Genomic DNA, 69,946 nt, shown 5'->3' on the forward strand with positions numbered 1-69,946 from the left:
GTCCAGGTTGAGTTTTATTAGTTTCTCATATTGTAGCATCTGTAACAAGCTTGGGAATGGCTCCAGTAGCCCCGACGGTGCTTTTGAGGGGTTTAGGAGTATTTTATTGGCTATGCAGTAGGAATTAGGCAATTTTGCCAGTTTTTCGTGTGTGTTAGCCCACAGATTTTTTAGGTGCCAGAGATTCGGGTTAATTTTTTTTGGATTCTTCTATAGTAGAATCCGTAACGACCTAGGGAAAGACTTCAGTAGCCCCGGCGGTGCTTTAGAGGGGTTTAGGAGCATTTTATTGGCGACGCAATAGAATTAGGCGATTTTGCCAAATTTTCGTGTGTGTTAGCCCACGAATTGTTTAGGTGTCGGGCGTCTGGGTCGAATTTTCTTTCATTCTTCCATAGTAGCGTCCGTAATTACCTAGGGAACGACTCCATTAGTACCAGAGGTACTTTAGAAGGGTTTAGGAGTATTTTATTAGCGACGCAATAAGATTTCGGCCATTTTGCCTGTTTTTCGTGTGTGTTTGCCAACGGATTGTTTAGGTGCTGGAGGTTCGGGTTGCATTTTCTTAGATTCTTCCATAGTAGCATCCGTAACCACCTAGGAAACGACTTCAGTAGTCCCTACGGTGCTTTAGAAGGGTTTATGAGCATTTTATTGGTGATGCAATAAGAATTAGGCGATTTTTCTAGTTCTTCGTGTGTGTTAGTCCACAGATTTTTTAGTCTCCAAGGGTTCGGATCGAAATTTATTGGATTCTTCCATAGTAACGTCCGAAATGACCTAGGGATTGACTCTAGTAGCCCCGACGGTGATTTAGAGGGGTTTAGTAACATTTTATTGGCGACGCAATTGGCATTAGGCAATTTTGCCAGTTTTTCGTGTGTGTTAGCCCATGGATTTTTTAGGTGTCGGGGGTCCGGGTCAAATTTTCTTAGATTCTTCCATAGTAGCATCCGTAACGACCTAGGGAAAAACTCCAGTAGCCCCAGCGCTGCTTTAGAGGGGTTTAGTAGCATTTTATTGGCGACGCAATTGGCATTAGGCAATTTTGCCACTTTTTTATGTGTGTTAGCCCACAGATTTTTTAGGTGCTGAGGGTCCGGGTCGAATTTTCTTGGATTATTTCATAGTAGCATCCGTAATGACCTAGGGAAAAACTCTAGTAGCCCCGGCGGCGCTTTAGTGGGGTTTAGTAGCATTTTATTGGCGATGCAATTGGCATTAGGCAATTTTACCTTTTTTTGTGTGTGTTAGCCCATAGATTTTTTAGGTGCCGGGAATCCGGGTCAAATTTTCTTGGATTCTTCAATAGTAGCATCCATAACGACCTAGGGAACGACTCCATTAGCCCCGGCGGTGCTTTAGAAAGGTTTAAGAGCATTCTATTAGCGACGCAATAGGAATTAGGCGATATTGCCAGTTTTTCATATATGTTAGCCCACAGATTTTTTAGGTGCCAGGGGTCCGAGTCGAATATCTTGGATTCTTCTATAGTAGCATCCTTAACGACCTAGGTACGACTCCAGTAACCCTAGAGGTGCTTTAGAGGGGTTTGGGAGCATTTTATTGGCAACACAATAGAATTATGCCATTTTGCCAGTTTTTCATGTGTGTTTGCCCACGGATTTTTTATGTGTCGGCGTCCGGGTTGAATTCTTTTGGATTCTTACATAGTAGAGTCCGTAACGACCTAGGTAATGACTTCAGTTGCCCCGACGGCACTTTAGAGGAGTTTAAGAGCATTTTATTGGCGACGCATTAGGAATTAGACAATTTTTGCCAGTTTTTTGTGTGTTTCAGCCCATAAATTCTTAAGGTGCCGAAGATTCGGGTCAAAGTTTCTTGGATTCTTTCATAGTAGCATCCATAATGACCTAGGAAACGACTCTTGTAGCCCCGGCAGCGTTTTAGAGGTGTTTAGGAGTAATTTATTAGTGACGCAAGAGGAATTAGCCAATTTTACCAATTTTTCGTGTGTTGAAAACCATAGATTTTTTAGGTGCCAGGGGTCCGAGTCTAATTTTCTTGGATTCTTCAATAGTAGCATCTGTAACAACTTAGGGAAAGACTCCAGTAGTCCCGACTGTGCTTTAGAGGGGTTTAGGATCATTTTATTGGCGACATAATAGAATTAGATAATTTTGCCAATTTTTCGTGTGTGTTAACCCATAGATTTTTTAGATGTCGGGCGTCCGGGTCAAATATTTTTGGATTCTTATATAGTAGCGGCTGTAACGACCTAGGGAACGACTCCAGTATCCCCGGAGGCTCATTAGAGGGGTTTATTAATATTTTATTGGCAATGCAACAACAATTAGGTAATTTTGCCAGTTTTTCGTGTGTGTTAGCCCACAGATTTTTTAGATGCCGGAGATTCGGGTCAAATTTTTTAAAATTCTTCTATAGTAGCGTCCGTAACGACCTAGGGAACGTCTCTAGTAGCCCCGGTGATACTTTAGAGGGGTTTAGGAGCATTTTATTGGCGACACAATAGGTATTAGGCGATTTTGCCAATATTACGTGTGTATTAGCCCATGGATTTTTTAGTGCCGAGGCCCAGGTCGAATTTTCTTCCATTCTTTCATAGTAGCAACCGTAACGACCTGTGGAACGACTCCAGTAGTCCCAGCGGTGCTTTAGAAGGGTTTTGGAGATATTTATTGGCGACGCAATAGGATTTAGGCAATTTTGCCATTTTTTCGTGTGTGTTTGCCCACGGATTTTTTAGGTGCCGGGGGTTTGGGTTGAATTTTCTTAGATTCTTCCATAGTAGCGTCCGTAACGACCTAGGGAATGAGTTCAGTAGTCCCGACGGTGCTTTAAAAAGGTTTAGGAGCATTTTATTGGCAACGCAATAAGAATTAGGTGATTTTGCCAGTTTTTCGTGTGTGTTAGCCCACGGATTTTTTAGTTTCCGGGGGTTTGGGTCGAATTTTCTTGGATTCTTCCATATTAGCGTCCGAAACGACCTAGGGAACGACTCTAGTAGCCTTGGCGGCGATTTAGAGGTGTTTGGAAGCATTTTATTGGCGACACATTTGGCATTAGGCAATTTTACCAGTTTTTCGTGTGTGTTAGCCCAAGGATTTTTTAGGTGTCGGGGATCCGGGTTGAATTTTCTTGGATTCTTCCATATTAGCATCCGTAAAAACCTAGGGAACGACTTTAGTAGCCCCGGCGGTGCTTTAGTAGGGTTTAGGAGCATTTTATTGGCGACATAATAGGAATTAGACAATTTTACCAGTTTTTCGTGTGTGTTAGCCCACAGATTTCTTATGTGCAGGGGGTTTGGGTTGAATTTTCTTGGATTATTCCATAGTAGCGTCCATAACGACCTAGAAAACAACTCCAGTAGCCCCAGCGGCGCTTTAGAGGAGTTTAAGAGCATTTTATTGGCGACCCAATAGGAATTAGGCGATTTTTCCAGTTTTTAATATGTGTTAGCCTACGGATTTTTTATGTGCCAGGGATACAGGTTGAATTTTCTTGGAATATTCCATAGAAGCTTCTGTAATGACCTAGGGAATGACTCCAGTAGCCCCGGCGATGCTTTAGAGGGGTTTAGGAGTATTTTATTGGCGACGCAATAGGAATTAGGAAATTTTGCCAGTTTTTCGTGTGTGTTAGCCCACAGATTTATTTGGTGCCGGGGTCTGGGTCAAATTTTCTTGGATTCTTCCATAGTAGCATTTGTAACTACCTAGGGAAAGACTCCAGTATCCCTGGAGGCGCATTAGAGGGGTTTAGGAGCATTTTATTGGCGACGCAGTAGGAATTAGGCGATTTTGCCAGTTTTTCGTGTTTGGTAGCCCAAAGATTTTTTAGATGCCGGGGTCTGGGTCAAATTTTCTTAGATTCTTCCATAGTAGCGTCCGTAATGAACTAAGGAATGACTCCAGTATCCCCAGAGGCGCATTAGAGCGGTTTAGGAGCATTTTATTGGCGACACAATAGGAATTAGGTGATTTTGCCAGTTTTTCGTGAGTGTTAGCCCACAGATTTTTTAGTGCCAGGGGTCTTGGTCAAATTTTCTTGGATTATTTTGTAGTAGCATCCATAACAACCTGGGGAGCGAATCCAGCAGCCCTGGCAGCGCTTTTGAAGGGTTTTGGAGTATTGTATTGGCGATTTAGTAGAAATTAGATGATTTTGCCAGTTTTTATTTGTGTTAGCCCACAGATTTTTAGGTGTCGGGGGTCCTGGTTGAATTTTCTTGGATTATTCAATAGTGGCATCCGTAACGATCTAAGGAACGACTCGAGTATCCCCGACGGTGCTTTAGAGGGGTTTAGGAGTATTTTATTAGCGACACAGTAGGAATTATGCAATTTTGCCAGTTTTTCGTGTGTGTTAACCCACAAAAATTTTAGGTGCCGAGGGTTCGGGTCAAATTTTCTTGGATTCTTCTATATTAGCGTTCGTAACGACCTAGGGAACGACTCCAGTAGCTCCCGCGGTGCTTTAGAGTGGTTTAGGAGCATTTTATTCGCGATACAATAGGAATTAGGAAATTTTGATAGTTTTTCGTGTGTGTTAGTCAATGAATTTTTAGGTGCAGGTAGTTTGGGTCAAATTTTATTAGATTATTTTATAGTAGTGTCCGTAATGACATGGGAACGACTCCAGAAGCCCCGACGGTGCTTTAGAGGGATTTAAGAGCATTTTATTTGGGATGCAACAAGAATTAAACAATTTTGCCAGTTTTTTGTGTGTGTTAGCCCACAGATTTTTTAGTTGTTGGGGTCCGGGTCAAATTTTCTTGGATTATTCAATATAGCATCTGTAACGACCTAAGGAATGACTCCAGTAGCCCTAGCGGCACTTTAGAAGAGTTTAGGAGCATTTTATTAGTGACGCAATAGGAATTAGGCAATTTTGCCAGTTTTTCATGTGTGTTAGCCCATAGATTTTTTAGGTGCCGAGATTCAGGGTCTAATTTTCTTGGATTTTTCAATAGTAGCGTCCTTAACGACCTAGTAAATGACTCCAGTAGCCCCAGCGGTGCTTTAGAGGGATTTAAGAGCATTTTATTGGCAACGCAATATGAATTAGGGAATTTTACCAGTTTTTCGTGTGTGTTAACCCATAGATTTTTTAGGTATCGGGGGTCCTGGTCAAATTTTATTGGATTCTTCAATAGTAGCGTCAGTAAAGACCTAGGGAATGACTTCAGTAGCCTTGGCGGCACTTTAGAGGGATTTAGGAGCATTTTATTAGCGACGCAATAAGAATTAGGCAATTTTGCCAGTTTTTCATGTGTGTTAGCCCATAGATTTCTTAGGTGCCGGGGGTTTGGGTCGAATTTTCTTGGATTCTTCCATAGTAGCATCCGTAAAAACCTAGGAAACAATTCCAGTAGCCCCAGTGGCGCTTTAGAGGGGTTTAGGAGCATTTTATTGGCGACGCAATAGGAATTAGGCGATTTTGCCAGTTTTTCGTGTGTGTTAACCCACAGATATTTTAGGTGCCGGGGGTCTTGGTCAAATTTTATTGGATTCTTCAATAGTAGCATCCGTAAATACCTAGGGAACGACTTCAGTAGCCTTGGCGGCACTCTAGAGGGGTTTAGGAGCATTTTATTAGCGACACAATAAGAATTAGGCAATTTTGCCAGTTTTTCGTGTGTGTTAGCCCATAGATTTCTTAGGTGCCGGGGGTTTGGGTCGAATTTTCTTGGATTCTTCCATAGTAGCATCCGTAATGACCTAGGAAACAACTCCAGTAGCCTCGGTGATGCTTTAGAGGGGTTTATGAGCATTTTATTGGCGACGCAATAAGAATTAGGCGATTTTGCCAGTTTTTAATGTGTGTTAGCCCATAGATTTTTTAGGTGTCAGGGGTCTAGGTTAAATTTTCTTGGATTCTTCAATAGTAGCATCCGTAAAAACTTAGGGATCGACTCCATTAGCCCCGACAGCACTTTTAAAGGGTTTAGGAGTATTTTATTGGCGACCCACAGAGTTTTAGGTGTCGGATGTTCGGGTCGAATATTCTTGAATTCTTCCATAGTAGCGTCCATAACGACCTATGGAATGACTCCAGTAGCTCGGCGGTGATTTTGAGGGGTTTGAGAGTATTTAATTGGCGATGCAATAGGAATTAGACAATTTTTACAATTTTTTATGTGTGTTACCCAAGGATTTTTTACGTGACGGAGATTTAGGTCAAATTTTTTGGATTCTTCTATAGTAGCGCCCGTAACAACCTAGGAAACGATCTAGAAGCCCCGGCGATGCTTTAGAGGGCTTTAGGAGCATTTTATTGGCGACACAATAGGAATTAGGCGATTTTGCCAGTTTTACGTATGTATTAGCTAATGGATTTTTTATTGCCGAGGTCCGGGTCGAATTTTCTTCGATTCTTTCATAGTAGCGTCCGTAATGATCTAGGGAACGACTCCAGTAGCCTCGACGGTGCTTTAGAGGGGTTTAGGAGCATTTTATTAGCGACGAAATAGGAATTAGGCAATTTTGCTAGTTTTTTGTGTGTGTTAACCCACAGATATTTTAGATGCCGGGGGTTCGGGTCGAATTTTCTGGGATTTTTCCATTGTAGCATCCGTAATGACCTAGGGAACGAATCCAGTAGCCGCAGCAGTGCTTTAAAAGGGTTTAGAGGATTTTATTGGCGACGCAATAAGAATTAGGCAATTTTAGCAATTTATCGTGTGTGTTAGCCCACAGATTTTTTAGGTGCCGGGGGTACGAGTCGAATTTTCTTGGATTCTTCTATAGTAGTATCTGTAATGACCTGGAGATTGACTTCAATAGCCCCGAAAGTTCTTTAGAGGGGTTTAGGAGCATTTTATTGGCAATGAAATAGGATTAGGCGATTTTGCTAGTTTTTCGTGTGTATTAGCCCACGAATATTTTAGGTACCGGGGGTCCGAGTCGAATTTTCTTGGATTCTTCCATAGTAGCATCCGTAACGACCTAGGGATTGACTCTAGTAGCCCCGATGGCGCTTTAAAAGGGTTTAGGAGCACTTTCTTGACGACGCAATAGGAATTAGAGGGGTTTAAGTGCATTTTATTGGCAATGCAATAGGAATTAGGCGATTTTGCTACTTTTCGTGTTTGGTAGACCATGGATTTTTTTGGTGCCAGGGGTCCAGGTCGAATTTTCTTGAATTCTTCCATAGTAGCATCTTTAACAACCTGAGGAACAACTCCAGCACCCCCAACGATGCTTTTGAAGGGTTTAGAAGCATTTTATTGGCGACGCAATAGAAATTAGGCAATTTTGCCAGTTTTTGATGTGTGTTAGCCCATAAATTTTTTAGGTGCCGGGGGTCCAGGTCTAATTTGATGGATTTTTTAATAGTAGCGTCCGTAACGACCTAGGAAATGACTCTAGTAGCCCCGTTGGCGCTTTAGTGGGGTTTAGGAGCATTTTATTAGTGAAGCAATAGGAATTAGGCAATTTTGCCAGTTTTTTATGTGTGTTAACCAATGGATTTTTTAGGTGCCAAGGGTCCGGATTGAATTTTCTTAGATTCTACCATAATAGCGTCTGTAACGACCTAGGAAACGACTTCAGTAGCCCCGGCGGCGCTTTAGAAGGATTTAGGATCATTTTATTGGCGACACAATAGGAATTAGGCAATTTTGCCAGTTTTTCGTGTTTGTTAGCCCACAAATTTTTTAGGTGCCGGGGGTTTGGGTTGAATTTTCTTGTATTCTTCCATATTAGCGTCCATAACGACCTAGGGAAAAAATCTAGTAGCCCCAGCGGCGCTTTAGAGGGGTTTAGGAGTATTTTATTGGCGACATAATATGAATTAAGCGATTTTGTAAGTTTTTCGTGTGTGTTAGCCTACAGATTCTTTAGGTGCTGGGGGTCCAGGTCGAAATTTCTTTGATTCTTCCATAGTAGCATCCGTAATGACTTGGGGAAAGACTCCAGTAGCCCCAACGGCACTTTTGAGGGGTTTAGAAGTATTTTATTGGCGACGCAATTGGCATTAGGCAATTTTGCTAGTTTTTTTACTATGTTACCCCATTGATTTTTTAGGTGTTGGGGGTCTGTGTTGAATTTTCTTGGATTCTCCCATAGTAGCATCCGTAACAAACTAGGGAATGACTCCAAAAGCCCAGAAGCGCTTTAGAAGGGTTTAGAAGCATTTTATTGATGACTCAATAGGAATTAGGCTATTTTGCCATTTTTTCGTGTGTGTTAGCCCACAAATTTCTTAGGTGCATGGGGTTTGGTTCGAATTTTCTTGGATTCTTCTATAGTAGCATACGTAATGACTTGGGGAATGACTCCAGTAGCCCCGGAGGCGCTTTATAGGGGTTTGGGAGCATTTTATTGGCGACGCAATAGAATTAGGCAATTTTGCCAATTTTTCGTGTGTGTTAGCCAATGAATTTTTTATGTATGGGGCGTCTGGGTTGAATTTTTTTGGATTCTTATATAGTAGCATCTGTAACGACCTAGATAATGACTCTTGTATCTCCAGAGGCGCATTAGAGGGGTTTAGAAGCATTTTATTGGCGATGCAACAAGAATTAGGCAATTTTGCCAGTTTTTTGTGTGTTAGCCCACAGATTTTTTAGGTGCCAGGGATCCAGGTAGAATATTCTTCAATTATTTTATAGTAGCATCCGTGATAACCTGGGGAATGACTCCAATAGCCTCGGCGGTGCTTTAGAAGGGTTTAGTAGCATTTTATTGGCGACGCAATAGGAATTAGGCGATTTTGCCAGTTTCTAATGTGTTTTAGCCCACGAATTTTTTAAGTGCCGGGGGAACAGGTCAAATTTTCTTAGATTCTTCTATAGTAGCGTCCATAACGACCTAGAGAACGACTTTAATAGCCCTGGAGGTGCTTTAGAAGGGTTTAGGAGCATTTTATTGATAATGCAATAGGAATTAGGCGATTTTGCCAGTTTTTCGTGTGTGTTAGCCCACAAATTTCTTAGGTGCAGGGGGTTTGGATCGAATTTTCTTAGATTTTTCCATAGTAACATCCGTAATGACCTAGGGAACGATTCCAGTAGCCCTGGCAGCGATTTAGAGGGGTTTAGTAGTATTTTTCTAGCGATGCAATTCGCATTAGACAATTTTGCAAGTTTTTCGTGTTTGTTAGCCCATGGATATTTTAGGTGCTGGGGGTTCGGGTCTAATTTTCTTGGATTATTCCATAGTAAAATCTGTAACGACCTAGCGAATAACTGCAGTAGCCTCGGCGGCACTTTAGAAGGGTTTAAGAGCATTTGATTGGTGACGCAATAGGAATTAGGCGATTTTGTCAATTTTTTGTGTGTGTTAGCCCATAGATTCTTTAGGTGCCGGGGGTACAGTTTGAATTTTCTTAGATTTTTCTATAGTAGCATCCGTAACAACCTGGGGAACGACTCCCGTAACCCCAACGACGCTTTTGAGGGCTTAGGAGTATTTTATTGGCGAAGCAGTAGGAATTAAACAATTTTGCCAGTTTTTCATGCTTGTTAGCCCACAGATTTTTTAGGTGCCGGATGTTCGGGTCGAATTTTCTTGAATTCTTCCATAGTAGCGTCCATAATAACCTATGAAAGACTCTAGTAGCCTCGGAGGCGCTTTGTAGGGTTTAGAAGTATTTTATTGATGACGCAATAGGAATTAGGCAATTTTTCAAATTGTTTGGGTGTGTTAGCCAACAGATTTTTTAGGTGTCGGAGATTCGGGTCAAATGTTATTGGATTCTTCTATAGTAGCATCCGTAATGACCTAGGGAACGACTCCAGTAGCCCCGGCGATGCTTTAGAGGGTTTAGGAGCATTTTATTGGCGACACAATAGGAATTAGGTGATTTTGCTAGTTTTACGTGTGTATTAGCCCATTAATTTTTTAGTGCCGAGGCCCGAATCAAATTTTCTTCGATTCTTCCATAGTAGCATCCGTAATGACTTAGGGAACGACTCCAGTATCCCCAACGGTGCTATAGAGGGGTTAAGAAGCATTTTATTAGCGACGCAATAGGAATTAGGCGATTTTGCAAGTTTTTCGTGTGTGTTAGCCAATGGATTTTTTAGGTGCTGGGGTCCGGGTTGAATTTTCTTAGATTCTTCCATAATAGCATCAATAAAGACCTAGAGAACGATTCCAGTAGCCCCGGAGGTGCTTTAGAGGGGTTTAGGACCATTTTATTGGCGACGTAATAAAAATTAGGCAATTTTGCTAGTTTTTGGTGTATGTTAGCCCACAGATCTTTTAGGTGCTAGGGGTACGGGTTAAATTTTCATGCGTTCTTTAATTGTAGCGTCTTTTACGACCTAGAAAATGACTACAGTAGCCCCGGTGTCACTTTAGTGGGGTTTAGGAGCATTTTATTGGCGACACAATAGAAATTAGGCAATTTTGCCACTTTTTCATGTGTCTTAACCCACGGATTTTTTAGGTATCGGGGGTCCTGGTCGAATTGTTTTGGATTCTTCCGTAGTAGCATCTGTGACGACCTAAGGAACAACTCCAGTAGCCCCGACAGCGCTTTAGAGAGGTTTAGGAGCATTTTTTTGGCGATGCAATAAGAATTAGGCGATTTTGCCAGTTTTTCGTGTGTGTTAACCAACGGATTTTTTAGGTGTCGGGGGTCTGGGTTGAATTTTCTTGGATTCTAGCATAGTAGCGTCCGTAACAACCTAGGGAAGACTTCGTAGCCCCGGCGGCGCTTCAGAGGGGTTTAGGAGCATTTTATTAGCGACAAAATAGGAATTAGGCAATTTTGCCAGTTTTTTATGTTTTACCCCACAAATTCTTTAGGTGCCGGAGATTCGGGTCAAATTTTCTTGGATTCTTCCATAGTACTGTCCGTAACGACCTAAGGAACGACTCCTCTAGCCCCGGCGGCGCTTTAGAGGGGTTTAGGAGCATTTTTTTGGCGACGCAATAGAATTAGGCAATTTTGCCAGTTTTTCGTGTGTGTTAGCCCATGGACTTTTTATGTGTCGGGCGTCTGGGTTGAATGTTTTTGGATTCTTACATAGTAGAGTCTGTAAAGACCTAGGGAATGACTCTAGTATCCCTGGAGAGGTATTAGAGGGGTTTAGAAGCATTTTATTGGCGATGCAACAAGAATTAGGCAATTTTGCTAGTTTTTGGTGTGTGTTAGCCCACAGATTTTTTAGGTGTTGGGGGTCCAGGTCGAATTTTCTTGGATTATTTTATAGTAGAGTCCGTAACAACGTGGGAATGACTCTAGTAGCCCCGGCGGTGCTTTAGAAGAGTTTAGTAGCATTTTATTGGTGACGCAATAGGAATTAGGCGATTTTGCCAGTTTTTAATGTGTGTTAGCCCACAGATTTTTTATGTGCTGGGGGTACAGGTCGAATTTTCTTGGATTCTTCCATAGTAGCGTCCCTAACGACCTAGAGAACGACTTCAATAGCCCTGGCAGTGCTTTACAGGGGTTTAGGAGCATTTTATTGACAACGCAATAAGAATTAGGCAATTTTGCCAATTTTTCGTGTGAGTTAACCCACGGATTTTTTAGGTACCAAAGGTCCTAGTCGAATTTTATTGGATTCTTCTATAATAGCATTTGTAACTACCTAGGAAACGAGTTCCGTAGACCAGACGGTGCTTTAGAGGGGTTTAGGACCATTTAACTAGCGACGCAATAAGAAGTAGGCGATTTTGCCAGTTTTTCGTGTGTGTTAGCCCACAGATTTCTTAGGTGCATGGGGTTTGGGTCGAATTTTCTTGGATTCTTCTATAGTAGCATCCGTAACGACCTAGGGAACAAATCCAATAGCCCCGGTGATGTTTTAGAGGATTTGAGCATTTTATTAGCGACGTAATAGAAATTAGGCGATTTTGCCAGTTTTTCGTGTGTTTTAGCCCATAGAGTTTTTAGGTGCCGGTGGTCCAGGTCGAATTTTCTTAGTTTCTCACATTATAACATCCGTAACAACCTTGGGAACGACTCAAGTAGCTCCGACGGTGCTTTAGAGGGGTTTAGGAGTATTTTATTGGCGACGCAGTAGGAATTAGGCAATTTTGCCAGTTTTTCGTGTGTGTTAGCCCACTGATTTTTTAGGTGCCTGAGATTCGGGTCAAATTTTCTTGGATTCTTCTATAGTAGCATCCATAACGACCTAGGAAACGACTCCAGTAGCCCCGGTGATACTTTAGAGGGGTTTAGGAGCATTTTATTGACAACACAATAGGAATTAGGCGATTTTGCTAATTTTACGTGTGTATTAGCCCATGGATTTTTTAGTGTCGAGGCCCAGGTCGAATTTTCCTCCATTCTTCCATAGTAGCGTCCATAATGACCTAGGGAACGACTCCAATAGTCCCAGCGGTGCTTTAGAAGGGTTTAGGAGCATTTTATTGGCGACGCAATAGGATTTAGGCAATTTTGCCAGTTTTTCGTGCGTGTTTGCCCACGGAATTTTTAGGTGCCGGGGGTTCGGGTCGAATTTTCTTAGATTCTTTCATAGTAGCGTCCGTAAAAAGCTAGGGAATGACTTCAGTAGTCTTGACGGTGCTTTAGAAGGGTTTAGGAGCATTTTATTGGCAACGCAATAAGAATTAGGCGATTTTGCCAGTTTTTCGTGTGTGTTAGCCCACGAATTTTTTAGTTTCCAGGGGTTTGGGTCGAATTTTCTTGGATTATTCTATAGTAGCATCCGAAACGACCTAGGGAATGACTCAGTAGCCCCGGCGGCAATTTTGAGAGGTTTAGTAGCATTTTATTGGCGATGCAATTGGCATTTAGGCAATTTTGCCAGTTTTTCGTGTGTTTTAGCCCATGGATTTTTTAGGTGTCAGGGGTCCAGTTCTAATTTTCTTGGATTCTTCCATATTAGCATCTGTAACGACCTAGGGAATGAATCCAGTAGCCCCGGTGGCGCTTTAGAAGGCTTTAGGAGTATTTTCTTGGCGACGCAATAGGAATTAGGCAATTTTGCCAGTTTTTCATGTGTGTTAGCCCACAGATTTTTTAGAAGCCAGGGGTCCGGGTCAAATTTCTAGGATTCTTCCATAGTAACATCCGTAACGACCTGGAAAATGACTCCAGTTGCCCCGGAGGCGCTTTAGAGGGGTTTGGAAGCATTTTATTGACGATGCAACAAGAATTAGGCAATTTTGCAAGTTTTTCGTGTGTGTTAGCCATGGATTTTTTAGGTGTCGGAGGTCCGGGTTAAATTTTCTTAGATTATTCAATAGTAGCATCCATAACGACCTAGGGAACGACTCTAGTAGCCCCGGCGTTGCTTTAGAGGGGTTTAGGACTTTTTTTTTGGCGACGCAATAGGAATTAGGCGATGTTGCCAGTTTTTCGTATGTGTTAACCAACGGATTTTTTAGGTGTCGGGGATCTGGGTTGAATTTTCTTGGATTCTTCCATAGTAGCGTCCGTAATGACCTAGGGAAAGACTCCAGTAGCCCCGGCTGTGCTTTAGAGGGGTTTAGGAGCATTTTATTGGCGACGCAATAGAATTAGGCAATTTTGCTAATTTTTTCGTGTGTGTTAACCCCTAGATTTTTTGGGTGTCAGGCGTCCGGGTCAAATATATTTGGATTTTTACATAGTAGAGTCTGTAACGACCTAGGGAACGACTCCAGTATCTTCGGAGGCACATTAGAGGGGTTTAGAAGCATTTTATTGGCCATGCAACAAGAATTAGGGATTTTAATGACCTAGGGAATGACTCCAGTAGACCTGGAGGCGCTTTAGGAGGGTTTAGAAGCACTTTCTTGACGACGCAATAGGAATTAGGCGATTTTGCCAGTTTTTCGTATGTATTAGCCCACAATTTTTTTAGGTGCCAGAGGTCCGGGTCGAATTGTTTTGAATTCTTCAATAGTAGCATCCGTAACGACTCCAGTAGCTTCGGCGGCACTTTAGATGCGTTTATGAGCATTTTATTGGCGACGCAATAGGAATTAGGCAATTTTGCCAGTTTTTCGTGTGTATTGGCCTACAGATTTTTTAGGTGCCGAATGTTCAGGTCGAATTTTCTTGGATTCTTCCATAGTAGCATCCGTAACGACCTATGGAATGACTCCAATAGCCCCGGCGGCGCTTTTGAGGGGTTTAGGAGTATTTTATTGGCGACGCAATAGGAATTAAAAGATTTTGCTAGTTTTTCATGTGTGTTAGCCCATATATTTTTAGGTGCTGGGGGTACGAGTCGAATTTTCTTCGATTCTTGCATAGTAACGTTCGTAATGACCTAGGGAACGACGCCAATAGCCCCGACGGTGCTTTAGAGGGGTTTAGGAGCATTTTATTGGCGATAAAATAGGAATTAGACAATTTTGCTAGTTTTTCGTGTGTGTTAGCCAACGGATATTTTAGGTGCCGGGGTCCGGGTAGAATTTTCTTCCATTCTTCCATAGTAGCTTTCGTAATGACCTAGGGAACGACTTGAGTATCCCTGGAGGCGCATTAGAGGGGTTTAGGAGCATTTTATTGGCGATGCAATAGGAATTAGGCGATTTTGCCGTTTTTCATGAGTGTTAGCCCACAGATTTTTTATTGCCAGGGTCTAGGTCAAATTTTCTTGGATTATTTTGTAGTAGCATCTATAACAATCTGGGGAGCGACTCCAGCAGCCCCGGCAGCTTTTTTAAAGGGTTTTGTAGCATTGTATTAGCGATTCAATAGAAATTAGACAATTTTGCCAGTTTTTTGTGTGTGTTAGCCCACAGAAGTTTTAGGTGCCGGGGGTCCGTGTTAAAATTTCTTGGATTATTCCATAGTAGCATCCGTAACGACCTAGGGAACTACTCCAGTAGCCCCCGCAGTGCTTTAGAGTGGTTAAGGAGCATTATATTCACGACGCAATAGGAATTAGGAAATTTTGTTAGTTTTTCGTGTGTGTTAGTCCACGGATTTTTTAGGTGCAGGGGGTTTGGGTCAAATTTTGTTGGATTATTTTATAATAGTGTCCGTAACAACCTGGAAACAACTCCAGTAGCCCCGACGGTGCTTTAGTGGGGTTTAAGAGCATTTTATTGGTTATGCAATAGTAATTAGACGATTTTGCCAGTTGTTCGTGTGTGTTAGCCCATGGATTTTTTAGTTGCCGGGCGTTCGAGTTGAATTTTCTGAGATTATTTTATAGTCGCATCCGTAACAACCTAGGAAAAGACTCCAGTAGCCCCGGCGGTGCTTTATAGGGGTTTAGGAGCATTTTATTGGCGACGCAATAGAATTAGGAGATATTGCCAGTTTTTGTGTTTTAGCCCACAGATTTTTTAGATGTCGAGCGTCTGGGTCGAATTTTCTTGGATTATTCCATAGTAGCGTTCTTAAAGACCTAGGAAACGACTCAAGTAGCACCTGTGGTACTTTAGAGTGGTTTATGAGCATTTTATTCGCAATACAATAGAAATTAGAAAATTTTGCCAGTTTTTCGTGTGTGTTAGTTCATGGATTTTTTAGGTGCAGGGGGTCCAGGTCAAATTTTATTGGATTATTTTATAGTAGCATTCGTAACGACCTGGGGAACGACTCCAGTAGCCCCGGCGGCGCATTAGAGGGGTTTAGGAGCATTTTATTTGCGAAGCAACAAGATTTAGACAATTTTGCTAGTTTTTTGTGTGTGTTAGCCCACAGATTTTTTAGTTATCGGGGTTCGGGTCGAATTTTCTTGGATTCTTTCATAGTAGCATCTGTAACGACCTAAGAAATGACTCCAGTAGCCTTGGAGGCACTTTACAAGAGTATAGGAGCATTTTATTGGCGACCTAGGGAAGTCTTCAGTAGCCCCAACAGCGCTTCAAAGGGGTTTAGCAGCATTTTATTGGCGACACAATAGGAATTAGACAATTTTCCTAGTTTTTTGTGTCTTTTAGCCCACAAATTCTTTAGGTGCCGGATATTCGGGTCGAAATTTCTTGGATTATTTTATAGTAGCGTCCGTGACGACCTAGGAAACGACTCCAGTAGCCCCGGCGGCACTTTAGAAGGGTTTAGTAGCATTTTATTAGCGACGCAATAGGAATTAGGCAATTTTGCCATTTTTTCATGTGTGTTAGCCCATAGTAGCATCCGTAATAACCTAGGGAATGACTCCAGTAGCCCAGCGATGCTTTAGAGGGTTTAGAAGCATTTTATTGGCGAAACAATAGGAATTAGTCGATTTTGCCAGTTTTACATGTGTAGTAGCCATTGATTTTTTAGTGCCGAGGTATGGGTCAAATTTTCTTCGATTCTTCCATAGTAGCATCCGTAATGACCTAGGGAACGACTCCAGTAGCCCTGATGGTGCTTTAGAGGAGTTTAGGAGCATTTTATTGACGAAGCAATAGGAATTAGGAAATTTTGCCAGTTTTTCTTATGTGTTAGTCCACAGATTTCTTAGATGGCGGGGGTCCGGGTCTAATTTTCTTGAATTCTTCTATAGTATCTTCCGTAACGACCTAGGCAACGACTCTGGTAGCCCCGGAGGCGCTTTATAAGGGTTTAGGATCATTTTATTGGCGACACAATAGGAATTAGACGATTTTGCCAGTTTTTCGTATGTGTTAGCCCACTAATTTTTTAGATACCAGGGGTTCGGGTCGAATTTCTCTTAGATTCTTCCATAGTAGCATTCATAACGACCTGGGGAAAGACTCCTGTATTTCCGGCATCACTTTAGAGGGGTTTAGGAGCATTTTATTATCGACGAAATAGGAATTAGCCGATTATGCTAGTTTTTGTGTGTTTTAGCCCACAAATTCTTTAGGTGCCGGCGATTCGGGTAAACTTTTATTGGATTCTTCAATATTAGCATCTGTAATGACCTAGGGAATGACTCCAATAGCCCCGGCAGCGCTTTAGAAGGGTTTAGGAGCATTGTATTGGCGACGCAATAGGAATTAGACGATTTTACTAGTTTTTTGTGTGTGTTAGCCCATAGACTTTTTAGGTGTCGGGGGTCCGGCTCGAATTTTCTTGGATTATTCTATAATAGCATCCGTAACGACCTAGGAAACGACTCCAATATCCCTGGTGGTGCTTTAGAGGGGCTTAGGAGCATTTTATTGGTGACACAATAGGAATTAGGCGATTTTGCCAGTTTTTCGTTTGTGTTAGCCCACAAAATTTTTAGGTGGCGGGGGTCCGGGATGAATTTTCTTGGATTCTTCAATAGTCGCGTCCGTAACTACCTAGGGAATGACTCCAATTGCCCTCGCGTCACTTTAGAGTAGTTTAGGAGCATTTTATTAGCGACGCAGTAGCAATTAGGAAATTATGCCAGTTTTTCGTGTGTATTAGTCCACAAATTTTTTAGGTGGAAGGGGTTTGAGTTGAATTTTATTGGATTATTTTATAGTAGCGTTCGTATCGACCTGGAAACCACTTTAGTAGCCCCGGCGGCGCTTTAGAGTGGTTTAGGAGTATTTTATTGGTGATGCAATAGGAATTAGGCGATTTTGCCAGTTTTTTGTGTGTGTTAGCCCACGCGTTTTTTAGGTGTCGGGCATTCAGGTCGAATTTTCTTAGATTCTTCAATAGTAGCATCCGTAACGACCTAGGGAAAGACTCCAGTAGCCTCGGCGGTGCTTTAGAGGGGTTTAGGAGCATTTTATTAGCAACGCAATAGAAATGGGCGATTTTGCCAGTTTTTCATGTGTTAGCCCACAGATTTTTTAGGTGTCGGGCATCCGTTTCGAATTATTTTAAATTCTTACATAGTAGCATCCGTAAAGACCTAAGGAACGACTCCAGTAGCTCCGAAGGTGCATTAGAGGGGTTTAGAGAATTTTATTGGCAATGCAACAATAATTAGGCAATTTTGCTAGTTTTTCGTGTGTATTAGCCCATGGATTTTTTAGTACCAAGGTCCGGGTCGAATTTTCTTCGATTCTTCCATAGTAGCATCCATAATTATCTAAAGAACGACTCTAGTAGCCCTGACGGTTCTTTAGATGGGTTTAGGAGCATTTTATTGGCGAAACAATAGAATTAGGCAATTTTGCCAGTTTTTCGTCTCTGTTAGCCCACAGATTTTTTAGGTGCTGGGAGTCTGTGTTGAATTTTCTTGCAGTCTTCCATAGTATCGTCCGTAACGACCTAGGGAATGACTCCAGTAGCTCCGGAGGCACTTTAGAAGGGTTTAGGATCATTTTATTAGCAACACAATAGGAATTAGGCAATTTTGCCAATTTTTTGTGTGTGTTAGCCCATTGATTTTTTAGGTGCCGGGGGTCCGGGTCGAATTTTCTTGGATTCTTCCATAGTAGCATTCATAACGACTTGGGTAATGACTCTAGTATTTCCGGCGGTGCTTTAGAGGTGTTTAGGAGCATTTTATTGGCAACGAAATAGGAATTAGGCAATTTTGCCAGTTTTTTGTGAGTTTTTAGCCCGCAGATTTTTTAGGTATCGGGATTCGGGTTGAATTTTCTTTGATTCTTCCATATTAGCATCTGTAATGACCTAGGTAATGACTCCAGCAGCCCCGGTAGCACTTTAGAAGGGTTTAGGCGCATTGTATTGGCGATGCAATAGGAATTAGACGATTTTGCCAATTTTTCATATTTGTTAGCCCACAGATTTTTGAGGTGCCGGGGGTACGACTCAAATTTCTTGGATTATTCTATAATAGCGTCCGTAACGACCTAGGGAATGATTCCAGTATCCGTGTCGGTGCTTTAGAGGGGTTTAGGAGTATTTTATTGGCTACGCAATAGGAATTAGGCGATGTTGCCAGTTTTTTTTTGTGTTAGCCCACAAATGTTTTAGGTGCCGGGGTCTGGGTCAAATTTTCTTTGATTCTTCCATAGTAGCATCTGTAACGATCTAGAGAATGACTCCAGTAGCCCCACGACACTATAGATTAGTTTAAGAGCATTTTATTAGCGACGCAATAGAAATTAGGAAATTATGTCAGGTTTTCATGTGTGTTAGTCCACGGATTTTTTAGGTGCAGGGGGTTTGGGTAGAATTTTATTAGATTATTTTATAGTAGCATCTGTAAAGACCTGGGAACGACTCTAGTAGCTCCGGCGGCGCTTTAGAATGGTTTAAAAGCATTTTATTGGTGATGCAATAGGAGTTAGATGATTTTGCCAGTTTTTTATGTGTGTTAGCGCATGGATTTTTTAGGTGTCGGGCATCCGGGTCAAATGTTTTTGGATTCTTACATAGTAGCATCCGTAATGACATGAGGAATGACTTCAGTAGCACTGGAGGTACATTAGAGGGGTTTAGAGCATTTTATTGGCGATGCAACAAGAATTAGGCAATTTTGCTAGTTTTTCGTGTGTATTAGCCCATGGATTTTTTAGTATCGAGGTACAGGTCGAATTTTCTTCGATTCTTCCATAGTAGCGTCCTTAATGACCTAGATAATGACTCCAGTAGCCCTGACGGTACTTTAGAGTGGTTTAGGAGTATTTTAATCGCGAAATAATAAGAATTACGCAATTTTGCCAATTTTTCTTGTGTGTTAGCCCACGGATATTTTTGTTTGGGGTACGGGTCGAATTTTCTTGGATTCTTCTATAGTAGCATCTGTAACGACCTAGAAATAACTCCAGTAGCCCCGGTAGTGCTTTAGAGGGATTTATAAGCATTTTCTTAATGACACAATACAAATTAGGCAATTTTGCTACTTTTCCGTGTATGTTAGCACATAGATTTTTTAGGTGCCGGGGGTTTTTGTCGAATGTTCTTGGATTTTTCCATAGTAGCGTCTATAACGACCTAGAGAACAAATCCAGTAGCCCCGGTGATGCTTTAGAGGGGTTTAGGAGCATTTTATTGGAAATGCAATAGGAATAAGGCGATTTTCCTAGTTTTTTGTATGTGTTAGCCCACAGAGTTTTTAGGTGCCAGAGGTTTGGGTTGAATTTTCTTATATTCTACCATAGTAGCATCTGTAATGACCTGAGGAACAACTCAGTAGCCCCGACGGCACTATATAGGGGTTCTAGAGTATTGTATTGGTGACAAAATAGAAATTAGGCGATTTTGCCAGTTTTTCGTGTCTGTTAGCCCACAGATTTTTTAGGTGCCAAGAGTCTAGATCAAATTTTCATAGATTATTCTATAGTAGCATCCGTAACAACCTGAAGAACGACTCTAGTAGCCCCGGTAGTGCTTTAGATGGGTTTAAAATCATTTTATTGGTGATGCAATAGAAATTAGGCGATTTTCCAGTTTTTAATGTGTGTTAGCCCACAGATTTTTTTTGTTTGGGGTACGGGTCGAATATTCTTGGATTCTTCTATAGTAGCGTCTGTAACGACCTAGGAAACAACTCCAGTAGCCCCGGCGGTGCTTTAGAGGGGTTTATAAACATTTTATTAATGATGCAATACGAATTAGGCAATTTTGTCAGTTTTTCGTGTCTGTTAGCCCACAGATTTTTTAGGTGCTGGATTTTTGGGTCGAATTTTCTTGGATTTTTCAATAGTAGTGTATGTAACGACCTAAGGAATGACTTCAGTACACACGGCGGTGCTATAGAGGGTTTAGGAGCATTTTATTGGCGACGCAATAGGATTTAGGTAATTTTGTCAGTTTTTCATGTGTGTTAGCCTACGGATTTTTTAGGTGCCGGGGGTCCGGGTCAAATTTTCTTGAATTCTTCTATATTAGCGTCCGTAACGTCCTAGGGAACGACTCAAGTAGCCCCAGCGGCGCTTTGGAAGGGTTTAGGAGCATTTTATTGGCGACGCAATAGAAATTAAGCAATTTTGTCAGTTTTTCGTGTGTGTTAGCCCACAAATTTTTTAGGTGCCGGGGGTACGGGTCGAATTTTCTTGGATTCTTCAATTGTAGCATACGTAACCACTTGGGGAATGACTCCAGTAGCCCTGGCGATGCTTTAGAGGGATTTAGGAGAATTTTATTGCCAACGAAATAGGAATTAGGTGATTTTACCAGTTTTGCGTGTATGTTAGCCCATAGATTTTTTATGTTCCGGGGGTTCGGGTTGTATTTTTTTTGGTTTTTCCATAATAGCATCTGTAACGACCTAAGGAACGATTCCAGTAGCCCTGGAGGTGTTTTAGAGGGTTAAGAAGCAATTTAATGGCGACGCAATTGGCATTAGGCAATTTTGCCAGTTTTTCATGTGTTTTAGCCCATAGATATTTAAGGTGCCGAGGGTCCGGGTCAAATTTTCTTGGATTCTTTCATAGTAGCATCCGTAACGACCTAGGGAACGACTCTAGTAGCCCTGGCGGTGCTTTAGAAGGGTTTAGAAGCATTTTAGTGGCGACGCAATAGGAATTAGGAAATTTTGCCAGTTTTTCGTGTGTGTTAGCCCAAAGATTTTTTAGGTGCCGGGGGTCTGGTCGCATTTTCTTGGATTCTTCCATAGTAACATCCGTAACGACCTGGGGAACGACTCCAGTAGCCCCAGAGACGTTTTAGAGAGGATTAGAAGCATTTTATTGGCAATGAAATACGAATTAGACGATTTTGCCTGTTTTTCGTATGTGTTAGCCCACAAATTTTTTAGGTGCCGATGGTTCGGGTTGAATTTTCTTAGATTATTTAATAGTAGCATCCGTAACAACCTAATAAATGACTCCAGTAGTTCCGGCGGTGCTTAAGAGGGGTTTAGGAGCATTTTATTGGCGATGCAACTAGAATTAGGCAATTTTGTCAGTTTTTTGTGAGTGTTAGCCCACAGATTTTTTAGGTGCCAGGTGGTTCAGGTCGAATTTTCTTGGATTATTTTATAGTAGCATCCGTAATATCTGGAGAACGACTCTAGTAGCCCCAGCGGCACTTTAGAGGGGTTTAAAATCATTTTAGTGGCGATGCAATAGCAATTAGACAATTTTACCAGTTTTTAATGTTATTTATCCCATGGATTTTTTTTATTTGTGGTGCGGGTCGAATTTTCTTGGATTCTTCTAAAGTAGCGTATGTAACAACCTGGGAAATGACTCTAGTAGCCCCGACGGTGCTTTAAAGGGGTTTATAAGCATTTTATTAGTGATGCAATATGAATTAGGCAATTTTGCCAGTTTTTCGTATGTGTTAGCCCACGGATTTTTTAGGTGCTGGGGGTCCGGGTCGATTTTTCTTGAATTTTTCCATAGTATCATTTGTTACAACCTAAGGAATGATTCCAGTAGCCTCGACGGTGCTTTAGAAGGGTTTTGGAGCATTTTATTGGCGACGCAATAGATATTTGGCGATTTTGCCAGGTTTTCGTGTGTGTTAGCCCATAGATTTTTTAGGTGCCGGTGGGACGGATTGAATTTTCTTGGATTATTCTATAATAGCGTTTGTAACGACCTAAGGAATGGCTCCAGTATCCCCGGCGACGCTTTAGAGGGGTTTAGGAGCATTTTATTGGTGACGCAATAGAAATTAGGCGATTTTGTCAATTTTTTCATGTTTATTAGTGCATGGATTTTTTAGGTGCCGGGGGTTTGGGTTGAATTTTCTTGGATTATTTTATAGTAGCGTCAGTAATGACTTGGGGAACGACTCCAGCAGCCCCAGCGGCGCTTTAGAGAGGTTTAAGAGCATTTTATTGGCGACGCAATAGGAATTAGGAGATTTTGACGATTTTTTATATGTGTTAGCCCATGAATTTTATAGGTGTCGGGGGTTCGGGTTGAATTTTGTTAGATTCTTCCAAAGTATTGTACGTAACGACCTAGGGAACAATAGCCCCAGCGGCGCTTTAGAGTGGTTTAGAAGCATTTTATTGGCGACCTAATAGGAATGAAGCAATTTTGCCAGTTTTTCGTGCGTTTTAGCACACGGATTTTTAGGTGCCGGGGGTCTGGGTCAAATTTTCTTGAATTCTTCTATAGTAGCGTCCGTAACAACCAAGAGAACAACTCTAGTAGCCCTGACAGTGCTTCAGAAAGGTTTAGAAGCATTTTATTTGCGATGCAATAGGAATTAAGCGATTTTGCCAATTTTTCGTATGTGTTAGCCCACAAATGTTTTAGGTGCCGGGGGTCTGGGTCGAATATTATTGGATTCTTCCATAGTAGCATCCGTAATGACCAAGGGAACGACTCTAGTAGCCCCGGTGGTACTTTAAAAAGGTTTAGGAACATTTTATTTGCGACGTAATAGGAATTAGGCGATTTTGCCAGTGTTTCGTGTATGTTAAACCACAGATTTTTTAGTGTTGGGGGTACGGGTCGAATTTTCTTGGATTATTTAATAGTAGCGTATATAACGACCTAGGGAACGACTCCAGTATCCTCGGTGGCTCTTTAGAGGGTTTAGAAGCATTTTACTTATGACGCAATAGAAATTAGGCGATTTTGCCAGTTTTTCGTGTGTGTTAACCAATGGATTTTTTAGGTGCCGGGGGTTCGGGTCAAATTTTCTTGGATTCTACCATAGTAGAGTCCGTAACAACCAAGAGAACAACTCTAGTAGCCCTGGCGGTTCTTTAGAAAGGTTTAGGAGCATTTCATTTGCGACGTAATAAGAATTAGGTGATTTTGTCAGTTTTTCGTGTCTGTTAGCCCATAGATTTTTTAGCTGCCGGGGGTCCAAGTCAATATTTCTTGGATTATTTTATAGTAGCATTTGTAACGACCTGGAGAACGACTCCAGTAGCCCCGGCGGCGCTTTAGAAGGATTTAAAAGCATTTTATTGGCGACGCAATACGAATTAGGCGATTTTGCCATTTTTTCATGTGTGTTAGCCCACGAATTATTTAGGTGCTGGAGGTTCGAGTCGAATTTTCTTGGATTCTTCCATAGTAGCGTCCATAACGACCTAGGAAACAACTCCAGTAGCCCCGGTTGCGCACTAGAGTGGTTTAGAAGCATTTTATTGGCGATGGAATAGGAATTAAGAAATTTTGCTAGTTTTTCGTGTGTGTTAGTCCACGGATTTTTTAGATGCCGGGGTTTGGGTCGAATTTTCTTGGATTATTTTATAGTAGCATCCGTAACGACCTGAGGAATGACTCCAGTAGTCCCGGCGGCACTTTAGAGGGGTTTAAGAGCATTTTATTGGTGACGCAATAGGATTAGGTGATTTTGCCAGTTTTAGTTTGTGTTAGCCTACAGATTTGTTAGGTGCAGGGGGTCGGGTCGAATTTTCTTATATTCTTCCATAGTAGCGCCGTAATGACCTAGGGAAAGACTCCAGTAGCCCCAGCTATGCTTTAGAAGAGTTTAGAAGCATTTTATTGGCGATGAAATAGAATTAGGTAATTTTGCCAGTTTTTCATGTGTGTTAGCCACAGATTTTTTAGGTGCCAGTGGTACGGGTCGAATTTTCTAGAATTATTCCATAGTAGCGTCTGTAATGACCTAGGGAACGACTCCAGTATCCCTGGCGGTATTTTAAAGGGGTTTCGAAGCATTTTATTGGCGATGCAATAGGAAATAGGCGATTTTGCCAGTTTTTCATGTGTGTTAACCCACGAAATTTTTTGGTGTCGAGGGTTCGGGTTGAATTTTCTTGGATTTTTCCATAGTAGCGTCTATAACGACCTAGGGAACGACTACACTAGCCCCAGCTGTGCTTTAGAAGGGTTTAGGAGCATTTTATTGGTGACGCAATAGGAATTAGGCAATTTTGTCATTTTTTCATGTGTATTAGCCCACAGATTTTTTAGGTGCCGGGGTACGAGTCGAATTTTCTAGAATTATTCCATAGTAGCGTTCATAACGACCTAGGGAATGACTCCAGTAGCCCCAGCGGCACTTTAGATGGGTTTAGGAACATTTTATTAGCGACGCAATAGGAATTAGTCAATTTTGCCAGTTTTTCGTGTGTGTTAGCTCAAGGATTTTTCAGGTGTTGGGGGTCTGGGTTGAATTTTCTTGTATTCTTCCATAGTAGCGTCCGTAACGACCTGGGGAATGACTCTAGTAGCCCGGTGGTGCTTTAGAGGGGTTTAGGAGAATTTTATTGGCAACGAAATAGGAATTACGTAATTTTGCTAGTTTTTCGTGTATGTTAGCTCATTGATTTTTGAGGTGTCGGGGGTCCGATATGTATTTTCTTGGATTATTCATAGTAGCATCTGTAACAAGCTAGAGAATGACTCTAGCAACCCCGAAAGCATTTTAGAGGGTTTAGGAGCATTTTATTTGCGACGTAATAGGCTTAGGCAATTTTGCTAGTTTTTCATATATATTAGCCCACAGAGTTTTTAGGTGCTAGGGGTCCGGGTTGAATTTTCTTGGATTCTTCCATAGTAGCATCCGTAACAACCTTGGGAACGACTCCAGTAGGCGTTTTAGAGAGTTTAGGAGCATTTTATTGGCAACAAAATACGAATTAGGTGATTTTGCCAGTTTTTCGTTTCGTGTTAGCCCACAGATTTTTTAGGTGCCGGTGATCCGGGTCAAATTTTCTTGGCTTTTTCCATAGTAGCATCTGTAACGACCTAGGAAATGATTTCAGTAGCCCCAACAGTGCTTTAGAGGGGTTTAAGAGCATTTTATTGGCGACGCAATAGGAATTAGGCGATTTTGCCGGTTTTTCGTGTGTGTTAACCCATGGATTTTTTAGATGCCAGGGGTCCTGGTCGAATTTTCTTGGATTTTTTCCATAGTAGCGTCCGCAACGACCTAGGGAACGACTTCGGTATCCTACCGGCGCTTTAGAGTGGTTTAAGAGCATTTTATTGGCGACGCAATAGGAATTAGGCAATTTTGCCAGTTTTTCATGTGTGTTAGCCCACAGATTTTTTAGGTGCCGAGGGTTTCAGTCGAATTTTCTTTGATTCTTCAGTAGTAGCGTCCGTAACTACCTAGGAAAAGACTCGAGTAGCCTCGGCAATGCTTTAGAGGTGTTTATAAGCATTTTATTGGCGATGCAATAGGAATTAGGTGATTTTGCCAATTTTTCGTGTTTGTTAGACCACGGATGTTTTTAGCTGTCGAGCATTCGAGTTGAATTTTTTTGGATTCTTACATAGTAGCATCCGTAACAACCTAGGAAATGACTTCAGTAGCCTCGGAGAGGCATTAGAGGCCCATGAATTTTTAAGGTGCCGGGTGTCCATGTCTAATTTTCTTAGATTTTTCCATAGTATCGTACGAAATGACCTAGGAAACGACTCCAGTAGCCCCGGTGGTGCTTTAGAGCAATTTAGGAGCATTTTATTGGCGATGCAATAGAAATTAGGCAATTTTGCTATATTTCGTGTGTGTTAGCCCACAAATTTTTTAGGTGCCGAGGGTCCAGTTAAATATTCTTGGATTATTTCATAATAGCGTCTGTAACAACCTAGGAAATGAGTCCAGTAGCCCCGGCGGTACTTTAGAAGGGTTAAGGAGCATTTTATTAGCGACGCAAAAGAAATTAGGCAATTTTGCAAGTTTTTCGTCTTTGTTAGCCTACAGATTTTTTAGGTGCCAGGGGTCTGGGTCGAATTTTCTTTGATTATTCTATAGTAGCGTCCGTAACGACCAAGGGAATGACTCTAGTAGCCCCGGCAGCGCTTTAGAGGGTTTAGGAGAATTTAACGACCTAAGAAACGACTCCAGTAGACCCGACGGCGCTTTAGAAGGGTTTAGGAGCATTTTATTAGAGACGCAATAGGAATTAGGCGATTTTGCCAGTTTTTGATGTGTGTTAGCCCACAAATATTTTAGGTGCCGGGGGTCTGGATTGAAATTTCTTGGATTCTTCCATGGTATGGTACGTAACGACATAGGGAATGACTCTAGTAGCCCCGGCGGCTCTTTAGAGGTATTTAGGAGCATTTTATTGGCGACGCATTAGAAATTAGGCAATTTTGCTAGTTTTTCGTGTGTGTTAGCCCACGAATTTTTTAGGTGCCGGGGGTCGGGGTCAAATATTTTTGGATTCTTCAATAGTAGTATTCGTAACGACCTGGAGAACGACCGCAGTTGCTCCAGCGGTGCTTTAGAAGGGTTTAGATGCATTTTATTAGCAAGGAAATAGTAATTAGGCGATTTTGCCAGTTTTTAGTGTGTTAGCCCACATATTCTTTAGGTTTCGGGCGTCCGGATCGCATTTTATTGGATTCTTCCATAGTAGCATATGTAACGACCTAGCGAACGACTTCAGTAACTCCGGAGGCGCATTAGAGGGGTTTAGGAGCATTTTATTATCGAATCAATAGAAATTAAGCAATTTTGCCAGTTTTTCATATGTGTTAGCCCACGGATTTTTTAGGTGCCAGGGGTTTGGGTCGAATTTTCTTGGATTTTACCATAGTAGCGTCCGTAACGACCTAGGGAACGACTCCAATAGCCCCGGCGGTGCTTTAGAAGGGTTAAGGAGCATTTTATTAGCGATGTAATAGAAATTAGGTGATTTTTCCAGTTTTTTCGTGTGTGTTAGCCCATAAATGTTTTGGGTGTCGGGCGTCCAGTTCAAATTTTCTCGAATTCTTCCATAGTAGTGACCGTAACAATCTGAGGAAAAGCCTCTAGTAGCTCTGGTGGCGCTTTAGAGGGGTTTAAGATTATTTTATTGGCGACGCAAGATGAATTAGGCGATTTTGCCAGTTTTTCTTGTGTGTTAGTCCACAGATTTTTTAGGTGCCAGGGGTCTAGGTCGAAATTTCTTGTATTATTTTGTAGTAGCATCCGTAACGACCTGGGGAACAACTCTAGTAGATCGGCGGCGCTTTAGAGAGGTTTAAGAGCATTTTATTGGCGACGCAATAGGAATTAGGCAATTTTGTCAATATTTTGTGTGTTTTAGCCCACAGATATTTTAGGTGCCAGGGGTTCGGGTCAAATTTACTAGGATTTTTTCAAAGTGGCGTCCGTAACGACCTAGGGAAAGATTCCAGTAGCCCTAGAGGTGCTTTAAAGGGGTTTAGGAGCATTTTATTGTCGACGCAATAGGAATTAGGCGATTTTGCCAGTTTTTCTTGTGTGTTAGCCCATGAATTTTTTAGGTGTCGGGCATTCGTGTAGAATTCTTTTTTACTCTTACATAGTAGCGTCCGTAACGACCTATGGAACAATTCCAGTAGCCTTGGAGGTGCATTAGAGGGGTTTAGGAGCATTTTATAGGCGATGCACCAAGAATTATGCAATTTTGCAAGTTTTTCGTGTGTGTTAACCCACGAATTTTTTAAGGTGTCGGGGGTCCAAGTCTAATTTTCTTAGATAATTTTATAGTAGCATTTGTAACGTCTTGGGGAACGACTCTAGTAGCCCAGACGGCGCTTAAGAAAGGTTTAGAAGTATTTTATTGACGACGCAATAGGAATTAGGCAATTTTGCTAGTTTTTTTGTGTGTTAGCCGACGGATTTTTAAGATGTCGGGGGTCCAGGTCGAATTTTATTGGATTTTTCAATAGTAGCATTCGTAATGATCTAGGGAACGACTCTAGTAGCCCAGACGGCGCTTAAGAAAGGTTTAGGAGTATTTTATTGGCGACGCAATAGGAATTAGGCAATTTTGCTAGTTTTTTGTGTGTGTTAGCCCATGGATTTTTTAAATGCCGGGGGTATGGATCAAATTTTCTTGGATTCTACTATAGTAGCATCAGTAACGACCTAGAGAATGACTCCAGTAGCTCTGGCGGCACTTTAGAAGGGTTTAGGAGTATTTTATTGACGACGCAATAGGAATTAAGCGATTTTGCTAGTTTTTCATTTGTTTTAGCCCATATATTTTTTAGGTGCCGGGGGTCCGGGTCAAATTTTCATGGATTCTTCCATAGTAGCGTCCGTAATGACCTAGGAAACGACTCTAGTAGCCTCGGCGGTGCTTTTGAGGGTTTAAAAGCATTTTATTGGCGACACAATAGGAATTAGGCAATTTTGCTTATTTTTTGTGTGTGTTAGCCCACTGATTTTTTAGGTGTCGGAGATTCGGGTTGAATTTTCTTAGATTCTTCCATAATAGCATGCGTAACTACCTAGGGAACGACTATAGTAGCCCCGGCGGCGCTTTAGAAGGTGTTAGAAGCATTTTTTTGGCCAAACAATAGGAATTAGGCGATTTCGCCAATTTTACTTGTGTGTTAGCCCACGGATTTTTTAGGTGCCGGCGGTTCAGGTCGAAGTTTCTTGGATTCTTCCATAGTAGCATCCGTAACGACCTAGGGAACGACTCCAGTAGTCTCGGCGGCGCTTTTGAGGGGTTTACGAGTATTTTTTTGGCGATGCAATAGGAATTAGGCAATTTTGCCAGTTTTTTTGTGTGTTAGCCGACAGATTTTTTAGATGCTGAGGGTCCAGGTCGAATTTTATTGGATTCTTCAATAGTAGAATCCGTAATGACCTAGGGAATGACTCCAGTATCCAAGATGGTGTTTAAGAAAGGTTTAGAAGTATTTTATTGGCGACGCAATAGGAATTAGGCAATTTTGCTAGTTTTTCGTGTGTGTTAGCCCATGGATTTTTTTGTTGCCGGGGGTATGGATTGAATTTTCTTGGATTCTTCCATAGTAGCGTCAGTAACGACCTAGAGAATGACTCCAGTAGCTCTGGCGGCACTTTAGAAGGATTTAGGAGCATTTTATTGGCGACGCAATAGGAATTAAGCAATTTTGCTAGTTTTTCATTTGTTTTAGCCCACATACTTTTTAGGTGCCGGGGGTTCGGGTCGAATTTTCATGAATTCTTCCATAGAAGTGTCCGTAACGACCTAGAGAACGACTCTAGTAGCCCCGGCGGTGTTTTTGAGGGTTTAAAAGCATTTTATTGGGGACGCAATAGGAATTAGGCAATTTTGCTTATTTTTTGTGTGTGTTAGCCCACTGATTTTTTAGGTGCCGGAGATTCGGGTTGAATTTTCTTAGATTCTTCCATAGTAGCGTGCGTAACTACCTAGGGAACGACTATGGTAGACCCGGCGGCGCTTTAGAAGGTGTTAGAAGCATTTTATTGGCCAAACAATAGGAATTAGGCGATTTCGCCAATTTTACTTGTGTGTTAGCCCACGGATTTTTTAGGTGCCGGAGGTTCAGGTCGAAGTTTCTTCGATTCTTCCATCATAACATCCGTAACGACCTAGGGAACGACTCCAGTAGTCTCGGCGGCGCTTTTGAGGGGTTTAGGAGTATTTTTTGGCAATGCAATAGGAATTAGGCAATTTTGCCAGTTTTTTTGTGTGTTAGCCGACAGATTTTTTAGATGCTGAGGGTCCAGGTCGAATTTCATTGGATTTTTCAATAGTAGCATCCATAATGACCTAGGGAATGACTCCAGTAGCCCAGGGGTGCTTTAGAGGGGTTTAGGAGCATTTTATTGGCTATGTAATAGGTATTAGGTGATTTTGCATATTTTTCGTATGTGTTAGCACACAGATTTTTTAGGTGTTGGGCGTCCGGGTTGAAATTTTTTATATTCTTACATAGTGGCATCCGTAACTATCTAGCGAACGACTCCAGTAGCCCCATCAGTGCTTTAGAAGGGTTTATGAGGATTTTATTAGCGACGCAATATGAATTAAGCGATTTTGCTAATTTTTCGTGTGTGTTGGCCTACAGATGTTTTAGGTGCCGAGGGTCTGGGTCATATTTTATTGGATTCATTCCATAGTATCGTCCGCAATGACCTAAGGAATGCCTCCAGTAGCCCCGGCGGCACTTTAGAGGGGTTTAGGAGTAGTTTATTGGCGACGCAATAGGAATTAGATAATTTTGCCAGTTTTTTATGTGTATTAGCCTATTGATTTTTTATTTTTCGGGGGTTCGAGTCTAATTATTTTTTTTATTTTTTTTTTCGAAATAAATGCCAATCATTATCTTTTGCAAGGGTAAATATTCAGAGCAGTAAAAACTTAATGGTTCAGAACTAGATAGATTATCACGACACAATCTCATTCAGCGGAAGTAGAAAACTATAGCTTCAGATTGGAAATTCTACAACTTCAACTCGCTGCTTCTAGAAAAGCTCTTCCAGGTTGACGTGCAGCAAGTCGTCCATGGCAGCCAAGGAGCTTGGCATTGACACCGTCTGGGACAATACGATTCTCTGATTTGTATTTCAGATAATCAGTACGGCTGAACTTAGTGAACCCCCACTTTCTGCTGACAATGATCTTTTGGCGGCCAGGAAACTTAAACTTAGCACGGCGAAGAGCCTCTTGAGCATGGCTAGCATTACCATCTTTGCAGCGAACAGAGAGAAGAACTTGACCAATAGCAACACGGGCACAGACTCCCTGTGGCTTACCGAAAGCACCCCTCATACCAGTTTGGAGCCTATCAGCCCCAGCACACGACAACATCTTGTTAATTCGCAAAACATGGAAGGGATGGACCCTAACCCTGAGGTGGAAAGCATCCTTTCCAGCAGACTTGGTCATGTACTTGTTGCAAGCAATACGAGCAGCTTCAAGTGCCTCACTTGAAACATTCTCCTTCTCCCAACTGACCAAGTGCACACAGAAAGGAAATTCATCAACTCCCTTTTTCTTCATACCCACATCATAGATCCTGATCTTTGGATCTGGAACACCACGGCAAAACCGTGATTTTGGATAAGGTTTGTTCTTAATCTGCCGGTAACACCTTGCAGGTCTTCTCCCCATGGCTAATTCTCTGCAATTGCTGTGTGGCCGGAGAAACTCGAGTCTAATTTTCTTGGATTCTTCAATAGTAGCGTTTGTAACGACCTAGAGAACGACTTCAGTAGCCCCGGCGGAACTTCAGAGGTGTTTAGGAGCATTTTATTGGCATTGAAATAAAAATTAGGTGATTTTTCCACTTTTTCATGTGTGTTAGCCCACAGATTTTTTAGGTCCCGAGGTTTTGGGTCAAAATTTCTTGGATTTTACCATAGTAGCATCCATAACGATCTAGGGAATGAATCCAGTAGCCCTGACGGCACTTTAGAGGGGTTTAGAAACATTTTATTGGCGACACAATAAGAATTAGGCAATTTTGCCAGTTTTTTGTGTGTGTTAGCCCACGGATTTTTTAGGTACCGGGGTTTGGGTCGACTTTTCTTGGATTATTCCATAGTAGCGTCTGTAAAGACCTAGAGAATGACTCCAGTAGCCCCGGCAGCGCTTTAGAGGGGTTTGGGAGCAGTTTATTGGCGACGCAATAGGAATTAATCAATTTTGTCAGTTTTTCGTGTGTGTTAGCCCACAGATATTTTAGGTGCTGGGGTTTGGGTAGAATTTTCTCGGATTCTTCCATAGTAGCGTCCGTAACAACCTAGGGAATGACTCCAGTAGCCCCGACGATGCTTTAGAGGGGTTTAAGAGCATTTTATTGGCGACGCAAGAGGAATTAAGTAATTTTGCTAGTTTTTTTTCTGTGTTAGCCCATAGATTTTTTAGGTACTGGGGGTTTGAGTCAAATTTTCTTGTATTATTCCATAGTAGCATCCGTAACGACCATGGAAAAGACTCCAGTAGCTCCGGCAGTTCTTTAAAAGGGTTGAAGAGCATTTTACTGGCGACGCAATAAAAATTAGGCGATTTTTCCAGTTTTTCGTGGATGTAAGCCCATAAATATTTTAGGTGTCGGGCGTCCGGGTCAAAAAAATTGGATTCTTACATAGTAGCGTCCGTAACGACCTAGGGAATGACTCCAGTAGCCCAGTAGGTGCATTAGAGGGGTTTAAGAGCATTTTATTTGCGATTCAATAAGAATTAGGCAATTTTGCTAGTTTTTAGTGTGTGTTAGCCCACAGATTTTTTAGGTGCCAGGGTCCAGGTCGAATTTTCTTAGATTATTCCATAGTAGCGTCCGTAATGACTTAGGAAATGACTGCAATAGCCCCGGTGGTGGTTTAAAAGGGTTAGGGAGCATTTTATTGGCGACGCAATAGAAATTAGGTGATTTTGCGAGTATTTCGTATTTGTTAGCACACAAGTTTTTTAGGTGCCGGGGGTTCGGGTTGAATTTTCTTTGATTATTCAATAGTAGCATCCGTAACGACCTAGGGAATGACTCCAATAGCCACGGCGGCGCTTTACAGAGGTTTAGGAGAAGTTTATTGTCGACGCAATAGGAATTGGGCAATTTTGCCAGTGTTTTGTGTGTGTTAGCCCACGAATTTTTAAGTGCTGGGGGTTTGGGTCGAAATTTCTTGGATTCTTCCATATTAGCGTCCGTAACAACCTAGAGAACGACTCTAGTAGCCCCGGCGATGCTTTAGAGGGGTTTAAGAACATTTTATTGGCGACGCAATAGGAATTAGACGATTTTGCCATTTTTTCTTGTGTGTTAGCCCACAAATTTTTTAGGTGCTGGGGGTTTGGGTCGAATTTTCTTGGATTATTTGATAGTAGCGTCCGTAACGACCATAGAAAAGACTCCAGTAGCCCCGGCGGTGCTTTAGAGGGGTTTAGGAGCAATTTATTGGCGATGCAATAGGAATTAGGCGATTTTGCTAGTTTTTCGTGTGTGTTAGCGCACGGATTTTTTAGGTGTCGGGCGTCCGGTTTGAAATGTTTTGGATTCTTACATAGTAGCGTCCGTAATGACCTAGAGATCGACTCCAGTAGCTCCGGAGGCACATTAGAGGAGTTTATGAGCATTTTATTAGCGATGGAACCAGAATTAGGCAATTTTGCCAGTTTTTCGTATGTGTTAGCCCACAGATTTTTTAGGTGTCAGGGGTCCAGGTTGAATTTTCTTGGATTATTTTATCGTAGCATCCGTAACAACCTGGGGAATGACTCCATTAGCCCCGACGATGCTTTAGAAGGGTTTAGGAGCATTTTATTGGCGATGCAATAGGAATTAGTCAATTTTGCCAATTTTTGTGTGTATTAGCCCACAGATTTTTTAGGTGTCGGAGGTCTGGGTTGAATTTTCTTGGATTCTTCCATAGTAGTGTCCGTAACGACCTAGGGATTGACTCCAATAGCCCCAGCGGTGCTTTAGAGGGATTTAGAGCATTTTATTGGCTATGCAATAGTAATTAGGCAATTTTGCCAGTTTTTCGTATGTGTTAGCCCACGAATTTTTAGGTGCCGGGGGTTCGGGTCAAATTTTCTTGGATTCTACCATAGTAGCATCCGTACTGACCTGGCGAACGACTCCAGCAGCCCCGGCGACGCTTTACAAGGGTTCTGCAGTATCGTATTGGTGACAAAATAGAAATTACGCGATTTTGTGGCGATGCAATAGGAATTAGGCAATTTTGCCAGTTTTTCGTGTGTATTAGCCCACAAAATTTTTAGGTGCCGGGGGTCCGGGTTGAATTTTCTTAGATTCTTCCATAGTAGTATCCGTAACGACCATAGGAAAGACTCTAGTAGCCCCGGCGATGCTTTAGAGGGGTTTAGGAGCATTTTATTGGCAATACAATAGTAATTAGGCGATTTTGCCAGTTTTTCTTGTGTGTTAGCCCATTATTTTTTATGTGTCGGGCGTCCGGTTCGAAATATTTTGGATTCTTACATGGTAGCGTCCGTAACGACCTAGAGAATGACTCCAGTAGCTCCGGAGGCACATTAGAGGGTTTAGGAGCATTTTATTGGCGACGAAATAGGAATTAGGCGATTTTGCCAGTTTTTCTTGTGTGTTAGCCCTTTATTTTTTATGTGTCGGGCGTCCGATTCGAAATGTTTTGGATTCTTACATGGTAGCGTCCGTAACAACCTAGGGAATGACTCCAGTAGCCCCGACGATGCTTTAGAAGGGTTTAGGAGCATTTTATTGGCGATGCAATAGGAATTAGGCAATTTTGCCAGTTTTTCATGTGTATTAGCCCACATATTTTTTAGGTGCCGGGGGTCCGGGTTGAATTTTCTTGGATTCTTCCACAGTAGTGTCCGTAATGACCTAGGGAATGACTCCAGTAGCCCCAGCGGTGCTTTACAGGGGTTTAGAAGCATTTTATTGGCAATATAATAATAATTAGGCGATTTTGCCTGTTTTTCGTGTGTGTTAGCTCACATATTTTTTAGGTGCCGGGGGTTTGGGTCAAATTTTCTTAGATTCTACCATAGTAGCATCCGTACCGACATGGGGAATGACTCCAGTAGCCCCGGCGGCACTTACAGGGGTTCTGCAGTATCGTATTGGTGACAAAATAGAAATTAGGCGATTTTGCAAGTTTTTCGTGTGTTAACCCACGAATCTTTTAGGTGCCCGGGGTCCAGATCTAATTTACTTGGATTCTTCTATAGTATCGTACGTAACGACCTAGGAAACAACTCTAGTTGCCCCGACGGCGCTTTAGAAGCATTTTAATGGCGACGCAATAGGAATTAGGTAATTTTGCAAGTTTTTCGTGTGTGTTAGCCCACAAATTTTTTAGATAATGAGGGTCTGTATCGAATTTTCTTGGATTATTCCATAGTAGCATCCGTAACGACCTAGGAAACCCTTCTAAAGCGCCTCCGGGGCTACTAGAGTCGTTCCCTAGGTCGTTACGGATGCTACTATGGAAGAATCCAAGAAAATTCGACCCGGACCCCCGGCACCTAAAAAATCTGTAGGCTAACACACACGAAAAACTGGCAAAATCGCCTAATTTCTATTGCGTCGCCAATAAAATGCTCCTAAACCCCTCTAAAGCGTCGTCGGGGCTACTGGAGTCGTTCCCTAGGTCGTTACGGACGCTACTATGGAAGAATCCAAGAAAATTCGAACTGGACCCCCGACACCTAGTAAATCCATGGGCTAACATACACGAAAAACTGGCAAAATTGCCTAATTCCTATTGTGTCGCCAATAAAATGCTCCTAAACCCCTCTAAAGCGCCGCCGGAGCTACTGAAGTTGTTCTCTAGGTTGTTACGGACGCTACTATGGTAGAATTCAAGAAAATTCGACCCGGACCCCCGGCACCTAAAAAATCCGTTGGTTAACACACACAAAAAACTGACAAAATCGCCTAATTCCTATAGCGTCGCCAAAACAATGCTCAAGAATTATAAATAGTAATTGTAAATTGATAGGCTGATGGTTGACAAGGATAATAATGCTATATAAAGACGCGTTTCTAATTTTTATTTATTACATGGGTTAGCCTGAAAGAAAGAATAAAGTATTGTGGAAGTGTGAACGTTGGCTGTTGAAGTAAAAGGAAAAAGAGAGAACAACTTCATCATTGCAGAGCGATGGCGTTGACGTCGGAGAAATGCAGAGTTTGTGTAACTGGGGCAGGTGGATACTTGGCTTCATCGCTAGTGAAGCTTCTCCTTTCTAAGGACTACATTGTTCATGGCACCGTCAGAGACCCTTGTAAGTTTTCTTTATTTTGGGGGCTATACCCAAAAACTCTCTTTTTCTTCTCTTCTTAGTTTTCATACTAATTTTAGGAATGGAAATGAAGATTCCTTAGAAATTGTTTCACTCATTGGATCAATCAATCAATCCTCAATTCCAAATTAGTTGAATCTGGGCTATATTTGATTAGTTTTATCTATTTCAATTTACTTGACACCATTTCATACTAGAAGTTTTTAGAAACTATTAGAAGGCAGAATATAGTAACCCAAAACACCTGTTGAACCTCTTTTTGCAATAAAAATATCTTTTTTTTTTATTTTCTGATGAAATTTTGAATACACCAAATAGGATAATCTTGTTCTAGGTTACTGACATGATATAATGATGAAATTGATTTTTCTTAGTTCGTGTTTAAAGTTTCTGAAGAGGCCTCTTCTAAATTAATTTGCAGCTAATGACAAGTATGCTCATTTGAAGGACCTTGACAAAGCTGCTGAGAACCTTAAACTCTTCAAGGCAGACTTGTTAGATCCCAACTCGCTTGCTGGAGCTATCAAAGGATGCAATGGAGTATTTCATGTTGCTAGTCCAGTTCCTTCGGGTTCTGTACCAAATCCCGAGGTATGAATCTGCTGCGACCTATAATTATTTCCTGTGACCATATTGAGAAAGTTAGGTTCTCTAAACATCTAAAACAAAGTAACTAATAAACCAACAGGCGAATGAATTCAAGGTTCTGATGTTTTGTGTAGTGGTCAATGAAGTGGGTGCAAAATTTGGACAGGGTTCAAATCTCAGAAGATACGAAAAATCTTTTGGTGATCTTTTCCATATGCTTAAACCTTGGTGCAGAGTTACCTGGTATGGTTGCTAGTGAGAGTTAGCAGGTACCTGGTGGAATAGTCAAGGTTCTCACAAGTTGGCCCGAACACCATGGTTCTTTGTAAATAATAATAGACCAATATATAATTTCTATACATGTCCATGGATTGAGATATTATCAGCTTATTCACTTTGTTGGTATTAATCACATCCTGTGGTTTCAGTTTGTAAATCTCCACACATCAGTGGAATCTTTATGAGCAGACTAGAATAGTGATCTTTAGCACATGTTATTAGTTGTTGAAATCCCTTAAAGGTGTCTTTCTAACAAAATGAAGGACAAGATAGTGAATTTATATTGGGATTTTGTGTGATGTACTGTTCAAAGAGATCTTTTCACGGTGATTAATACTTACAATAAGAGATACTTCTATGGAGCTCCCCTATTTGGGAGCCTAAGACATTGGGAAATCTGGTGCATTCAGGAGACATTGTATTGTGATCAAACGCTCTGCATTTCTATGTTGCTTTCGAAATAACTATTCCCATGTTCAATGCCTTGATTGCAGGTAGAACTTGTTGAGCCTGCAGTAAACGGCACACTTAATGTTCTGAAGGCATGCTCTGAAGAAAACATCAAGAGAGTTGTGTTTGTGTCTTCTGTTGCTGCTGCTCTCTTGGACCCCAACTGGCCGAAGGGCCAAGTGAAGGACGAGACTTGTTGGTCGGACAGTGAATACTGCAAAGCAACTAATGTAGCTTCTTTTACTGATGCGAGTTTGTGAATTTGACTTCTGTGTAAATTTAAGATTATTAGTCATGTTTCCTACATATGATACTTAGTGTTGGTAAAGTAATATATGATCTGTATCTTGAATAGTTAATTTACTTGAGTAGTGTTCTGTTTGATTGGCTTAGTTTTCAAAGATAAATTTCGATTTGGTTCGTGAATGCTTATTTTGCTAGAGCAGCTTCCTATCTGATTACATTTTGTGGTTCCAAATGCATGCAGAACTGGTACTGTTTTTCTAAAACGATGGCTGAGGAAGAAGCTTGGTCATATGCAAAGCAAAGTGGACTTGATTTGTTAACTGTGCTCCCAACACTTATTATAGGGCCAATGTTGCAGAAGACAACAAATGCCAGTAGTTTGGTTCTCATTAAGCTGCTGAAGGGTACCAAGAAACCATAGTTATACTTCACTGTTTTTTTCTGCATCATTTCTTCTACTTCTATATTCCTGCTTGCGTGAGTTGCTCATTGGGGAATAATCAGAATTCACTTTTCCCACAAGCTTCTTAATGGTTTTTCCTTGCAAGCATGAACATACATTTAACGTTTTGTGTTTTGTTAAATTCTTTAACTATGCTTGAAAGTGTTAGGAATATATATGTGTAACTACAACAAGTCTTGTCAGCTGTCATATATGACTTTTGGTTATCCAAATTGCCTGGTGGCTGACTATAAGCAAGAGATCATTGAAAGCAAAAACAGTGATGTGAGGCATATTAGCTTAGCTGCAACTGGAAATTTGTAGAATATTATTTGTCCATGTAAGTGGACTAACCTGAAATCCTGAATGGGTTGCATCTTTGTGGCATGTATACTTAGTGTGATATTTATGAGACACCGAATTTAGGTTTATTGTAGTTTTTCATGCTTAATATTTTTGGTTAGTAACTTGGACCTTTTGTCCATACCATTTGGCTTAATTTACTGTTTCAAATTCAGTTCACTAGTTAATGAGTTCTTCCTTATGCATACATTCACTTTATACCCCCAGATGACAACTGCCTGAAGACCCTCTATTTTTAAATTACTTTGCACAATTTTTGATATGACAGAGATACAGTGCCAATGTAAGTTATGTGCTCTATAGGTTATTTGATAAAAGTTTAGTAGGCCAGTTTATGATAGTTCTGGTTAGAAGCAGTTCTCAGATGCTCTTTTTGTCATCCTTCTTCTCTAGTGTTTCAAGCATTGGTTTTTCTGTGGCTTCTCGAGTGTATTGCCTCGTTAGATAAAGACCTCATAGTTACTGTGCACCGACAGCTACTAAGCTTTGTGTTTAGTGGTAGTAAATGTTAATTTCTGTTTAGAACGAGTTGAGCTATTAATCATGGGTATTATAAATAACTGGTTCAGATCTATGAATATATGACGATTTGCTGAAACAAACAAAGTTTCACCTAAAGGGCTATATGACACTCCATACCCATTTTTCTATTTCAGTGCGAAAATAAACAAAGTTTCACCTTAAAGGGATATACCCCACTCCACCCCATCCATACTCATTTTTCTATTTCAGTGCGAATAGATGCTTGCTCTTTCTCCATTCTCCTTAAGATTTATTACCTAAAAGGAGCAGAAACACCAAAATATTATATGATATATCTGCTTATTTTTGTATCATTTGAGTTGCTTTGCATCTTTTTATGCTAAAGGCTTCATGTGTTGTTTCTATGTTTTCATGTATATGGATCCATGGTTATGGTTCTTTCCTTTTTTCTCTTGAAGTGACTGATGTCCCTTTCTTCTCTTTGTGTTGTTGATGCAGACGGATATGAAGAGCTGGAAAACAAGAGACGTTTTATGGTAGATGTACGTGATGTAGCTGAAGCTTTGCTACTAGTGTATGAGAGACCTGAAGCTGAAGGTAGATACTTGTGCACGGCTCATACAATGAAAACAGAAGATTTAGTTGCCATGCTGAAGAAACACTATCCCAACTACAATTATCCTAAACGGTGAATTTCTCTCCTTTCCATTTATGCTTCTTTAATGGGAATCTAGTGTCCTATTTCCTGTGTCTGGTTTAAGAGTTCACCGGAAAAAAAATAAAGCAGCTTAAGGAAATTGGGACTTCTCTTATTGGTAATCTGGTTAAGAAAGCTGTGTAGTGAACTTGGTCTATTTGATTAAGTGTATTGATAAATATCCTTGTAACAACCTTGCTCACTAGTGATATTGTTAAATTAGGTCTTTGGCCTAACTCACACCCCAAAAGCTAACTCAAAGGGAGGAGGATTGCCCAAGCGTTATAAGGAGTCCACTTATCTTATTAACCACCAATGTGGGATTTTTGTCATTCTTCAACATATATTGTCCTTTTTGGGCCTAGGACCGCAAAGCTTTAAAATGCGTTACCCAGAATGATGCTGGAACGACCCTTAGACCCCAGTGACGTATTTTGCCGCTCAGGCCTAGACTCAAAATGGACAATATCACTAGTGGGTGGGCTCTTACGCTTCTGCATAGGAGTTCCTCATATATCTAATTCTGTTGTCCTAAATGTACTTTTTATTTTACAGTTTTACCGATGTGACGGAGGATGTACGTTTTAGTTCAGAGAAGCTGCAGAAGTTGGGTTGGCAATATAGGCCATTGGAGGAAACTCTAGTTGATGCAGTTGAAAGTTACAAACAAGGGGGCTTTCTGGATTGAAGTAAAGGACCTTTTTGCTTCTTGTAATACTTTGTGCTAAATAATTGCTCTGCATGTCTTTCAAATTCATACACTTGTATCTATAATAATACATAATCTGGATCCCTTTTGAGTTGTATTTAGTTGTTTTATTTCCTCTTAATTTGTTCAAGTTCAACCTTGTATTTCTATTCCTAGAGCTTATGAGAATGGAGCTTTAGTAGCGCCTTAGCGGGCGTTTTTAGTGAAGCTGCTTCGTGAATCTGTCTATCGTTACTTAAAGTGTTGAGCTTTTGGACATTTCGATATGAACAGAACATTTGGGCAAGCTAATTGTCAAGAAAATGAAAATCAAGACAAATTCAAGAACCTTCCCTAGAGAATAGGTACGATAATAACACACATTTCTGTTTGTAATAATAAAGAACAAGTAAATTTTTAAGTTGTAGTAAACATTACTCCAATATTAAATAACTTTTCATCCAAGTGACGTTATAAATTGAAATTTAAAGATTCAAATTGTAAATTGCTACAGTTGGCATACTATATAAGAAGGGGGGCAGGTAGGGAAGTGTTGGAATGAAAATCACAAAAATTGGGGCTAATAAAGTGAAAAAGAATGACAAATTGGAGGAACACAGAGTAGGACCATCAGATTCTGAAATGATAAAAAGCTACCTCGTCAATAAATTTCTCGAATTTTGAGCATGAAATTAAACTTTGCTGTAATATAGGCATTCAACATAGCTCAAATTTTATTCTTCTATTAAAATTCATTTAATTATATAAACTTTTATTTAGAATCAAGAAAATTACATTTTTTGAATCATAATTTATAAACTTAAAATTTTAAACCTGACTTTATAATTAAAAAGACGTATACATAAATAAACATTTAAATTTGATTTCAAGTAACAACTAAACACTATGCATATTTAGATAACTCAATTTATTTTGACCATTTCAATTGTAAAATTACCAAATAATAATCTTAAAACACTTTTAAAATTTTAAAGTCAATGCTTACTTATCAGCTGAATGGGATTAGTGAATTGGGATAAAAAAAAGAAGATTTCATTGAAGAAGGTGGTCAGGTGGCCAAAGCTGACCTGCCACTGCCAATGCTAAAAAAGAGAGTATAAAGCCGTTAACGAGAGAGATGTTTTTTCTTTTGACAGTAATTAAAAGCGATGATGATTGAGTCACTTGCTTCTCCTTCTATACCTCTTCTACCATGCTCTGTTTTTCTCTCTCTCCATCATTTCTTACCAATTCCAATTCCAATTCTTCAAAATCAATTCAAAAATCCCTTCTTTTTTTACTCTTAGGATCCACCATGAATGCTTATTAGTCTCTGTTTTTTTTTCCATTACTTTTTCTCTCTCTCTTTTTATTCACCTCTCGTGCTCTTCTTGTATCATCATGACCCAGTTTCTTCACTTTTTTACCCCACCCACCCCCTCTTCTGCTTCTTCTTACTCTGCTCTATTGTACAGCTGATCCACACCCCGACCCCCTCTCCAAAACCCCACCTTGACCCCCTTCTGCTTTTTGACCTACTCCCCTTTCCACCCTCAGTTCTAGGGTTTCCTTTTTTACTTCTTGATCCTTTGTGTTCCGCTCTTCCTCTTCCTGCTCCTGCTCCTCTCTAGCTCTCTTCTCAAACACCCTTTTCTTGTTTTGTATATACCTATAGATTTTCACCATCTTTTTGGCCATTTTTAGGGGGGGGGGGGGGTTTGTTTATACGAGGTGGGGTTTCCACTGGATCAACTTTAGCATAACGTGAAATAGCTTCTGTTTTCTGGTCTACCTAGTTCTCCTGTATCTTCTTAATCAAATTGGGTTGTCGGTTTATGGCGTATCAACAGCAGCCACCAGCTCAGGGTTCAGGTTCCTCTGCTGCAGGTAGTGGGGTTCCATTCTTTAATTCTCCTTTTGGGGACACCACCTTCACTAAGGTCTTTGTTGGAGGTCTTGCTTGGGAAACTCAGAGTGACACCCTCAGACGATACTTTGAGCAGTTTGGTGAAATCCTCGAGGCTGTTGTTATCACTGATAAAAATACTGGCCGATCCAAAGGCTATGGCTTTGTGAGTGTCCTATTGTTTTCAACCTTCTGCTTATAGTACTTGTTTACTGAATTTGAAAAGAATACACCTTTTTTTTTTTTACTATCTTTTGTTTTCTTTTCGTTTTATGGATCAAAAAATAGTTCTTTTTTGAAACTCCATCTTTGTCAATATAATAATCTGCCATTTCTTTTACAGCCAGGTGATATAACATCCCTTATTTGCACTATCTATTATCTGTACTTTGGCTGAAACCATTTAAATTGTCTTCCTTTTACTTCGTTACTAAGCTTCATCTAAGAATTTGGATAACTGAATGACATAATTTCCGCATGGTATTTCTATGGAGGGTTTAGGTGACTTTCCGGGATCCTGAGTCTACGAGGAGGGCGTGTGCTGATCCTGCTCCAATTATTGATGGGAGGCGGGCAAATTGTAATTTGGCTTCGTTAGGGCGACCTCGGCCTTCTGTGCAATTTGGTACTGTAGCTTATTTTGGTTGAATGCTCTACTCTATTTCTATAAATAGTTCTGGACCATGGTTTTGCTTTTGCATATCTTGGGGGTCTGATGAGCTCTATATTATATGAAGTGTTACTGGATGACTTGTTCTCCCTTCACTTTCAATTGTATTTAGATTTTAGCTCGTAGATTGTTTTTCTATTTGTGCACATTTGCATGCACTCCCAGCTAATACAAGATAATGTATGATCCATCTTAAGCTATCATATGGTGGAGATATTATTGAGATGGTGGAATGGAAAATTGAGGGAGAAAGGTAAGTGCATGTAAGTTGTTACAAGTAAAAATAATTTGAGAAGATAAGCCTTGGGATTGAAACACAGTGGTGGAATAACCGCAGTAGGAGGAGTAATAAGATGCTAAGATCTAGAATGTTTTGTGATAATCTCTCATTCAACTGAAGTAGACAATGCATTAGACATGTCTGCTTTTTGGGGATTTTGTATAATTTAATCTTAAGGAGATTGTAGGACCTGGTTTAAAATGAGAAATAAAGCAATGTGAATACGTCTGCTTGATCAGACGACCGAACATCATGAAGTGCATGTGATCAATAACTGTGCTTCAGAACACTCTCTAGTCTTTTCTCCTGAACTTCTAAGAATTCATCTTTGCCTCTGCAACAATTTCCTTGTTTTCTGAAACGAAATGTCTGATATTTTGTAACATAATAGGTGAAGTATGTTTTGACAACTTTTTGGCTTGGCCCTATACTATCTACCTACTTGGTGGATGTTGGAGATTTTATCTTCGACTTATCCAAAATTGACTGTGTGGAAAAGAAAACATTGCTAGCATGCTAAATCAAGTACTTATGTGACCTTTTGCATAATCAATGTGGAGAGCTGTTTCCTTGGGTTCTCTCTAACTCATTGATAATCTTTGAAATTAGAAGGTGCAAAGTTCCTTTACATGTCTTTTATATGAAAAGTTGTAAAGCTGCCTGAGAATTGTTGTAAAAACATCTATAAGTATCACCTCCTTTTCGAAGGATCCTGCGAATGACGATTCGTGGCTGGTTATGTGTTTGACAGAGATCTCAGGTGACAACCTGTTCAGCTTAAAATAATTACACCTAACCATTTGATACCTTTTAGGCGCACATCCTACCCTGAAAAAAGGGAAAGAACCAAAAAGAAAAAGGATGCTCTTCTTTGAAATGCATTAGCTTACTTTCACTTTATTTGGTACAGGACGTCTGAGGTCATCAACTCCATTTCCAGCAGGTTTACCAGCTGCTCGGGGTGCTTATGCTGGAAGCTTTGGCTACCAGCAACCGGTTTCTTATGGCTACCAACAAGGCTTGATGTATTCTCCCTATGGGTAAGCTGTGTGTCACAGACATGCTTACTCTCCACAATCTACATATAAATTTGGAAGAAAATCGACTATTTATAGACTGTGCACGCACTGATTCATTTATGGTTTATAGTAGAATTATAGAGGAAACATCTAGATATTTGGGATAAGGTGAAAGGAAGGTTCAGTTAATTAACTTAGGAGCGTACTGTCTCCTAATTTTTGCTATCGATTCTTGAAATGTCATTGTATTCAGGATTATAAGTTTGTGGGAAAAAGGCCCAAGCTTGAGTCCGTTCATTATTGAATTTCATGAGTTTTTTATTTGCATGCAGAACAGGTAGTTTCCCTCTTTTTACTGAGAAACAGCAAAAATTTCATCCTATTCATTGAGAGAGAACCATGTTAATTTGCTGATTTTAATTTAAAAATAGTTAATTTCATTGATAGACCTTAGGACTTCACGTAAATCAGTCATTTTTTGTATATTTTATCACGTGGAGTATTTGTGTGTATTACATTTAGAAGCACAACTTTTAGAAGATACAGTTACCTCTGTATTACTAATGCAGGTATGCAACATATGGTGCGGATTACGTTTACCCTCAGGTTAGTAGCACTGCATAAATGGAGACATTACAATATATCCCTTTCTTTTTGCTGCAGTAAAAAGGTTCAAGTGCCCTTTTGTCTTGACTATGAGGACTCATTTTTGATGCATACTGTAATTTTATCCGATAGGGTGTTTACAATCCTTATGGAGGTCAACAGTACCTTCCTATATATGGTGTACCTGGAACTGTTAACGCAACAATGTATCCTTACGGCCAGCTAAGTCAGGCTGTTCCTGGAAGTCACAGTTATACGACATTGCAGGGTTATGCAGTGCCAGGACATCAGATTCTTCAATTTGGTGGACCCGGTGTCAATGCAATGACAGCTTCATCCATTCCAACTATTCAAGCACCATACCAAACAGGCAGATCTCTTTTATTTGCGTCTTATATATGCATGCATGGTAGCGTTGCATATCATATTATCATTGACATTAATTTGCATTCCAAATGTATCAAGACATTTGACATCTAAAAAAACAGCCTCTCTACCCCACAAAGGTAGGGGTAAGGCCTGCATATACTGGCCCTCCCCAGACCCCACTTGTGGGATCACACTGGGTATGTTGTTGTTGTCTGACATCTAGAAAACATGATGTAACCTCATTTATTTCTGTAGCCTCAATTCCAAGTCTCGCATAAGATTGCAAGTATAAAGTTGGCAGTATCGTAAAGTAACTGTTTTTTGATTTTTAGGTGTTGGAGCGCCTGTTACACCACAGCCACAGTTTATACTACCTACTCATTCTCCTCAATTTATGCAAGGTAGCGGTTCTGACCAAAATGCAGGGTGAGATTTTATCAAGGTAAGTGATAATTCAGACCCGACTGATGAAAAGCCGCAACATATTTGCTTCTGCAAGTTGTAACCACAATTTTCCTGTTGATGTTTGTGTTCAAAAAAGGTACTAGATTGCAGCAGGACTAACAGCAGCAGTATTGCTACTTGAGAGGCGGGCTTTTAATCTAGCCTTGCAAATTATTCACTTTGCATTCTAGAGGTACTAGATTTGGCTTTATTTAACCTCTATTGTTTCCTTTGAGTTTGTCCATGCTCCCCTACCCCCTTCTGCATCCTTATCATTTATTCGGGGGGTTTTGTGTGCCGGGATGGGTGGGGTTAAGTTCAATTGCATTTATGAGGTAATATGAGGACTAAAACAGAAAGCAGGTATCTCCTCTATGCAAATGACCAGTGTGTTAAAATCATTATATGGCTTCACTTATTCAAAAAGAAAAAAAGACAGCATCATTATAGGTGGGTTCTTTGCCTGATTAAGAATGGTGGGTTCGGGCTAACATGTTACCTGTTGTGTGTACAAGAACTCCCAAAGATGATTTTCAATTTTCATTAAATGCTTGATGATAGTGTTTCTCGGAAAATGTTTTTTGCAACCTACTGTGTCTGGCAGGTATAATTACACATCAGATGGAGTTGACAGATATTTGGTAGTTCTTTCTTCTTGTTGTCTTCATCTTGCTACACATATTATTGGATTTTTGAAGTGGTTAATAGTATTGAATGTAGTATCTTCTTACTATGTTGATTTTAACAGTCTTTTGTGGCGTTCAAAGTAACAGTCTCTTTCATGATAGTTCAATTACTTTTTTGGTTTGGTGCCAGCTTATATTTGCATGAAGTATTTGAATATGTTTAAAGGTCCTTTCTGTGGTAAGTAGTCCCGTTTCAGTGCCATTTGCATGTCATCAATATGAATTGAAGCTGCTGAGGAGGATTAATGAAACTCTAAAATAATCTACTAATTTGATATGCAGCCATTTTGATAAAAGGAAAAAGAACCTAAAAGTAAGTTGTGTATAAAGATTATGGAAGATATATGGACTGCAGCATATTAAAAAGCTATAAAGCCTTTTCTACTATCTGTAGTCTTAACGTCATTTGCCTTGATGCAGGTTATAAAAAGTCATACCCACCATGAGAGCTCAATGTCTGAGTCGCTCCTGATGATTGAGTGAGGAAACATGGAAGTCGCGGATTGCACTTCCTTTAACATCATGTATCTAGGCCCTTGCATTCTGCTGGTGTCGGGATAACTGGCAGAGAGTCAGTGTCGTCATGCATTGGAGGGATGCTGGAATAGGTTTCTGGCTCCCTCCCCGTAGCAATAAACTTTGTAAAAAATTCATCTCAGAATCAACCTATGATTCTTTTATAGTCAAAAACTCCCAGAATATGCTTTTGGGTGTGTAGATAGTCACTGTCTTGCGTGCTGGTGCATCATGCACTGTGTTTAAAAGTATTCTCAAGTCTTGTGCATAAAACAAACAAGCTTTAGTCTTAAATTTCAGATTCATTCTGTAATTTGGATGTTTTATTAATGATTCTTGAAGCAAGAAGCTTCAGGTCCATAAGTTGTTATCACCAATCTTGGTGACATGACCATAATTTGGAACATTTTGGGTGGAAAGCAGTCTTGCATTCTTGATTTGTCTTCATCCTGTTTGGTACAAGAAGAAGAAGAAACTCAGAGCAGACTTTGCTACTGAATACAAGAATGCAATAATCCTCTCAAGTTTATATTTCCCTTTTCCCACTTTTGTTGAATATTATATGGATTAACATCAGAGGGAAAAGCCATGCCAATGTCTCTAATTTTAGTCCATGTAACAAAATTGATTTGTTTCACAACTGTTTGACCTTTTTTTGAAAATGTGTTTGCTGCTTTTTCCTCCTCCTCAAATCTAGTGTTATTGTTTCATGATTTAAGTGATAATCAAATGTGATATTTTAATAGAGAAATAAAGGATAGTTTAGTGATTAAGCTTATAAGTATTAATTTTCTTTCTCCAAGGACTGCAAAGCAAATAGATTCAGATTTAGAAGATAATTATTCTGAAGAAATGTTTAAAGGTACCAATTTCGCATGAATGTTTACATGGTTAAATAATTAGGGGTCGTTAGAAAGTAAGTTATTTATATAAAATTAGTAGGACGCGAAGTTTGCTTATTTGTATATATTAATAGGACTAGTACTTATTGAACACCTAAATTATTCAAAATGTGTATCTACTAAACACAAAATGCTGATTTGACAAAATACGTGTTTGCACTTCCCTTAAGTGCGTGAAGAAGTTCGAATAGTTTTTTTTTTTTTAATTTTAAAAAATACACTTTTCTTCTTTCATTGACACTTTTCGAAAGAGGAAAAGCACCCCCACTCACACCAGTGTCTTCTTCATCTTAATTTAAGTTTCAAAGGTTTCTCCATTTTAGTTCTGTTTTTATAAAAAAAAAAAAAAAAAGGTCAAAAATGTCTTGAAATTATTTGAAATGAACAAAAATATCTCCCATTTATAATTTGATCCAAAAATATCTTTATCATCAATACTTTGGTTTGAAGTGCCCTTATTATTATTTAATGGGTCAAAAATACCCCTATTGTTAAAAAATTGGTCAAAATGTCCTTTTCCGAATATATATATATATTTTAAAAAACAAATCTTGTTCCTTATAAAATATTACTTTTAAGGAACTCTATTCTTGTTTTTTTTTTTTAAAACCACTTTAAGTAATAAAAATGTAGAAAATTATTTTATTCTTCGTAATCTCATTTTATCAATTAAAATATAATAATTTCATGCACTAAGTTTTAACGGATAATATATGTCACATATATAAGATTATAATAAATTCATTAATAATTTTTATTCAAATAACGATTAAAAAATTATAATAAAAATAAGAAATATTTTAAATGCCCCTTTTCAAATAAATATATTATTTATTTTCTTTTTGAACACATTGTTTTTCCTAATAATATTTTTTTTATTAGCAAGTATTTATTCTACTTCAATTAGAAAAAGTTAAAAAATTAAAATATTTCTTATTTTATTATAATTATTTTTATCGTTTTTTGAATAAAAAATAATGATGAATTTATTATGATCATATATATATGACATATATTATCCGTTAAAACTTAGAGTATATGAAATTATTCTATTTTAATTGATAAAATGAGATTACAACAACAACAACAACAATAACCCAGTGAAATCCCACAACGTGAGGTCTGGGGAGGGTAAAGTGTACGCAGAACTTACTCCTACTAAGGTAGGACAACTGTTTCCGAGAAACCCTTGGCTCAAAAGAAGCATAAAAAGAGGTCAGATAAAATTGATAAAAATGAGATTACGAAGAATAAAATAATTTCCTACATTTTTATTACTTAAAGTGTTTAAAAAGAAAGAAAACAAGAATAAAGTTCCTTAAAAGTAATATTTTTATAAGGAATAAGATATTTTTTTTAAAAAATATATATTTATTCGGAAAAGGGCATTTTGACCCATTTTGTAATAATATGAGCATTTTTGATCCATTAAATAACAAGAAAGACATTTCTAGACCAAAGTATTAACGGTAATGACATTTTTGGACCAAACTATAAACGGAGAACATTTTTGTTCATTTCAAATAGTTTGAAAACATTTTTGACCCCTTTCCCTTAAAAAACTTATTTCTTTCAAATCTGAATCAACTAATTGAATATGTATGAAGAAAGAATAAAAAAGATAAAAAAAAGTTGGTCTATCTCCGTCTATCATCATTTTCGATTACTTTTGAACAAATATTACTACTCAAATTAAATGTAAACCCACTAAATTTATTAAAAATGATATCCGAAAATTTGATAGTATTAATTTGTGAGCTATCAATTTCTTTTTGACACCGATCTACAAATGAGTAAACTGCCGGTAAATTTCCTTTCTTTTTCACTCTTGTATCAATTTTTCTCTGTGACATATGTATGAAAAATATATATATATATTTTAAAAAATTGAATCTTCAAGTTTTTGAAAAGAAATTGAATTTTGTGATTGGGAGAAAGAATGTGTTTTGGGAAGAGGATGAAGAAGAAAGGGGGGGGGGGGGGGTTGCGTAGAGGTTGGGCAGAGTAGAATAACGTTGACATTCTTATTTTTTTTCAATAAAAAAATTAGCTAGTGATTTTTGCATGTCACCGCGCGAGTATATCACACAGTCTTCATATATTTTGCTTATTATTAAAAAATGGTTAATAAAAATAATTTTTAAATAATTAAAAATATTTAATAGATATTAGTATTAGTTGAAGTGTGTAAATGAATTATTGAGCACCGAGAGTTAAACCTAATTCTAATCAGCTAGCAATTAAATGTTAAATGTGTTTAATTTATATCATAAAATACACAAGCAAATCTGTTGCTCAAAATAAAATTTAAAGTGGAGGTTAGTGTATAAAGCCTTATAATTGAGTTGATAGACCGGTTGTGCATTTAATCTCCCAAATGCCTTGAGAGTATTGATCGACACTTGTCTAAATTCTGAACCTTGAACATGCCGGAAACCGGCGAAATCAAGTCACCGGCAGCTAAACCCGACCCTGAAACTACTTCTCCGCCACAACCACAACCACAACCACAACCACAACCACAAACACCATCGCAGCCACCGCCGCAGCAACCTCAAACGGAAGTTTTAACACTAAAGCGTCCCCAGCAACTGGAATCGTCCCCAAATCCAACCACCCCTTCCGCCACCGATCCCAAAGACGCCACTCCCACCACTATCTCCTCCCGCCTTACTGAACCTGAATTCGTCTATATTCCCAGCTATTCCCGTAAGTCCCATCTACTTTTTAGCTATTCTTTTTAAATTTGGTTCTCATTTTTCTGTATTTTAGGGCGGAATGGATATACATGATTCATATAGTCACTTCATTGATTATTTGATGTTTGGGTGTTCTTCTTTTAGGTTGTTTTTCATGGAATAGCATTCATGAAAGTGAGGTTCGCTTTCTTCCTGAATTCTTCGACGGAAGGTCACCTTCTAAGAACCCTAAGACATACAAATACTATAGGAATACTATTATTCGTAGATTCAGAGATAACCCCACTAAAAAGATAACCTTTACTGAGGCTCGCAAGACTATTGTTGGAGATGTGGGCTCAATTCGTAGGGTTTTCGATTTCTTGGAGACATGGGGTTTGATTAATTACACTGCTAACTCTTCCAAGTCTCTGATCAAGTGGGAAGAAAAAGAGTCAAAGTCAACATCTGCCTCAGCTACGCAAAATGCCGACGCTAATGGAACTTCCACTGATTTTACTGTCCCCAAGAAAAGACTCTGCAATGTCTGCAAAACAGTTTGCAGGATTGCCTGTTTCGCTTCTGATAAGGTAATTGCAACTTTGCAGTGTTTGGTTTATCTTGTTTATGCCTAAGTTAGAAGGATTAATTGGAATCTAACAACCTTTTGAATCAAGTTTGAATCTTTTAACTTCTCCTCAGTTGCTCATGCTTACTTTAGCTCTCACTTCTCAGCCTATAGCTTCCTACTTTTCATAGAACGTGTTTTCAATTAAGAAAGTTCTCTTCTTTTATTTTTTTGCTTGCTCCTAAATGGCAGTTTACTTGAAGTGTTGGTAGGTCTTGTTGCTATTGTCGAAGATGATTTTACTTCAATTTTGTTTGTTTAAATGCAGTATGATTTGACTCTTTGTGCAAGATGCTATGTTAGTGGTGATAATAGAGTCGGTGTGAAAAATTCAGAGTTTCGGCGAGTTGAGATTAGTGAAGAGGTCAAGACAGATTGGACCGACAAAGAGACTTTGCACCTTTTAGAAGCTCTTCTGCATTATGGCGATGATTGGAAGAAGGTTGCTGAGCATGTTGGTGGCAGAAGCACGAAGGAATGTGTGGCTAGATTTGTAAAGCTTCCTTTCGGTGAGCAGTTTATGGGCCCTCTTGAATCTGCAGAAGTGGATAGTGAACCCAGGTCTGAAACTATGTTTCTTCAGTCCAAGAGAATGCGCCTCACACCCCTTGCTGATGCAAGCAACCCAATTATAGCCCAGGTACTCGGTCACATTTCTTATTACATGGAAGTTTTAGGACGTTAGGTATACATATTCTATTTAGTACCGCAGATCATGAATATCAAGCAGAAACTGGACATCAGTTAAGTGCTTGTGCATTAAATATTGCCTTAGATACTTTGCAAGTTCAAGGCAGTTGCTGAAGCAATTCCAATTTCTACACGATCAAGGAAACTTCACTTCTCATCTGACTCTGAATTTTTTTACGTAGATCTAGGGCTGTTCTGCTGAAGTGATTCCAATTTCTACATGATCAAGGAAACTTTGCTTCTCATTACTTCGATATGTTTATGTAGATCTAGGGGCATTCTTCTTCCTTATTGACCAAGTCTTTTGGGCTGCTGATTTCTTGAAGTGGACAAGTTGATTAATTAGGTCTTGAGTATTAGTCAAGTCAGACCTCAACTGATTCCTCTTATTTTTGAATCTTGCTGCAGGCTGCTTTCCTCTCAGCTCTTGCAGGAAAAGAGGTTGCAGAATTAGCAGCACATGCCGCTGTTACAGCTTTGTCTGAGATTGGTGAGGGAATAACCACAGTGAGTCCAGGATCTCTAATCTGTGGTGCGGAGAGGCAAGGTATCGGTCACCACTTACTATTTGTTTTGGTTTCGACAGAAAAATCTTTATTACTGCAAACTATTAGACATTTGGGGTGTCAGCTTCTTAAGAAAGAAGTTTGTTTAAAGTGAAATCTGATACAACTCTTGTCTCTTGGTTTGTGCAGTAGTATTAGTGTATTTGCAATGTTAACTAATGTGTCTTCTTGGTGCATTGGTGGGCTGCATTCTATATGGGAGTGTCTGACAACTTTTGGAATGTAAAATGCCAAGGGGGGCCATGTTTACTGACATCCTTGTTTCACGTACAAGGATGTATTCTGAAATTTTTGTCTAGCCTCTCTGTTCCAACAGGATTGGCAGACATTAATGACCTTGATACTCAATAAATTTAGAGTGATTAAGCTACATGAGAACTTCATCAATAACAAGACCAAGATAAGAGGCTTCTGGTATTCCAATTTTGAGTGTTCTAATCTCGTTTTTAATATGACACCATGGCACCCTTGATAACCCCCCCCCCCCCCCCTCCTTTTTTATTTGGATACCACCGCAAACAGTACCTACCAAAATTCCCCTCCACCTCTAGAAGGAGGACCGGTTTACGGATTTTTTCCTTGGTACTTGAATCTCCAATGGCCTTTTAGCAGACTTTCTCTAATTGCAAAGCCAATAATCTCCCTCATAGCAGAATTGTTGGTAAATGAAGCAGATCTTCGGGGAACTATGATAAAATAAAATAGTGAGAAGGAAGATGAGATATTCATTTTCCAACTTAACAACAGTGAATTCCTTCTTTAAATGACATGGTCTTAACTATGCAGAATCAGATGGCTCTTCCAATGGGTATTGCAAGGATAAACTCGAAAGATCTCTTGTTGAAGTAATGCCTCAATTTGAGGAGGCGGCAGTGGACCTGGAGAGAGCCGTCTCTGATGTGGCAATTGAGGTATACTCCTACATGAAATTGAGTGCTAAATATTCCAAAATTCTTTTGATGAGGTCATCAGTGCTAATCAATTTTTTGATCTTTGTACATGTTTGCTTTCTGGTGCTCTACAGACGAAGGAGATTGAGGACAAAATTGCTCATTTTGAGGAACATGATTTACAGATGGAAAAGGAGTGGCAACAGCTGATGCAGCTTAAGAACCTGATCTTCATTGATCAACTTACTTTACTACTAAATAAAGCTGGTGCTCCAAAAGCTGGAGAAACCATTGGGGAGGAGGTGATAGATGTTAAGGCAGAATGACAAATCCCCTTGGCATAATCTGGTCTCTTAGTTGCACATCAATCTAGTGGGACTTAGTTATTTGTCATATATTAGGCAGTAGCAAATTCAGTAGAATGAATTTATTTGGCTGCTAAGCCCTGTCCATCCCCACTCTCCTCCCCCCTCTATATTTCCTGATTACATGTTGTATTCCCCTCTGACAGAACTTGTAATTTTTATTTTTATTGTGTTTAGTGGAAACCGTTCATGCAATACCTTTATAGAGGATATTGTTTTTGCACTTGTTAGTTTCATGTCCAGTTCCTTTTTAGCATGCTTTCTTTAGCCTTTTGCCTTGGCTTCTTCACTCTCCTTATTTTCTTTTTCGTTGCTTTGTTATGTTTTTACTTGAGTCGAGTCGAGAGTCTTATCGAAAACAACATCTCAAGTAGGAGTAAGGCTTGTCATTATGATCAGTCTCTGGAGAGGTATGTTGTTGTAGCTTCATATCCAGTTCTGCTGGTTTTAGCTCTTACTATCATTATAGATTGGTCGGATGCATCATAAAGCTCGACATTTTTTATTTCTGAAAACAGAAAGAATATATTTTTTAAAAAATAATAGGTTGGTTGCTTGTTTTGAAATGTTAAAAAAACAATAATTGGGAGATTTCTGAACTAAAAAGGAGGTCTGAGTTGCTGCTTTCAAAAGGATAACTTCTTAGAGTAGAACTGATAAGTACCTCCGTAAAAAGGGTTATGCTGTTGCAGTAAAAAGAGAGTTGATGTGCTTTTGAAAACTCTTAAATTCCCTCTGCATCTATGTTGTAGCCTCCAAGAATGCACTACTTTTGAAGGAACGACCAACATGATTGACATTTTTGATGAGTCCGAGCGACATAGAGCAAAATAGTGGAAGCGCTAGCCTAAGGTTTAAAAAAGAACAAGTTTGCTCCCAAAAGAAAAAAAAAAAGAGAAGAAAATGTGTGAGAGAGAGACTAAACGAATATTGGAAGCCTTGAATTTGATCAATCACAAAGTGAATCTCATAGGTGTTCTCTAACACTTTCAAGTTAGTTTTTTTTTGAAGTGTTATACGAACAAGAAATCAGCTCTTTTGTAGCGACAACGTCGCAAAAAATGCAGTGAAAGTCGACGCTAACTCGCCTTAGTGACGACCTACCTTAACACCGTGGCAAGTACTGAAGGTGGACTCTTAGGGGTCGTTTGGTGCAGTGGATAAGGCAAAATAGTTTTGGGATAAATTTTTAGTAACCCTCAATTATTTGTTTGATTACAAAGTGTGGATAACTCATCCCAGGATTAATAATTATGACTTGGATAAGTTATCCTTCCCTTTGAGTGATATAGTAATCCCGAGAAAATTTATCACTGGATAAAATAGGTAAATGACAGAAATATCCCCTTAAACCATTTTTATACATTACTTTTCACATTCATAAAAGGTGTTTTTGTAAACAAATAATTTATTCTTAAAATTTATATAATGCATATTATTTTGAATGCAACAAATCAAACACTAAATAAAAAATAATCCATCATAATTTATCCCATCATAACTTATTCCGACATAACTAATCTCATCATAACTTGTATTCAAACCAAATGACAATTATAGTGGCCACAAGAAGTATTGTATTATCAGTTGCAATTGTCATCGGCACTGAAGAAAGGACTAGCGACTATTTTCGCCACAAAATGTACAGTACTTTCAGCAGCAACTGTAATCGCTACTAAACCTTGAGGCAAATACTGATTTTATTAGTGACAATCTTTTGCCGCCGGAAAAGCCTGTTTTTTCAACAACTACAATTACTTACCTATTCATATATCAATATCGTCCATTGTAATTCAACAAACACCAAAAATAAGTCTCAAACTGGATATTATAAACAACATATGATTCTAACATATACAAGTTGTATATTTGTATGTTTCAAATCTAAATGGGGAGATCAATACGCCTCTTTCAAGCTTACCTTGGCTAGCTCATGTGACATGTTTGATTGATGAGCTCACAAAATATATATCTCCATGCATGTTTGAACATTAATCATGTATACCAACATTCACCTAATAATTCTTACTTATAAAAAATCTTCCCATGCATCCCGACGTGATTAAAGCTCTTGCAAATCCCAGGGTATATATCTCACTGCTTCCATCATTAGGATATTCACTCCTTTTCTCTTTTTGGTTCCGACTATGCGTTACAGAGTTTTTTCAATCATTGAATGTGTCGGGTAACATTACGTACGTCTTCATGCTTGGTTGTTGTAGGCAGGCATTACTAATGAACTTAATGCTAGATGAAATTGAAATCTAGCTTCGTGTTATATGTTCATTGTTATTTACTTTCAGTGGCTTCTATTTTTGTATAATTGCTTGCCAATGAAACATCCTTCTTTTTTACTAGTGATACTGAAAAACGAAAAGGGCTGGGGTGCTTGATTATATTTGCCAAAGCACTAAATCCATGGGGGAAGTCGCTCCATTTTAATTGTTGGTGCCTAGCTTTAATATACTAGTTAACTATACATGCTTTGCAATTTGCAATATGTATATATCATTTTAATTGATAGTATATATATATATATATATTTAAAGTTGTTGTGTGTGTGTGTTATACTATTAAGTACAAAATTAACATACATTTTGGGTTAAATCTATTTCCTTAGTTGTTTTGCAAAGAGAACTAACATATTAGAAATTATATCAAAGTTCTTTAATTTGTATGCATTCTAAAATTTTCAATATTAGATAATTTATAGTAGAACAATTATAGCCTTACCTTTATTATTATTTTTTACTTACCTTTACTATTTGCTTACTAAGGATTTTAGGGTCCCAAGATTTTTTACAGTGGAACAATTATAGTCTTAGTTTTACTAGTATTTTGTTTTTTACTTACCTTTATTATTTACTTACAGATTTTAGGATTGACACAAAATTTTATAGTAAAAATATTATAGTCTTACCTTTACTATTTACTTACTAAAGATTTTAGGGTGCCAAAATTTCATATTTGAATAATTATAGCCTTACTTTGTTTTACACCCTATATATTGTGATAAATACTTTGTTTTACATAATGATCACCCCTATTGCGACGGCAAAAGGGTCCATCAATATTTAGAGATGAAATATGATTTTAAAGAACTATCGTGATCAAAATCTACATTTAAATTTGTTACTTAGTCTTGAATTTTTTTTCTTGTATATTTTAGAAAATTCATAATCCTTATTGGTTTAGAGAACATGTGTCCTAATAGATATGAGAAAAGAATATATTGTCCTTCTAGGATTGAGAGAAGCTTTTCCATATAGGTTTGGGACTACTTGAGATCTTTATATAGGGGATGTAGTTGAGGATTCTAGAGCATATATTCTATACTTCTTCTTTCTTTTATACTTAGAAACTCCTTGATTTTTCTTGGAGGATTAGGCCTAGTCAAACCATGTTAAATCCTTATCTTATTTTTTTTCTTTATTTTCCTTATTTGTGATTGCGTGATAGTAAATCCACAATATTGAAAGTTTTTTCCTGGACTATTATTAAAAAGGGAATATAAATAATCACTTGATAAAACCTTAGGTATAAAAAATAGACATATTTTTTAAGGTTTAAGAGTTCTTGTTTTATCGAGTTTTTTCATATATTTTAGGAGTTTTCATTTTCACATACACTTCTTTCCATATATTTTTAAAATTAATATTATAAATATAATAAGTAATAATAAAGAAAATTAGTAAATTATAATTTTTCTTTAACTGATGGAGAAAAAGTTGAATGAATATATCTAAGGACAAAAATGGAAAGAAAATTTGAAAATTTTGATTAGTTCAAAAGAGGCCAAAGAACTTTGTTCATTACAAATAGACCATAAGATTAATTAATCAACAACCTTTAAATGTGTGAATTTAGTTTTTGATAAGAAAAATAAAAGAAAAAACCAATAGGATTGAAATAAAATAACAATATGTTTGATGACTTTATGATATGCCACGTCATTCAAATCAGAGTGAATTGAATGAAAAGGGGAAAAATTAATGAAAAGAACCAAAAAGAGTGAATTTTTGACCGAAAAACTATGCCACATCATTATATAGATTACACAAATTTTGTTTTGAATCTATTTCCTTAGTTGTTTTGCAAAGAAAATTAATATATTTAGAAATTACGTCAAAGTTCTTTGTATTCCTTCCTAACTTTTCAATTTTTAAGATTTTATAGTAGAATAATTGTAGCCTTACCTTTACTATTTACTTATTACAGATTTTAGGATCCCAAAATTTTATAGTAGAATAATTATAACCTTACTTTCACTTTCGTTGATTTTTAGTGAGTATGAAAAAGACTTGCCAAACTAACAAATACATATATTCTTATTGCTTAACTATAATTAAGAAATCACATTTTCACCTAATAAATAAATAATTTTCCAAAAATACCAACCTTTTTTCTTATTATAAATACACATTTCATCTGTTCATTCTATACCAGTAAAACAAATTTTCTCTTCTATTCTTTTATCAATCCTTATTTGCTATCTTCGAGTTCTTCGCTATTTTCAGTAAGAGAAATAATCTCTTTTCTTATGTTTTCCTTGTGTTGTCTTATGTTCTTTTTTATATAAATCTTTTCATGTTTTTCTATAAGGAAAACAAGATGATTTTTGAATGTTAAGATTGTTCCTATCTCATGCTATTTTCTTTAAAATTACTCTTATCTTTTTGTAATTTTTTAGTTATGGAGTTTAAACTAACATTATCAGTGGGATTGAAAGATTTTTTTCTCCTTTGTAAATTTAATTTGATTCAAGATTTAAAATTTGCTTAAGCTTGTATTTTTTTTTTACTAAGAATCTGAAAAATGCCAACTTGTCAGGTAACGCATAAAAATGTCCACATCAGCATCTCAGGATTCTAGTTCTATGAATACAGAGAGGGCCGTTGGCACTGAATGGATACTTTCCAATCCAATGATTGATAACCCTATTTATGACTTCCTTGAGGAGCAAGTTCCTCACAACATTCCAATATTCGACACTGAGGATCACACCTATACCGACCTTATCGATTCATCTTGTCTACTCGAATCAGTTAAGTGGTCAGGGGCCATTCTAAGGGAAGATGAGGTTTCAACGTTTATTATGGAACTAGAAACACAGAACGACATGGCAGAAAGTCCAACCGAGCAGGACCTAGATGCTGTTAGTGCTACTGCTCCACTGTCGGAGGCCATCCAAAGGGAGGATGAGGTTTTAAAGTCTATTATGGAAGGAGCACAAAGCGGCAATCCAACTAAACACGACCTAGATACTGCAAGTACTACTCCCTCGCTGCCAGAGGCTTCTACCAATGCCAATGCCGGGTTGTCACAGAATGACAAGAGAAGAAGTCCAACCAAACACGACAAAGATGCTGCTAGTGCTACTCCGCCCCCACCTGTTGTAGCCACTCAGCCCAAACAAGATGTGCCTTATGTGGCTGCGCAACATGTTATCGTTGTGGAAACAGGAGAGGTAACCTTTTGTTTTATGAAAGTATTTACATTGAATGATTTTACTAATATCTATAATCTTCTTATTTTATTTTTCAGGACGTAGCTGAAAAAATAATTTCCTTTGCTAAGGGTGGGCCAAGGGTCATTTCCATACGGTCTGCAACTGGTAAAGTAACCAAAGTCAGACTTAAAAGAAGATCAACATCCAGTGTGATTGAAACACATGAGGTTTTTTTTTCCTTGCATTGTTTTCCAGTTCTTCGAAATGTGCTTTTGTTTTACTCTTCCGATTGAGTGCTTATCCTACAAAAATGCATCGAGTTGATTACCTCTATTATTTGCCTCTTGTAGGGACTGTATAATATAGTGTCTCTATATGGTTCCTTCATGTCGACTGAAGTTGAAGGTCAGCGTCGCTTGACAGGTGGATTACACATATCCTTAGCTGCAGATGGAAGAGCATCTTTTGGAGGTCTTGTGAAGGGTGCACTAACTGCTGCATCACAAGTCGAGGTTTGCGTGCTTTTTTTTTCAAAGATCCTTTTATACATTTCCAACTTGTGTATGCTATTTTTTTTAGAATGTCTCATAAAGCTCTACAACTCAATCTGTATTATTCTACATTGTAGTGTTGTTGTCCTTATTCTTATGTCTTGTTCTTCTATTTTAGGTTACTGTTATGAGTATGACTGCAAAGGGCAAAGAAGACTCTTAGTCGATTATCATATCAATACTGGAGAAACCATTGGGGAGGAGGTGATGATAGATGTTAAGGCAGAATGACAAATCTCCTTGGCAAAATCTGGACTCTTAGTTGCTCACTAATCTAGTTATATTAGGTAGTAGTAAATTCAGAGGAATCATATAGATTTTGTATTCAGGAATCATATTTCCCGTCTTACATTTTTGTATTCCTTTCTGACAGAGCTTGTTAGTTTACCTTTTGTTTTGGTGTTTTTTTAATAGTGGAAACTGATAATGCAATATCTTTGTGAAGGATATTGTTTTTCGCATTTGCTAGCTTCATATCCAGTTCTTCTGCTTAATAGATTGGTCGGATCCATATATTACTAGTAAATTAATTTACAGTATTTGCAGAAAAAGAAAGGAATATTTTTTATTTCTGAGAACAGAAAAGAATTCAAAAAACAGGTTATTTTTGCTTGTTTTAAAATATTAGAAAATCAATACTTGGAGATTTCTGAACAAAAAAGAAGGTTTGAGTTGCTGCTTTCAAAAGGATGATTTCTTAGAACAGAACTAATAAACGGTATTTATTTCTTTTACAAAATGTATATAGGCTTTATTCTTAGTAATGTATATATGAATAATTAGCTAGAAGATTTGTAGGAATCCCTTATAATGAGCTACCAAATTTGTAGGAACTCTCTTTATTTTGCTTATGTATGGTTCTATAAAGCATGCTCACATGTCTTAGAATATATAATTTTATTTGGCTGGTTCTTTAGATAACAGTTTCTTTGACCTGTTCTTTTGTGTCCCTGTTCAGGTAGTTTTACATTAGTTTTGTCTTGGTTGATCATTTATTAAGCTGATATAAAACACATACCGACATTACATACATTATTACATAGTTATAACGACTGCAGAGATATGTATCGAGAAGAGCATTTGACCTGGAAAATTGCAGAACCGGAAAGTTCTAGATTGGCACCACATGTAATTTCAACTCAGTTCATATGACAGGATGTTAATCTAAATGTATTCGTTTTCATATCGACTCCATTAGCTTCAAGATTTTCTCTAGTCTACAGATGGAGAATTAGGTTTTTTCCCAGTACTTTGATTTTTTTCCCAATTAAATGTGGGATTTTTAATTTTTCCAAGCTCCTTAGATCTTCTGTGTTTCAAGAAAAAAAAATTGTGTTCTTGATGGATTGTGTGTTTATATATTAGCTTTTCTTTCTAAATTACTTCATAAAGATATAATAGGCAATAATGACTATAGAAGAACATACCAATAGAAGCAATGCCACTTAAAAGTTGAAGCAAAAAAAAAAAAGTTCCACAAAGAGGTCTAAGTGTTGCTCTACTTGAGAGGATTTATACATCGAAGAAACAACAAATAAAAGATGAAATTTTGCCACCCAATTCTATTGTCTCACCAGGTCTTTAAATTCACCACCAGTCTTGAAAAGGTATGATTTTCAAGACAGAAACAAGACGAGCATCGATGTTAATCACATACTCGACATATTTATAGCTTTGAGCAGCTTTAGAGAGGCGTGAGAAAATGGAGGAGATAGTGGTGACATTTGTAAAGAGTTGAATATTTTTGATTGATTTCTTTTGCTTGGTTAAATCATATTCATACCCCAAGTCGCGTGTGGGCTTTCTGTCAATATTTTCACTGAGACTAAGGATAAACTACATGTGATACTGATATTATTCTGCTTTCTAACTTCATTCTCTTCTACCTTTGTAGTGTATTGTACTATATTCTTAAAAATCTTGAACTTGGGGACTTGATTTCTTGGTCTATAGTTGTATTGAATGCAAAATAAGATATGGTTATTGCATTAACGAGCTATTATTGTTGTGCAGATGAAAGTTCATGAATCTGTGGTTTATGCCGTGCTTAACGAAAAATTCACTTTGTTTGCTTTATTTGAAGGAAATTAAACATAGTACAAGCTTTCTTCCATATCAATCAATGCGATTCGCTAAGGAGCAAGACAAAAAATTTATTCTTGGTTTAAGGAAGTGGATGGTTGATCACCTTAAATATTGCAACAATTACTTTGTTTTACATAGTGATTGCATGTTTGATCTATTTATTTTCATATCAAACTTTAGTTGTGGTGCTTCCTCCCCCTAACATTACCGTGATCAAAACCTACATTTAAATTTGTTAATCAGTCTTGAATTTTTTCCTTATTTATTTTATTAAACTCATAATCCCTTTTGGTTTAGGAGAACATTTGTCCTAACAGATTTGAGAAAGGAATATATTGTCCTTTTATGATTGAGAGAAACTTTTCCATATAGGTTTGGGTTTAATTGAGATCTATATATAGGGGATGTAGTTGGGGATTCTAGAGCATATATTGTATACTTCTTTCTTTTATACTTAGAAATTCTTTGCTTTTGATTGGAGGATTAGGCCTAGCTGAACCTCGTTAAATCCTTATCTTTTTTTTTCCTTATTTGTGATTGTGTGCTAGTAAACCTATGATATTGAAAGATTTTTCGTGGACTCTTCTTCGATTCAGTCCACTCCATTAAAAAGGGAATATAAATAATCGGTTGATAAAACCTCAAGGGGAAGGTATTGAAAATAGACTTTTTCTAAGGTTTAAAAGTTCTTATTTTATCGGTTTTTTTCCATATATTTTAGAAGTCTTTGTTTTTGCATATACTTCTTACCATATATTTTACTCTTACTATATATTATTAGAGACTTTAATTTTTCACGACTTAAAAGTTCTTATTTTATCACTGTTTTCCCCATATGTTTTAGAAATTAATACTATAAAGATAATAAATAATAATTAAGAAAATTAATAAATTATAATTTTATCTATTGTAGATTTTTTAATGGTGAAAATAAAATTCAATCAATATATCAAAGGGCATAAATGAAAAGAAAATTTGAAAATTTTGATTAGTTCAAAAGAAACCAAAGAACTTTGTTCATTACAAATAGACCATAAGATTAATTAATCAACAACCTTTAAATGTGAAAAGTTTAGTTTTTGATAAGAAAATAAAAGGAAAAATTAATAGGATTGAAATAAAAGAAAAATATGTTTGTTGACTTAATGATATGCCACGCGTGAATTGAATGAAAAGAAAAAAAATAGTGAAAAGAATAAAAAGAATAAATCTTTGACCAAAAGACTATGCCACATCATTATATAGATTACACAATTTATTTTTTTGAATCTATTTCCTTAGTTGTTTTGCAAAGAAGACTAATATATCTAGAAATTACGTCAAAGTTCTTTGTATGCATTCCAAAATTTTCAATTTTAAAGATTTTATAGTAGAACAATTATAGTCTTACCTTTACTATTTAATTATTATAAATTTTAGGATCCCAAGATTTTATAGTAGAATAATTATAACCTTACCTTCACTTTCTTTGATTTTTGATGAGTATGAAAAAGTTTTGCTTATTTATGTCAAATTAGTAAATACATATAATCTTATTGCTTAACTATAATTAAGAAATCACATTTTCACCTAATAAATAAATAACTTTCCAAAATACTTGACAGTTATTTTGATTATAAATACAGATTTCATTTGTTCATTTCTATACCAGTAAAACAAATTTTCTTTTCTAATCTTTTTTCCATCCTTGTTTGCTATATTCGGGCTCTTCACTATTTTTAGTAAGAGAACTAATCTCTTTTCTTATGTTTTCCTTGTGTTGTCTTATGTTCTTTTTTATATAGATCTTTTTATGTTTTTCTTAAGGAAAACAAGATGATTTTTGAATGTTAAGATTGTTTCTATCTCATGCTAAACTTTTCTTTAAAATTACTCCATCTTTTGTAATTTTTTAGTTTTGGTGTTTAAACTAAAATTATCAGTTGGATTGAAAGATTTTTTTCCTTTGTAAATTTAATTTGATCCTAGATTTAAAATTTGTTTAAGCTTGTATTTTTTTTTACTAAGAATCTAAAAATGACAACTTGTCAGGTGACACATAAAAATGTCCACATCAGCATCTCATGATTCAAGTTCTATAAATACAGAGAAGTCTGCTGGCACTGAATGGATATTTTCAAATCCAATGATTGATAACCCTATTTATGGCTTTTTCGAGGAGCAAGTTCCTCATCACATTCCAATATTCGATACTGAGGATCACACCTATACCTACCTTATGGATTCATCTTGTCTACCCAAATCAATTAAGTGGCCGGAGGCCATCCAAAGGGAAGACGATGTCTCAAAGTTTTTTATGGAAGGAGCACAGAATGATACGACAGAAAGTCCAACCAAGCACGACCTAGATGCTGCTAGTGCTACTCCCCCACTGTCGGAGGTCATCCAAAGGGAGGATGAGGTTTCAAAGTCTATTATGGAAGGAGCACAGAACGACAAGACAGAAAGTCCAATCAAGCACGACCTAGATGTTGCTAATGCTACTCCCCCACTGCCGGAGGCCATCCAAAGGGAGGACGAGGTTTCAAAGTCTATTATGGAAGAAGCACAGAAAGACAAGACAGAATATCCAACCAAACACGACCTAGATGCTGCTAGTGCTACTCCCCCACTGCCAAAGGCTTCTACCGATGCCAATGCCGGGTTGTCACAGAATGTCAAGAGAGAGAGTCCAACCAAACACTCCCAAGATGCTGCTAGTGTTACTCCGCCCCCACCTGTCGCAGCCAATCAGGCCAAACAACTTATTCATTATGTGTCTGAACAACAAGTTATCGTTGTGGAAACGGGAGAGGTAACCTTATATGTTTTTTATGAAATTATTTACATTGAATGATTTTACTAGTTTTTATAATCTCCTTATTTTATTTTTCAGGACGTAGCTGAAAAAATAATTTCCTTTGCTAAGGGTGGGCCAAGGTCCGTTTCCATACGGTCTGCAACCGGTAAAGTAACCAAAGTGGTACTTAAAAGAAGATCAACATCCAATGAGATTGAAACACATGAGGTTTTTTTTTCCCTTGCATTGCTTTCCAATTCTTCAAAATGTGCTTTTGTTTTACTCTTACGATCGAATGTTTATCCTACAAAAATGCATTGAGTTGATTACCTCTATTATTTGCCTCTTGTAGGGACTGTGTAATATAGTGTCTCTATATGGTTCCTTCATGTCGATTGAAGTTGAAGGTCAGCGTCGCTTGACAGGTGGATTACACATATCCTTAGCTGCAGATGGAAGAGCATCTTTTGGAGGTCTTGTGAAGGGTGCACTAACTGCTGCATCACAAGTCGAGGTTTGCGTGCTTTTGTTTCCAAAGATACTTTTATACAGTTCCAACTTGTGTATGCTATTTTTTTTTAGAATGTCTCATAAAGCCCTACAATTTAATCCGTATTGTAGTGTTGTTGTCCTTATCCTTATGTGTTGTTCTTCTGTTTTAGGTTACTGTTATGAGTATGACTTCAAAGGGCAAAGAAGACTCCTAGTCGATCATCATATCAATGCTGGAGAAACTATTGGGGAGGAGGTGATAGATGTTAAGGCAGAATGTTAAATCCCCTTGGCGAAATCTGGATTCTTAGTTGCTCACCAATCTAGCTAGTTGGATTTAGTTATATTAGGCAGTAGCAAATTTAGAGGAATCAGATTTATTTTGTTTTCAGGAATCATGTTTCCTGTCTTACATTTTTGTATTCTCCTCTGACAGAGCTTGCAGTTTACATTTTGTTTTTGTGTGTTTTTTTAATTATGGAAACTGATAATGCAATACCTTTGTGAAGGATATTGTTTTTTGCATTTACTAGCTTCATATTCAGTTCTTCTGATTAATAGATTGGTCGGATCCATATGTTACTACTATTAATTTACCGTATTTGCAGAAAACGAAAGGAAATGATGGGAATATTTTTATTTCTGAGAACAGAAAGAATTAAAAAAAAACAGGTTATTTGCTTGTTTTAAAATGTTAGAAAACCAATACTTGGATATTTCTGAACAAAAAAATATGGGTTGGGTTGCTGCTTTCAAAAGGATGAATTCTTTGAACAGAACTAGCAAGCGATATTTAGTTCTTACAAAATGTGTATAGACTTCATTTTTAGTAATGTATATAGACATAATTAGCTAGCAAATTTGTCGGAATCCCTAGCTACCAAAGTTGTAGGAATCCCTCTTTATTTTCTTTCCTATGTTAGCATCGAATGTATAGTATTTATATCTTGCTTACCTGTTGGAATAAAGACTTTAACTTCCATTGATTATAGGGTAAGAGTCGTGTCCATCTCCGTTTGGGCTCTCAGTCCACACTCCAATTGGGTTTGGGCGTTAAGGGGGTGTTAGAGTAGGTTAAAGTTTCACATTTATTGGGAAAATGTATGACTGGTCTGCTTATATGAACTTGGACAATTCTCCACTCATGAGCTAACTTTTAAGGTTGAGTTAGGTCCAAATATTATTTTTTTACAATTTCTAAATGGAATATATAATTTCATTTTGCTTGTGTATGGTTCTATAAAGCATGCTCACCTCTCTTAGAATATATAATTTTATTTGGCTGGTTTTTTAGACAACAGTTTCTTTGACCCATTCTTTTGTGTCCCTGTTGGGGTAGTTTTACATCAGTTTAGTCTTGGTTGATCATTTTTTAAGCTGATATAGAAAACATACGGACATTACATACATTATTACATATTAAGGACTGGAAATATATGTATCGAGAAGAGCATCTGACTTGAAAAATTGCAGAATTGACAAGTTCTAGATTGGGTGTGGCGGGTGAACTGATCGTTGCATCATCATCCAAAGTGATCTTTGTAGAGAGACCACTTTTTTAGCTTCCTTTAAATTTGCATTTTAAACTTTGAACTTGTTAGATTTTCTTTCTTTTCTTATTCTATATTTTAGTGATTTGATCAACAATTATAGTTTCAGAAGACCCCAGGTCTTAGACACTATTTCCATATTCAAAGTAACAATTGCTGAATTCTTGGTATATCGACTCCAGTGAACAAATTTTGCTCCTCACGTTAATTTCTTTAAACAATACCATATGTACTAAAAAATGATACATGTTGCAACGGCCTCCATCATTCATAAGGCTCCATCAATATTTAGAGGTGAAATAGGATTTTAAAGAACTAACGTTTAAATCATATCGATATATGCACTCTAAGACTTGTAAGTTATATAGGTAGATCTTTTACTCTCTTTTGTTTTTGTTTTAGACTTTGACATGAGCTCTGTAATACTTCTAAACAATGGACTTCTAGATTATTAATTTACGAAATTTGGAATTTTTATTTTTATTTTCTATAATAATTAGTAGACCTTGGACTCTAAATGAGTAACAATCCTATTAAACTAAAACAATTGCTTGAAAGTTGATGGAATTTGTCAAAAATTCTCCCTAGAAGTTGGCTAATAATAAGCTCTGCGTGCAGTTCTCTACTCTTTCATTGTGACATGAGAATCCTTCAACATGCTTTTGGTCTCCTGACACAAGCAACAACAATATGAATTCTTGTTGACCAAGTCTGTCCAGTCGTTTCAGTCGATTATTATACTTATTATACAAAATAAAGATTGTTTCCTGAGACCAAAAACAAGGAGAAAAGTTGTCATTGTGTCTCAACTTGATTTGATTGCAATTACATGCATCATAGTTAAGAGTCAAACATGAAATATCATAATCCTATTTTTTAGCTCTCTTCAGCAGTAATCGTAGGGAAAATATCCCCAAAGCAAATGTCTGCAAAGCCCACCCTCTTGCATTCGCAGGATCTATTGTTTTTGCAAGATTCCATGCATATATAGCTTCACCTACATGTGCAGCAGCCGCTAGAATAAAAATCACTTTCAATGCCAACATAGAGGGGAAGAAGAATAGGTGAACTGCTCTAATAAAGGGAATGGGTCCATAATCAGGCAGATATGCAGCAGCAAACAACGCCGACATTCCAATCACACAAAACAGCCATGCCCATATTGTAGGTCCGTCCAAACTTCTCCTTTTTCTTTCTTGCCAATATGCAATGGTTGCAGCCATGCCCTCCTTAGAACTCACCACTGGGACGTACCCAAGTTCCTCCTTTGCTTTTAGGAAAGAGAAGTAATGAGTGACACCAACCTAGCACAAGCAGAAAACCAAATATTAACTAGAATTCTACCTCTTATACAATTGTAGAGAAAAATGTTGTGTCGATGACCAGAGAGAGTTCACTACTGCAGCACAAAATTGAACGTCTGGTATCATTTCGGGTGTGAAGTGTGAACAGGGAGAAGTAAAAAAATGACTTAAAGGAACAAGTCTTAACACAAGGTCAAACAACTAAAGTATTTAACCATTGGATAGTTTTTGACCAATAAAGACCATCTTCATAACAAAAAGAATATGCACAAGTTATAGATATATTATCAATTCCACAATAGTAAGAAATGCCATAAACAAAGTAAAAACCGGTGGAAAGATATATAGTGTGTATATATATATATATATATATATATATATATATATATATATATATATATATATAAATATATATAACTAGTTTTTAGTATCATGAGTAATTGAAACTTTAAAGTCATTCGTCTTGAATAAAATTGCACAGAGTAATTAACTAATGCTAATTAACACAGTAAACTAACTATTTATTGGTAGGAATTACAATAATCTAAAATCATAAAACTTAAAAAAGAAGGAAAATCCAAGTGATTGGCTAACAGAGAATAGGGGACTGAGAAAATCTGATGAAAATGGAAACTGTAAGTATGTCCTTATAGTAAAAGAGAAAAATCCTTCTCCAAAAAGTATCTTTAACTGAACAACAAGAAATGATAGAAATCATTATTTGCCAATCTAAAAGGAAAGCGAAGAGAAAAAGGTCAACAAAGCAAACAAAAGAAAATCTATTACATAGTGTCTAGAATTTGGACAAGCACACCATAAAATGATTAATTTAGTGTTAATACACAGCATATCAGCCATAATAGCTGCTAATCATTTCTCTTCAGAACAATTGCCATAACAAGAAAACGGTTTATCCCTACCAAATTTTGAGAAGTTTCCCAGAAAAGCCAGTGAAGCCTATTCATATGAAATAAAGAAGCAATAATGGATTCAAAGATGAAGCACTAACCTTATATACCTCAGCAGGAAGGATCAGAGGTTGAGGAAGCCACCTACAATTTAACCAAGGATACAGGAAGGAGTAGACAGCCCAGAAAATTTTTCCCAGAAGAAGAGCATGAGAGACAGCTAGTGACGTCTTTGGTAGATCATAATCCAGGCTTTTCAGTAAAGGGCTAAGGAACTCGAAACTGTTGATGGGAGAACCTGCAATAGAAGATCATTGATGAAGGAAGGTGATGCAGTAAGTAACAAGTAACAACTGTTCTGCTATAGAAACTTTTTTTTTACTCTGATAAGCAATTAGTTATGCTAAAGACTTTGGAGAACTCTAAAAACATAATCTTAATCCGTGATTACACCTCTACAAAACAAGATGTCACAATCCTACACAACAAATGTAAGCCAAGGAGTAGTTACCATCTGATATAAAATAAGGTTGACCAGCAGCAATTGGATGCCCTTCTCTGCCAGGGATGTCATCCAAAAGTCCCATGCTAGCCAATAAAAGCGCCAATACAAGATTGTCGACGTACACCCAATCTGATTTCACATTTGGTGAACCGATTTTAAAGGGAAGCAGACCTAGCTTTGCAAGAGTTATGATCCTCGGCAGGTGCCTTTCTTCACCTGGACCATATATAGCAGCTGGACGAATTGCGCAGGTGTAAAGGCATTTGCCATTCTTCTTACTGTGCAATGAACATACATGAAGAGAAGAGAGAAAACAACCATATAAATTATGTCAATACAACATCAAGTTGATTGTGTCCAACTTGATGTATAGATAGAGATGAAGGGGTTTTGATATGAAAATTACATATTCCGTTTCTTTTAGAAGTTGGTTGTCCATTAGGAAGTAAGTAAAGATATGAGGAATTAATCTTGAAGAGCTTTTTATAAGAAAAAGAATACCTTTTGGAGCATATTGCACTTTTTTTAATCTATCTTACCAAAACATTCAGAGCACAGAAAAGTAACAAACTATACAAATAGGAAACCGTCATGTTTTGATTCCAGAGCCAGGAAACAGAGCTGAAAAGGGCAAACAGCTATTGAGGGGTTACCACTACAAAGGTTTTTGGTACCTTTTTGGCATACATGTTTGCACTGGGACAAACTGATTAAAAAATATTTGCACTGGCAGAGGAAAAGCCGGTGAGATTTTGCCCATTTTGTTTTTCTTTCCATCCAAAGGAAACTTATCTTCCAGTTAAAAAAACAATCTTGTAAATGCAACTATTTAGCCTAGGCATCAGCTATCTTCAATAGTATGTAGCATATGGTTCAACAT

The 69,946-nt window shown here is 38.2% G+C and overlaps 6 protein-coding genes across 8 annotated transcripts in view; 4 read left to right on the forward strand and 2 right to left on the reverse strand.

Annotated features, from left to right (window-relative positions):
- Positions 1–30,562: 30,562 nt before the first annotated feature.
- On the reverse strand, positions 30,563–31,386 carry LOC129904219 (60S ribosomal protein L10-like). Its single transcript, XM_055979759.1, has one exon. It carries the CDS (start codon positions 31,352–31,354, stop codon positions 30,692–30,694), a length of 663 nt encoding a protein of 220 aa, XP_055835734.1. The 5' UTR covers positions 31,355–31,386; the 3' UTR covers positions 30,563–30,691.
- Positions 31,387–35,734: 4,348 nt separating this feature from the next.
- On the forward strand, positions 35,735–40,456 carry LOC129902929 (cinnamoyl-CoA reductase 1-like). 2 transcript variants are annotated; one of them, XR_008770170.1, is made up of 7 exons: positions 35,735–35,974; positions 36,414–36,583; positions 37,354–37,539; positions 37,797–37,959; positions 39,342–39,531; positions 39,764–39,857; positions 40,096–40,185. XR_008770170.1 is itself a non-coding variant. In XM_055978375.1 (6 exons), the coding sequence occupies exons 1-6, from the start codon at positions 35,851–35,853 to the stop codon at positions 40,226–40,228; spliced, it is 966 nt and encodes a 321-aa protein (XP_055834350.1). In that variant the 5' UTR covers positions 35,736–35,850; the 3' UTR covers positions 40,229–40,456. The 2 variants fall into 2 exon arrangements, 1 of the variants encoding a protein (XP_055834350.1); XM_055978375.1 differs by lacking the exon at positions 39,764–39,857 and having other exon boundaries at positions 35,736–35,974; positions 40,096–40,456.
- A 917-nt stretch (positions 40,457–41,373) lies between these two features.
- LOC129902329 (uncharacterized) lies at positions 41,374–47,163 on the forward strand. 2 transcript variants are annotated; one of them, XM_055977542.1, is made up of 8 exons: positions 41,374–42,300; positions 42,636–42,759; positions 43,995–44,124; positions 44,673–44,709; positions 44,977–45,079; positions 45,411–45,520; positions 45,620–45,715; positions 46,629–47,163. In XM_055977542.1, the coding sequence occupies exons 1-6, from the start codon at positions 42,064–42,066 to the stop codon at positions 45,506–45,508; spliced, it is 729 nt and encodes a 242-aa protein (XP_055833517.1). In that variant the 5' UTR covers positions 41,374–42,063; the 3' UTR covers positions 45,509–45,520; positions 45,620–45,715; positions 46,629–47,163. The 2 variants fall into 2 exon arrangements, with proteins under 2 accessions (XP_055833517.1, XP_055833516.1); XM_055977541.1 differs by having other exon boundaries at positions 41,375–42,300; positions 44,842–45,079.
- A 2,745-nt stretch (positions 47,164–49,908) lies between these two features.
- On the forward strand, positions 49,909–53,673 carry LOC129903916 (SWI/SNF complex subunit SWI3B). Its single transcript, XM_055979435.1, has 6 exons — positions 49,909–50,335; positions 50,470–50,894; positions 51,201–51,572; positions 52,031–52,169; positions 52,975–53,099; positions 53,213–53,673. Exons 1-6 carry the CDS (start codon positions 50,053–50,055, stop codon positions 53,402–53,404), a joined length of 1,536 nt encoding a protein of 511 aa, XP_055835410.1. The 5' UTR covers positions 49,909–50,052; the 3' UTR covers positions 53,405–53,673.
- An 8,324-nt stretch (positions 53,674–61,997) lies between these two features.
- On the forward strand, positions 61,998–65,314 carry LOC129903121 (AT-hook motif nuclear-localized protein 2). Its single transcript, XM_055978616.1, has 5 exons — positions 61,998–62,180; positions 63,560–64,322; positions 64,404–64,535; positions 64,660–64,821; positions 64,970–65,314. Exons 2-5 carry the CDS (start codon positions 63,573–63,575, stop codon positions 65,012–65,014), a joined length of 1,089 nt encoding a protein of 362 aa, XP_055834591.1. The 5' UTR covers positions 61,998–62,180; positions 63,560–63,572; the 3' UTR covers positions 65,015–65,314.
- A 1,703-nt stretch (positions 65,315–67,017) lies between these two features.
- Positions 67,018–69,946, reverse strand: part of LOC129903908 (uncharacterized) — a 4,240-nt gene continuing 1,311 nt past the window's right edge. Inside the window, exons 3-5 of the mRNA XM_055979429.1 lie at positions 69,073–69,344; positions 68,663–68,859; positions 67,018–67,653 (exon numbers count right to left, since the gene is read on the reverse strand). Coding sequence (XP_055835404.1) covers positions 67,219–67,653; positions 68,663–68,859; positions 69,073–69,344 — 904 coding nt within the window. The 3' untranslated portion in view covers positions 67,018–67,218. The remainder of the gene's footprint in view (positions 67,654–68,662; positions 68,860–69,072; positions 69,345–69,946) is intronic.

Source organism: Solanum dulcamara, chromosome 9 (genome assembly GCF_947179165.1).
Source record: "Solanum dulcamara chromosome 9, daSolDulc1.2, whole genome shotgun sequence".
Classification (NCBI taxonomy): domain Eukaryota; kingdom Viridiplantae; phylum Streptophyta; class Magnoliopsida; order Solanales; family Solanaceae; genus Solanum; species Solanum dulcamara.

Coding starts and splice junctions, on each gene's coding strand:
- LOC129904219 (XM_055979759.1), bottom strand. CDS start 31,354: ATGGGGAGAAGACCTGCAAGGTGTTACCGGCAGATTAAGAACAAACCT.
- LOC129902929 (XM_055978375.1), top strand. CDS start 35,851: ATGGCGTTGACGTCGGAGAAATGCAGAGTTTGTGTAACTGGGGCAGGT. Junction 36,584..37,353: donor GTTCTGTACCAAATCCCGAG/GTATGAATCTGC, acceptor CCTTGATTGCAG/GTAGAACTTGTTGAGCCTGC. Junction 37,960..39,341: donor TCTCATTAAGCTGCTGAAGG/GTACCAAGAAAC, acceptor TTGTTGATGCAG/ACGGATATGAAGAGCTGGAA.
- LOC129902329 (XM_055977541.1), top strand. CDS start 42,064: ATGGCGTATCAACAGCAGCCACCAGCTCAGGGTTCAGGTTCCTCTGCT. Junction 42,760..43,994: donor TCGGCCTTCTGTGCAATTTG/GTACTGTAGCTT, acceptor TATTTGGTACAG/GACGTCTGAGGTCATCAACT. Junction 44,710..44,841: donor CGGATTACGTTTACCCTCAG/GTTAGTAGCACT, acceptor TTTATCCGATAG/GGTGTTTACAATCCTTATGG.
- LOC129903916 (XM_055979435.1), top strand. CDS start 50,053: ATGCCGGAAACCGGCGAAATCAAGTCACCGGCAGCTAAACCCGACCCT. Junction 50,336..50,469: donor CTATATTCCCAGCTATTCCC/GTAAGTCCCATC, acceptor TTCTTCTTTTAG/GTTGTTTTTCATGGAATAGC. Junction 50,895..51,200: donor CCTGTTTCGCTTCTGATAAG/GTAATTGCAACT, acceptor GTTTAAATGCAG/TATGATTTGACTCTTTGTGC.
- LOC129903121 (XM_055978616.1), top strand. CDS start 63,573: ATGTCCACATCAGCATCTCATGATTCAAGTTCTATAAATACAGAGAAG. Junction 64,536..64,659: donor ATGAGATTGAAACACATGAG/GTTTTTTTTTCC, acceptor TGCCTCTTGTAG/GGACTGTGTAATATAGTGTC. Junction 64,822..64,969: donor CTGCTGCATCACAAGTCGAG/GTTTGCGTGCTT, acceptor CTTCTGTTTTAG/GTTACTGTTATGAGTATGAC.